This window comes from Odontesthes bonariensis, chromosome 8 (assembly GCF_027942865.1).
Source record: "Odontesthes bonariensis isolate fOdoBon6 chromosome 8, fOdoBon6.hap1, whole genome shotgun sequence".
Taxonomy (NCBI): Eukaryota; Metazoa; Chordata; class Actinopteri; order Atheriniformes; family Atherinopsidae; genus Odontesthes; species Odontesthes bonariensis.
This window is the reverse complement of record NC_134513.1, coordinates 6,151,955-6,212,902: the sequence shown is the minus strand read 5'-3', so window position 1 is coordinate 6,212,902 and position 60,948 is coordinate 6,151,955. Positions and strand designations below refer to the sequence as shown.

The 60,948-nt window shown below is 40.9% G+C and overlaps 3 protein-coding genes across 3 annotated transcripts; 2 read left to right on the top strand and 1 right to left on the bottom strand.

Annotated features, from left to right (window-relative positions):
- The first annotated feature begins 963 nt into the window (after nucleotides 1-963).
- On the top strand, nucleotides 964-33,994 carry lrrc17 (leucine rich repeat containing 17). Its single transcript, XM_075471461.1, has 5 exons — nucleotides 964-1,257; nucleotides 12,134-12,509; nucleotides 14,114-14,597; nucleotides 25,487-25,642; nucleotides 33,028-33,994. Exons 2-5 carry the CDS (start codon nucleotides 12,237-12,239, stop codon nucleotides 33,468-33,470), a joined length of 1,356 nt encoding a protein of 451 aa, XP_075327576.1. The 5' UTR covers nucleotides 964-1,257; nucleotides 12,134-12,236; the 3' UTR covers nucleotides 33,471-33,994.
- Nucleotides 33,995-34,997: 1,003 nt separating this feature from the next.
- Nucleotides 34,998-41,482, bottom strand: LOC142385182 (ras-related protein Rab-19-like). The gene is made up of 4 exons (XM_075471462.1): nucleotides 40,444-41,482; nucleotides 38,182-38,365; nucleotides 37,409-37,512; nucleotides 34,998-37,328 (listed from the first exon to the last, which is right to left on the bottom strand). The coding sequence occupies exons 1-4, from the start codon at nucleotides 40,636-40,638 to the stop codon at nucleotides 37,146-37,148; spliced, it is 666 nt and encodes a 221-aa protein (XP_075327577.1). The 5' UTR covers nucleotides 40,639-41,482; the 3' UTR covers nucleotides 34,998-37,145.
- Nucleotides 41,483-43,120: 1,638 nt separating this feature from the next.
- Nucleotides 43,121-52,231, top strand: LOC142385180 (tetraspanin-8-like). The gene is made up of 9 exons (XM_075471459.1): nucleotides 43,121-43,329; nucleotides 44,726-44,791; nucleotides 45,162-45,275; nucleotides 45,380-45,454; nucleotides 45,558-45,656; nucleotides 46,858-46,944; nucleotides 47,652-47,711; nucleotides 49,100-49,183; nucleotides 49,338-52,231. The coding sequence occupies exons 1-9, from the start codon at nucleotides 43,249-43,251 to the stop codon at nucleotides 49,440-49,442; spliced, it is 771 nt and encodes a 256-aa protein (XP_075327574.1). The 5' UTR covers nucleotides 43,121-43,248; the 3' UTR covers nucleotides 49,443-52,231.
- Nucleotides 52,232-60,948: the final 8,717 nt, after the last annotated feature.

The following is a 60,948-nucleotide window of genomic DNA, read 5'->3' as shown; positions in this document are numbered from 1 at the left end:
CTTATTGTTTGGGTTTAAGATAAGAAATCAAAACTACTTGGTTAGAGTTTAAAAATGATCTTGGTTAGGGCTAAAATACATTCTTTTTGCCATGTCAATTTAACAGATGCCATTTTAGTGGCTGTTTGGGGGCATTGTTGATACAATTACATATTACGACACAATGTATTTATTTTTTTGCTGGATTTACACGGTAACATCACCAGTTTAGGGTTAGAAAACAAAACTACTCTATCTGGATTAAAACCGTTGTGCTCAGACCTAAAATGAATTCTTTGTCCAATGCCACACCATCATTTGTGACACCTTATATGCAGTTAGTTGTTCTTCTGAACTGCTCTGTTCAGCACTTGAACAAAGCTGTTCAGAAGTTTTGACCTGAGAGTGGGATGTGATTTTTCACGACAATTGTTATTGACCACAGAATTCTGCAGAAATATGATGAAAATCCATCCAGTAGCTCATAAGATATTTCAATCCGGACCAAAACTGAAAAAAACAGTAATGTCATCATGGATGAAAGGTATCAGGACAGAATCAGATGGGTTCTTGTTAAGCTATGCCAGTTAATTAGACCTCTTGAAGACCTCAATATGCATGGTAAGATCGTCCAAGGCTTAATAGCAACACAGAGATCTTCCACTTGAACACCAAACAGATCATAGGCAGATGTTGTAAGTAGACCGAGGCTATTTTGGAACAAGCCTGCTAAGATTTACAGTACATCTCTAAGGCTCTCCAGTCTGCCTAACATGACTGAAAACCAAATAGACAGGCAAGCACAAGAGTTTTCGGAGTTCAGGGTAAGTGTTTAGCTTCTGTGCCACCCAGAGGCTCAGGCTCTCTTTGTCTTTCTCCCAGTCTACACGTCCTGCAGTGAGTTCACCCTTTAAACAGGGGGGGACCGGGGCAGGGCTGCAGCCCTCCTACACATCTGAGTGTATGCGGGTGTTTGAGTGTGTGTAATGCTAAACCAGCCTCATGGCTCTTGTGAGCCTCAGTTTTACCCTGCTCACAGTCTCTGTCTTCACACTCTCAGTGTGATCCAGCTGAGTGGGTGAAAAGGAAGGGAGGGAGAGAGTTAGAGGGGAGAAGCAGCCACTCTTCGTCGCTCACTTTATGCTCTGAGGCAGCCAGGCAGATATTCTTGGCTTGGATGCAGCGCTCATGACAGGATTAGGAGCCCGGGACACAGGACCAACCGGAGATCTGCAGGTTCTAGTGGTCGAACCCGAGCCAGATTCTCACCCTGCACGGGTAGGACTGAAACTTCTATTAATATCTAACAAAAAGTATTTCAGCAGTAAGTGCTGGATCTTCATAGAATTATGCAGCTGAAATTACAACTAATCTTCAACCTGGCAACTGTGTTATGGCTGCTTGCACAGTACAGTTCTTGTTGAAATAAATACACCAAGGAATTAAATAAGACCACTACTATTTCAGCTAATCTCTAAGTAAAATGCGATTGCAGAGGGCTGAAATTAAAGTTTTGAAAGGTTTTTACTTGAACATATGACACCCTTTTTGCTCCTTTGTTTCTTGGACATTTTAGGTTTGGACAAACAGCTACTGCATACACAATGAGAAGATACAACTGGGTCATGTTAAGAATGGCTAAGTGCTTCATGATGAGTAACTCATCAAAAAATGTTTGCGTCAAACAATAAATAAACTATCTTGGCTTAGATGCTTGTAGCACAAACAAGACTGCATTACAAATGTGAGGATATGTGTGGAGAGTACTTCACAGAGTCATCAATTTATTATTTTCTTTCTGTTGTACTAGACAGGAGATAGCAAACAATGGAAACGCTTAACCTCATCTCGTCTTTATTCATTACATTAAAGTTCCTGCATGCTGAGCTACTGAAACAAAACTTACTTGTTGAAGATTTGACAAGTTTACACAGAGTTTTCGCATACTTTAATTCATCTGAATATCTCTGCAAAAACAGATAATTCTGAATTAAAAAAACTTGTAATGGCTCATTTTGAATGCTTCCTTTATGCTTTTGTTGTGTAACTGGTTGGTGGCCTCAGTCCCAATGCCATGATAGACAGCGATAAGGACCTATTCTTTCAGAGTGAAGAGCTAAATTCTCCACATGAAACCTCTTGCACTGTAAAGAAGGAATTCTGAGCAGGAACGCTCTCCAGATGATTCATGTTCATTGAATACAAAGCCAGTAAACTGGATTGTATAAAGACAGAGCAGTTAGATCTGAGGTTGGTTACATTTTCAAATTTTTACAAAACACTCCAGCGTGCTTTAACATATAGTTGTTGTATGCCTCTGCAGAGTACTTGTAGCAGGTTATGTGTAGTCCAGCTGCACAACGTTGCATGCATCCCTGCAGGTTTAAGTGAAATCCCAAACTCTCAAACATACAGAGCATGTGGTTTCACTCTGGAATTCTGCACAGAAAAAAAAGGGGGGAGAAGAGAAACTTGCTTGACTTGCAAGTTTACCCTGATTTCAAAGTGCACAAGTCATATCTTAACTGAGTTTTCTGCTGTTTCAGCTCACTCCGGTTACATGTCAGCTATGTCCTTTGTAGTATTTGTGTGTGTGTTTATCACAAGGGTGTGTATGGCACCGATCCAAACCGGTCAACATGGCTGGGGTGCTGGGGCAAGATGTTGTGTGTATGTGTGTGCTTGAGCTCTGTTTAACATCACATGACAGCTTTTTAACTCCCTGATTCTAATGAGGTAGCTTGCTGACACTCAAGCTTGTTGATCGAAAAATAATGAACTAAAGTAGCTAACTAAGATTTAGTGGTTTCTGATGGGAGGTGAATTGGACAAGTGAAGAAACTTGTGGATCACAAACTCATAGTTCAAGTGAAATGGACACTGACCCTTTTCAGGGCTAATAGTCTCACCTTTGTGCATGTTCTTTTGAATGTTTGGACTCCAGAAAATGACAGAAACCAGATTTCTCATAAAGGAACACACAAAAAGGCAATAGTGTGGCTTGGTTCTGTCTGAAAAGTTCACCCTCTTATGTTTATTTTTGTGGGCTCATTACTTCTGACCCCCTCTGAAAACTCTAAACTTTTTGTGTGTGTATATGTGTGTCCCTCTTTCCTTTCCTGTGCTGCTGAGGTGAAGTTATCTGGTTTCAATTAGGCTCTCAGGGATGACTGAGGGTCCTCTCTTGCATGTACTTTACATACACAGAAAATGTGTGTCTCTAACGCCATCTCATCCTCTGGTTCAGAATTACAGTTTTTAATTACAGAATTACAGTGATCAGACTTTTTCCCCTCTATTTTTCTTTACATTCTCCAAATTTGTATAGGTACTTTTCTCTTGAATCCCCCTCTGTCTTTTTTTTTTTGCTGATGGGACAGACTCTCAGGCACACACTCACAGGGATCCTATCCCAAAGGAAACAGAGTAAGGTGAGCTTACAGTGAGTCTCGCTGCCATATGAAATTCACCAAATTTTCTTGGAAGCAGTGGGAAGAAAACGCTCATTCTTGTTTTTACAGCCTCCCCTACTTGTTCTCACTCTCTCTCTGTAACACAGTGACCCTTGTGTTTCTGAACTGTTTCCTCTGGATGCCTGAACTCTTTCCATCTCCAGTGGCTGGTCCAGCGTTACTGAGGCATGGGCATCTTCTGTGAGCAGTCAAAGCAAGTAGCGACTGCGCAGTCTCACTGTTTTGTCTGTGTGAGACTGTGATGAAGTTTGATAAAGTTTTTATTGTATTTACAGGTAAATCCTTAGCCAGCAAAGTTGCCATACCTTTGACTTGCCTTCCCTTCAGTTTGATATGAGCATGGTAACCAAGGAATACATATGATCTGACCTGATATTGTAACATCCCTGCAGTAATTGGGAAAAACAGAAGGGGTTGTTTGTGGTTTGGGACTTGGGTCTTGCTACCATAAAATTTTAAACAACATTTTTTAACTTTACTTGCTTAAAATGTTCTTTGAGCACAAATATAATCTGATTTGGTCTATCGCATTGTTAAAACATGCTGCCGTCTCTTTCCAATATTAAGTTTGGTAAGTAAATCTTAAAAAGACCTTTGTGCAAATCTCTGTTTGGCAGAGGGGGTTTCCCTTCAGGGGACATCATAATGGCTCTATTATACCACTGACATCAATCATGTCTTTGTGAATTTTATTCTGCCTTCCACTCTCTCTCCCTTTAGTTTCTTCCCACTTTAAAAATCAAGCCCCATCTGTTATTCTCTTGAATATGTCACCTTACAGCATACTTTACAGCTTTTTGTACTGTACAAATTAGTTGTGATGCTGTGTAAATTGTTAATAAAAACAGAATGCAATGATATGCAAATTTCATAAACCTTTATTTTGTTCACAACCGAACATAAGTGTACATTAATACATCCTAATACAGTCTTTTGTCAGATGGCTAAACGCATCAGATATTGAGAGAGTAAAAGAGCCTGTTCAAGCTATGTGTTAACTTGCAATATATAGCATACTTACATGTATGATGATCTCCCACAAAGCAGCAGAATGTCTTAAATGTCCACAACCTTGTGGCGTCTGATATACTTTAGTCAATAACTTCATATCCTCCCCTGCATGTAAACCAGAACAAGGGAGGTGGTCATATATAATGGCCATATCGAGCTGTAACCATAGCTCTACTCATCTGTGCATGTGACCATGCTGGCTGATATGCTGCTCAGCCATGTCTTATTTGGGACTGAATGAATTACCAAAAGCAAACAGCGGCAACTTAACAAGGATGACTTGTTTATTCTGACAACGTGTATCCGTTCTGCAAAACTCTGCTGCTTTGATCTCCACTGTTTGTGACCAATCAGTGCAAGTCTTTAAGAAAGTTAGCCTTAAGGAGACAGCCATTGAAATAGATGACTTCAGAGAGAGGATGCCAGAAATGTTACATTAATGTAACAATAAGAAAAAACTGTCTAAACTTTTAACATTAAAACATATAAACCTCCACTAATGGCCCCCAAATATGAACCTTTAAATGAAAATACAAGCTCTTAGATTGTAGTATCTTTACTTCTCTCACCCCCTGGTACCAGTGTAGGTGGTACTATATTCAATGGTGTTAGAGCCCAACCTGTCTGTGTGTCCTCTTGTCTGATGAGACCAAATGAGCCCACACAGACTATTCAGAAGTTATACACAATGCTCAGACAGACAACCTCTGCATAATTGTTTTTTTGTGTAATTTTTCCAACCTTACACCATCTCTGTTTGGATATCCTGCAGTATTTCTGTTTCAGTGTATGCATAAATACACATCTAATATATATATGTGTGTTTTTAAATGACTGTAGTCACTTATTTGTACTTTCATATCCAGTTTTTGCTCATGTCACTGGTAACATAATCTCACAACTCCTGTCCACTCAGCTGTTTAAATGTAAAGTTTCAACTTAATCATGCAACCCTCAAAATCATGTGTTGTGGATGTGTTGTACATTAAGAAGTGTGCATCTTAGTTTCAGTTTAAGCTTTCATTTGAAATTCTAGACCTTTCCAACACAACATAAGAAGTGAAAGGGTCACAAGAAGGAAAAGCTGGTCCAGTGGTGAGACAAAAGACAAGACTTCACCCTTTGTGCGATGTTTCCAAAAACAAATTCCATACAGAGACACAGTAGCCTCAGGCATGTGTTCAGAGGCCTGTTGTGATTGAGAGCACATTCGAGCTAAGTGCTTGCGGTTCATCTTGTCTTTTGACTGACTTGGTTAGCTGTTTGAAAAGCAATTCACAAAGAGTTGTGCAAATCATTACTCACAATCTTCCCATTCATTCAACACTTTCAGACACGATACAGTCAGTGCCATTTCAGTGCACTCTGGTATCCCCAACGGTATAATGATGTTCTTACTGATACCAGCTCATTTCTTCGAGGGGTTTTCTGGCTGTGCTGTCTGATCGTGGTTTCCTCAGGCAGCTGAACCAGAAATGTTAGCAATAAAATGTTTAGAACACAGTTAATCCCAAGAGAGTGACCTCACGCCATTTAAACTATAGAATCGAATGAGATCTCTTTGTTGCACAGATGTAAACTTTTTATTGTTCAGTTTTGGGTGTGTTTCACAAAAGGCCTTAGACTCTCCCCACAAGTTTATTTTTACACAGTCCAAACTGAGAGACATGCTGCTCCCATATTTTATGTCCAGACCAAACTTTCTTTTGGATGGCAGTGGCAACAAAACAGTCTGCACATTGGTTCCCTGGGGAATTATGTGACCACAACCACGAGGTCCTTCTGCTAACAGTTTACAAATGAAGGGATACAGTTTTTATTTTGAGACTGCTTTTGGTTGGTACAAACTGACCAGTGGGGGAGCTTGGGTGGGAAATAATACTGGACTGGGAGAACTAATTTGGGCCGGGTATGGCCACGATGTGAACCTCAGGGATGGTTTTGGCCTGAGTGAATTTGTTATGGTCACAGCTGGAATGAGTGTTATAATAATGCAGGCTGACCGTGGCTATAATCCTTTAAGAGGGGCTGGACAGTTCCTGCTGGGCAGCTGTAATGTGGAATAGTGTTGAGCAGTTCCAGCAGCAGCCCAAAGGATTTTGTGATTGATCACTGTTACAGTTTGATATGTAGAAAAAAATGTGTGTTTGCAGCTTTTAACTTGACACAAAATCTAAAGACGAACAGTAACAAGCACCAGAATACATCTTCTCATTCAGAATACAGAATGAGAAGAGATGTATGTGTATGTAAAGAAAAAACTAGTAATTGACATGGATATTATAAGAATACAGACAAGAGCCAATTAGCTTAACACAAAAAATCTGGTCCAACAGTGTCATTATATGAGAATGAAGAATACTAATAAAAATACATTAGCTCCTTTGATGTTTCTTTTCCAAGTGAGCAGCTGTTGGGATTTTAGATTGGATTTCTATCTAAAAATTAGGGCTATTTTTAGTGTGAATATCCTAGCAATCCTTTTGTCTAAAATTCATGTGTAACAAAACACATCTTTGTTTAATCATTTACTTGATTTATTCAGTTGTAAAAAAAAAACATTAAAAGATGGTGATTAATGTGAAAGCACAAGTGCATAAGTGGTAAGTGCAGTGTGAATTTCAGAACCCGGTTTAAAACTCTGGATTTCACAGAGTTGTTTGTTCGCATGCAAGTCAACAGAAGTTGATTAATGGTTATTAAAAACCCTGTAATCTCGAAAAGATGTGCAAAACTCTTTCTTTTCTGCCTCAAGTTGCTTAAAAAACATTAACTTTTTTGGTGGATTTTGGAGAAATACTGCTCTGTATGCCAGCATGTTGAGTAAGAATAAAAATAATGTCTTGTATTATGTCTTGTTTAATTGCAGTATCTTTATCTGTATATACCCCAAAAAAACGTCCAGCAAAATGACAAAATTTGTCTCCCCCTTTGTTTTCATCCATCTGCCAAGAAGTTTAACACGTTTAACACGAGGGGCCTCAGTCTGTACATAACACAGAACCACGGACCAAATACACAAGGACCCAGAAATTAGGCATTAATCGGGCCATATGATATTTTTGGGTATTTTCTTAATACATCAGTGTGTTATATAACTTTTTATGTATGGTCTGAAGAATTACAAAGCCCAAAGTCCAAATTGCTATTGTAACCCACAGAAGGCTCTTGAACTGGTTGAAATGCCTGATTTGCTGTCTAGTTTTTCTTTTTTTTCCTTTACTTAATGACATCACTATGAGACAGATTTACACAATGCCTGCTTGGCACCCCTGAAACAAAGAATAATTAACCGTCTTTCAGCATTCCTCACTATTCAGGTATTGAATAAGGAAAGCCTGGGCCTTTCAGGAGGTTAGCCTTAAAGAGACAATAGCTGAAACAGACAGAGGAGTTTCAACAATTCAGACAGTGGGTGACAAGAAGTGCTGCGGCAATGTACGGTATCAGAAGTTTTATGAATATTAAAGCATATAAACCTCCACTAAAGATATTCTGAATCTTTAATTGAGCCTAAATGGCTCCTTTAATGTTTATTCTGAAATATCTTTAATATGGAAACTGGCTGCGTGCTGCAAAAAAGAACCTTATAAGATGTCATAATGGTATGGGTTGTATACTGTGAGAAATAAAAAAAGCTGCTATGGATATTAGAAAGTACTTGGAAGTCCTGGGTTACAGATTTGACACTCTGAAAAGCAGAACACTCTCTCTTGGATAGATAGATCAGTAGGGTTTTATTTGGGCAAGATAATTCAATTGAGAGTGTAATCCCCATTTAGACCAAAATTTATTTTATTCACATGTAAATGTTCAGAGAAAACTCACAATTGATGTCTTCAAGGCAGAAAAATGCTCATTGGATTGCATGTACTGTATGGTTATTTGGAAAACAGTGGATCTTGGCACAGCCTTAAAAGCACAGTTTCTCACATTACACTGCAGCTTCTAAAAGCTGCTCCCCAGCCGGCTACATGTACGAACACGTGCCTCGTAAATCAGCAAGCAAGTCAACAATTGGAGGTTGGAGCGATGTCAGTCACACAAGATCCAAGATCCAAGTGTCCAAGAGACCTGTGCTTAACTCCAAAGTGAGACCAAAAATATTTTTCACTTAGTTTTGGCTTGGAAGCTTTTGGCAGGTTTCTTGTCTGTCTCCTGTAAGGCAATTTAAAAAAGAAAAAAATAGTACTCTGGAGGCTGTACTACATCATTCTGTGCAAAAAAAGAAATTTTTAGAATTGTTTTCAAGAAATCATTGCCACGTCCTCATTAATGCTGCTCTACCCACTGAGCAGTATGCATCTGCAGTACTGGAAACCTACACTTGGATCAGAGCGCTGCATATCTTTCACCTGAGCCAAATCTTTTAAATATAATACTGCTATTGCTAAACACTTACAAAGTTAGAGAGATGTATGTGTCTTGGTTCACTCTAGACCTCTGTTCATGCTTTCAGCTTTAGTCCAGTCTGGTTTGGAGTTTGTACTGGCATGTGTTTCACCTTGTGTTGAAACACGTCCATCAGCAGCTTCACAATCATTTAACACAGACACAAGAACATGTGTTCTGCTGCTGTTGCATAGTATCCAAGCATATGGCAGTAACACACACTGCAATAACTGAGCACACTTGACAAGACAGAGAAAGAAGAGGAAAAATAGACGCAATCAAAACCGCTGGTGGCTGAAAAGAACAATTCATGAAGTTCCTGTTGGGTTTGCAGAAACGGCTTACTAGAAGTGCATCGTTGCATGAAATGGCTCCAGCAAAAGAAACTGAACTTTAAAGCTTTCTTCATTTGAGGTGACTGGTGTTGGTAAGAGGAAGAATCCTCAGTGGAATGGAAAGTGAGTGCAGATACATTCTCAGCTGTTTCTGTCTGAAGGAAGCTAACATGCCCAGTCTATTATTCACAATGGAAACACAACATCTGCATCGACAGGTTTGTTCCACTGTGTGAGACTGGGAGAACTGGAGTTTGGTACAGTTGCACTGAGTCAGCCTGCACATGTGTTCCTTGACGGAATCGTGGGCCTTGATATTTTACCTCTGTTCACTGGAGTGACCCCTGACTCTCTTATTTTGCCATATAAAATGCTCACCATATGAACATATTCACATTCACAATTGCCATTATTTGCAGATAGAGCAGCATCAAAGACACCTTGAAAAGAGAATAGGGCACAATTAACTATGAAACACATTACACGGATTACACACATTTTGAAAAAGCTGTGATGGAGGAAGGTTGCAACGTGTCTGCAAAGGCTGGTTAACACAATTTAGATTGAGAACTCTGTATTAAATGGACCCAATAAGTGCATACAAGGGAAACAGCTTGAATCTTTAAGAGCGAAAAACTGAAACAAATTATGACAAATTATAAATATTAGTGAAACAAGTATAGTAAAAATTACTTTAATACCACTTCCAATTGCTGTGCTAGGTAGAAGGATCCAAATCCACTTACCACAAACTTCTTAGTTCACCGGTTAATGAGCCATAACTCATTTTTTAAATCCATAAAAAACATGTAAAAATGTCAACTTGTGGTTTTACGGGGGTTGCTATTTCTCTGCTTTTTCTCTGCCAAATTATTCATTAAAGACATCATTTCTAACTGCTTACTGTAACTGTGTTGGAAGCAGATCACATATAAGAAATTGTTATTTCTTGGAATTGCTATACTTTCTGGGGAGGTCTTTGATTTAGAATCAAGCATCAGCTAACTCACTGATTCCAACATACCATGTGCACTTTTGCGCCTCACGTGGAAACCATGTATGGCTGGCTTTAAAAAGATATAAGCTGAAGAGAAGAAAACATCCAGGCTTGTTTAGTTGAAAGTACAACAATGAAAACAACAATTTATTACAACCATATTTTAAACGTTCACATATGACCAAAGTCTCCTTTCATAGCCCTTTCCTTCCTTTTTTCTTTCCTTGGCTCCCCATGCTACAACCACTGGCTTTCCACATTCGAAATGATAATATTCTAAATGCCTGTAAGCAAGACAAACTTTAACTTCCTCTTAATCTCGTCTTGCAAAAGCTTGAAATTGAAGGTGAATGTGGAAGTTGCCAGTTTGAGCCTCCTCCTTTGGCATGGGGAATTGTGCTCACAGCACTAATATCTGGAAGTGTTCCTGAGTCCACGCAGAGGTTTCCATGACAGAATACAGTCTGTTTTTAATGCAAAGTGAGGGCTTGGAGATCCACGATCAATTTTTGGCCATGTCCCTGAGCACAGAGATGTCTCCAGATACTCTGAATCTTTTGGTGATATTATGTACTGCAGATGGTGCAATATACAAAGTCTTCACAATTTTAGGAGGAGGACCATTACTCTGAAATTGCTTGACAATTAGTAGATGCTGATTTTGCAAATTGTTCAATCTATCCATCTTTGCTTCTGAGACACTCTACCAAGATGTTCTTTTTTATAACCAACCATATTACTGACCTAGAATCAAGTCCAAGTCCAATTGGAAACCTGGAACTAGTACTTTGTAGAGATGGTGCTCTTTGGTGACAGGCTTTGTTCATTTCAAAAGTTGTAGAATACCAAGGCACTCATCTTCTTTGTAGTTAAAATGCCTTTATTTTATGGGCAAAACATGATTAAAACACTTCGACGCCTTTCGGCATGAAGCCTTCGTCAGGAAGTGAACTGTTTCTTGTGTGGCAAAACTGAATTAAAAGACATCCGTTCCATGAGTGTTCTCAGGTGTGTGGGTGGGACCAATTAGCAAATGGCAAACCACTTATTTACAAAGGTAACCCACAAAAACAGAAAAACAAACAGAGATATCAATGGTGGTCAGCAGGGGCCTCATTTTACAGTCTCTACAAATATAAGAAAGTATTAGATAACATCAAAAAACAGACTTGTAATACACATATAGATATAAACATTTGTGCTTACAGAAAATGACAATATTCCAACTCATCATTTAAACTCGGATATAAAGTAGCTTTTAATTTAAAGATCCAGTAGCTCTCTCGCTGGTTTAATTGTTTCAATCTATCGCCCCCTCTCAATGTTTGTGCTATATGATCAATACCTATAGCTTTTAAAATAGCAGGGTTACTATTGTGCTGGTCTTTGAAATGACGAGCCATTGGATAGTTCTCATTTTTTGTTCTAATCGCATACTTGTGTTCTGAGACTATCTTGTAACCTGCGTTTGGTTCTGCCGATGTAAAAAGCATTACAGAGGTAACATTCCAGTTTATAAATCACAAATGTTGTTTTACAATTAATAAAATGCTGGATCTCATATGTTCTTTGACTATGTGTATCTTCGAAAGTTTTACCTTGAACTATAGTAGGGCAGTGATTTCAATGACCACATTTAAAGCTACCTTGTGGTCTCTTAGACAGCCAAGTGTTAGGGCTCCTACCCTAAATGACAAACTTGTCCATAGCTATTTACCACCACCCTCTAAAAACACTTGGCTGTGTTCTTGCATTTTGTTTTTATTTACATGTTATACAGCATCCCAACTTTTTTAAAATTGGGGTTATATTTACTATCTACAGAAAATTTAAAAAGTGTGACTTTGGTCAAATATATGACAAGTTTTGTACTAATAATGTAGTAAAATAGCAGAGTTACAAACTCTCTCTTTTGCTCTTCTGTTTTTCCTCTTTAAAAAACACAGATGTGACCGGCCTCCTATGTCCCTCCACATCAGCTGTCCAAAAGCCTTCCCAGGTTGACCTGATTACCAAGAGCCCTAACTTCCTGTCCTCTCCTCTCCCATCATGCATCTCCTCACCACCCTCCTCCTCTTGCTGCTCATCCGGTCAGCGGATCCCTGGAGAGGCCCTCGGTCAAAGGCTGCAGAGAGGGGCACTAGGGGCCGTGTACGGGGCAGAGGCAGGGCTGGGCTCATGAGGCGCCAAACTCTGCAGTGTAAGGAATACACGGAAGGAGGAGAGAAGTACCTTGACTGCCAAGACAGCCAGCTAACCTCAGTGATGCAGGACTGGCCCAAAGATATTAATCACCTACTGCTGGCAAGAAACAAGATTCAGGTATTTGCAGCCAGATTTCAACTTGCTTGGTGCATATTGTTACTGTCTATACAGGAGCAGCTCTGTTTTAAGACACAGCTAAAGGCACAAGTCTGGAATCATTTTAAAACTTTCTATAGACCCTTCAAATTAACATTTAATTTGACACCATGACTGACATTAGCTTAGCTCAGATTTTAGCTTTACCAAGGAATGTACTCAAACAGCCGTATCTGCTGCCAAAGGCCTCAGCAGGCTTACTGAGCTTTGCTGAGTCCACATCACAGAGAAGACCACTCACCATTGACTATGCAGGAAGCCTTTATTGACTACTAAAAAAAGAACATTTCCACAGTTTGCCTTGAACTTCTTTAATGTAAGCACTGTATGATCCACACATACTCCTCCTCAGTTATATCTGTACAGTAAGGGCTGGGCGAACAGTTACTGTGGATGTTTACTCCAATTTCACATAACAAACGAGGCTCAATTATCTTAGATTGTAAGTATCTTACAATATAATGAATATAAACCCAACTAACTTGTTGATACCTTAAGCATCTGTGCAGCATTCATCTGCAGCCAGGGTCACAAACACACTTGTGTGTGTGTGTGAGCTTTGGTGTAACTGAGTGAGAGCACATGATGTGTTTGTCACAGGTGCAGAGAGAAGCCAAACAAAATACTCTGCCAGTGAGGTAATAAATACCTTTTGTCATAGATCATAGCAATCCACAATGGACTTCTAGGGAAAGAAAGATATATATAAAAAAAAGGCTTTTGTTTTATTTATACATTTGATGATTTTCCAATACATTATCTAAACGCATTTAAAATGGGTTAATTAAAGCTCCTTTTTTTTTTAGACATAGTATAGTTTCCAGCTGAAATGCTTTAAATAAAGCAATACTACTATCGACTGTATCTTATCTGCTGGTTAGTGAATAGTGGGGCAGTTAATGAGTTGAATAGTGCAGAAGTTACGACACAGAGCAAAAGCTTATCTTGGTCTTGTTCACTTTCAGTATGCAGCCTTTAATGCGTGGAGAAATGTGGTTATTCATAACACAAAGCATGTTTATTCTGAAGTTATTTAATTACTGGCAATGAAAAAAAAAGGCTGCTTGGGCTCATAGCAGTTTTAGCATTGTTGTAATATGATTATTATGTTGAGGATTTGGTTTATTCCACTTGCCACCAGTCATGGGAAAATAGAGCCAATAATGATATTTTACATGTCCTAAATTTTGATCACATAAAGGGGTCAAATATATACATGCACCAGTATCTTTCTCCACTTTCCCAGACTTTGTACTGAGGTTCCTCGAACTGGGAAAAGAGGCTATGTAGGTTTCAGTAAATAGGCATGTAGACATCTTAGCCTAAACTTTATATCTAAAAAGAAAACATGATCATTAGCAGGACACTGCTAAATCATCACAATGACTCTCAGAGGGAAATAGAATCATATGATAACACCTGTTATAAACATATCCTGCTGAAGGTGGGTGAAAGAATTTGGTGAATTTTGTGTTGATTACAGTGAATTGAACAGTTTAAGAACGCCTCAACCGAGGCGTCTGCTTCATTCCTTAAAATCAAACAGGTCACATGTCTCCCACCAGGTTTTGAGGGACAACATGTTTGCCCAGTTCACCCGGCTGAAGAGCTTGGATCTCCAGCAGAACGTCATCTCCATGGTGGAGGACGATGCGTTCAGTGGCCTTTCGCAGCTCACCACGCTGCTCCTCCAGCACAACCGCCTTAAAACAGCCTCAGAGGAAGTCCTGCTCCCTCTGCCCCGCCTCACCTACCTCCGTCTCTATGACAACCCCTGGAGCTGCAGCTGCCCATTGGACAGCCTGGTCAGGACCATACAGGTGCCTAGCAACCGCAACCTTGGCAACTTTGCCAAGTGTGCTTCTCCTCCTTCGCTGAAGGGCCAGAAGCTAAAAAAGCTGCAGGTGGACTTGTGCGCTGAAGACAGGAGGCCGGAGAATGGAGAGGAGCTGCTACCGAGGCCTCCATCAGTGAAAGTGAAGCCAGAGGCCACGTCCATGTGTCACACCTACTTTTTTCCCACAGTTATTTTGGACTGCAGCAAAAAAGGTGAGAAAACTTCAAGTAATTTTGAAGTCTACACTTTTTATATTTCATGAAATTTGCTTGAAATCCGATGTCATCATTTGGATAGCTCTCATCAGACACAGGAAGCGTGCATTTAAGGCAGCTAAAAGCCTGCTAAAACACTAAAATATCAAACTAAATGTTTGATGAATTAACATGACATTTTGCAAAGAAATTCAAAATACCTAACAAATACAGCTGGACTTAAGTATGCTTGGCTACTTATTCAATGGTGGTCGTGTGTAAAAAAACACATTGAAAAGAAATGTGCTGCCTTTGCTGAGGCATTTTTAGAAATGGTACATTTTAGAGTTGCTCATCTCTCAAGGTAGAGTCATGCTTACTTGTCCAGTGAAACTTGGCACAAAAGTTAATTTTGCGTTCATGTTTTGGTTACAGTCAGACAGCAACCAGAGATGTGTTTATTTTCATTAGGTTTGCGCTCGCCTCACTGGAAAGGAGGCTGTTCGTGCTCCATTCTTTCAAACTCAAGCTTTGACTCAGTGTCTTTTGGTGGAAAGGTTATCTTCATCTGGTCATAAATCAAGCTTTGTGTTGTGAATCTTTGTAAAATAGAGCTTTATCACAGCTGACATTTTCACATTTTCACTGACAGTTTCAATATGCCTGCTGGGAAAAGGTTTTTTGATGAGTTGCCTTTTGGTGAAATTGTGGCATTTGGAAAATACACCACCTTCTCTTTTGTACTTTTTTTTTAATTAAATCCTCTGTAGATTTCTGATGAGATTTTAGAAGGCATTAAACAGCTGCCTCTCAGTTTTTTTTTTGCAGTTTCAGATGTAGCAATGACTCTTCGTGAGCTGAAAGCTGCATAGAAATTAAACACATGCAAAATAAAAGGAGGAGAGATTTCTCCAGTTCTCACATCTGGTCGTCAGTGTGAAGCTGCCACTATGAGACAGCCGTGGGAACAGTTCAAAGTGACAGAGATTATTTCTAAATAAGCTCAAATAGATCACTCTTTGCCCACTCATCTTTTCTTTTTTATCGTCCTCTTGCTGCCAATCAAACTCGAGCCGCTGTAAAACACACTGTACTTAAAGATAGTGTCCTTGATTCCAAATTCATCTATAAATGGAGAGCTTGTACCCTTCAGGGGGAGTAATCCTTCACAGAGCATCCACAAGCCAAAACCACACAATGCAGCATCTGTGTTGTGTAAATGCTTGAGGAAGCTTTTTGCATATTTTCCTAATTATTTTTTTCTTGCTCTGCAGGAAGACTTTTGAAACAGTTCTTCTGTTTTTCTCACAGCATGATTTTCCCATCAATCTCCTCAAAGCTTTCCTCTTTCGATGCCCAATAATAACTCTCCATCCTGCTTCCATCGAACCAAGTCCCAACATATTGACTATATGGTGTGTGAATACAGCTTACTATATTACAGCTGCTGTGCATGAAATTCAGAACATGGTTTCTGTGCCCGTGACTTGAAAGCACTCTTATATTGTTGTGTGGTGAGTTGTTGCCAGATGACTGCAGTCTTCTTACCTTTCATTCCTCTAGTTTTCATGAGTCACAGAGGTTGTATTCCTTCTGTGGTCAATCCAGGGACCCCAATTGTTCAATCTGTACAGGCTTCCATTCGGCCAGCTAATACGCAGCTATAATGTGTCCTGCCACTCAGATCTACGTGTCACTGACGGCAGGAGAACACGGGCCTGTAGATACGTTGTGTCACTGCATCGAACAGATCAGTGTGTGGATGCAAAACTATTTTCTCCAGCTAAACTCAGACAAAACTGAAATCATTGTCTGTGGCCCAGCAGCTTTTTACCATTTGTCTCCAGCAGGTTAGACTACTGTAACGGCCTGCTCACTGGGCTCTAAACGGGCTGTAAGACAGCTGCAGTACTTCCAGAACGCTGCTGCTCGAGTCCTGACTAGAACCAGGAAATACAACCATATTAGTCCAGTGCTCAGGTCTCTGCACTGGCTTCCTGTCGCTCAGAGAATAGACAGCTTTAAAACAGCTCTGCTCGTGTACAAGTCGCTTCATGGTCTAGGTGCCAAAGTACATCTCTGACATGTTAGAGCCATATGAACCAACTCGGGCTCTGAGAACCTCAGGGAGGGGTCTCCTGCTGGTGCCCAGAGTCGGGACCAAACGAGGTGAGGCTGCGTTTCAGTTTTATGCTCCTAACATCTGGAACAGTCTTCCAGAAGATGTGAAACAGGCCTCAACTCTGACAATGTTTAAATCCAGGCTGAAAACAGTTCTATTCAGCTGTGCATATGACAACTGAAAGTATTTTTTCTGCACTCTTCACTTTTAATTGAATGAATTAATGATTATTTTTATGTTATTTGCCTTCTTGTGATTTTATGTAGCTGTAAATCACTTTGAATAGACTTTGCGCACGAATTGTGCTCTACAAATAAACTTGCCTTTCCTTCCGTGAAATTTAAATCACAGGTATATTTTATTGATGCATTGACATGCTTTTGCCGCTTCCTTTCGTCTGGTTTACGATCTAAACACTTACAGATGTGGACAGATGCCTTTGGCATGCTATGATATGATGTACTCTAGCCTTGAAAACTCTGGGTTCAATAAGGTAACATTGTGAAAGGACGTGGCCCATCATCTGGCATTTGGTTAACTTAATTGCAGATCATATGGAGCTGCGTGTCTTCATGCTGAGAACTGTGTTTAGAAAGTCAGAGCATCCTCTTTTGTTCATGTTCCACAATGGAGTGTTTCTCCAACCAACACTTATGGGGCTCTGGGAAAGAGTTTTACTTTTAGGCTCCTAAAGCTACCTTCTGCGCTGACATACAGTTGCCCACAGGCCCAAGAGTTCCTTTGTTGGGATAATACTTTAACTGTCCACTTCATTTTTTGCTTCAAACATATCATTATGAAGCAAAAGCTTAACTCAACTCAACTTTCAGAGTAAGTAAGTATATTTTAGTTTGAGGGTTTTTCTCAGCAGGTGTGGGCATACTTATCGCCCCCCGGCTGTGCGCCTGTACATTGGGGTTTACCCAGGTAGACGAGAGGGTAGCCTCCCTCCGCCTTAGGGTGGGGGGACGGGTCCTGACTGTTGTTTGTGCTTATGCACCGAACGGCAGTTCAGAGTACCCACCCTTTTTGGAGTCCCTGGAGGAGGCACTAGAGAGTGCTCCTCCGGGAGACTCCCTCGTCCTGCTGGGGGACTTCAATGCTCACGTGGGCAATGACAGTGAGACCTGGAGGGGCGTGATTGGGAGGAACGGCCCCCCCGATCTGAATCAGAGTGGTGTTTTGTTGTTGGACTTCTGTGCTCGTCACGGATTGTCCATAACGAACACCATGTTCAGGCATAAGGGTGTCCATATGTGCACTTGGCACCAGGACACCCTAGGCCGCAGCTCGATGATCGACTTTGTAGTCGTATCATCGGACTTGCGGCCGTATGTCCTGGACACTCGGGTGAAGAGAGGGGCGGAGCTGTCAACTGATCACCACCTGGTGGTGAGTTGGCTCCGCTGGTGGGGGAGGAAGCCGGTCAGACCTGGCAGGCCCAAACGTATTGTGAGGGTCTGCTGGGAACGGCTGGCGGAATCCCCTGTAAGGAGGAGTTTCAACTCCCACCTCCGGCAGAGCTTCAACCATGTCCCGGGGGAGGTGGGGGACATTGAGCCCGAATGGGCCATGTTCCGTGCCTCCATTGTTGAGGCGGCCGACCGGAGCTGTGGCCACAAGGTGGTCGGTGCCTGTCGTGGCGGCAATCCCCGAACCCGCTGGTGGACCCCAGTGGTGAGGGAGGCCGTCAAGCTGAAGAAGGAGTCCTATCGGGCCTTTTTGGCCAGTGGGACTCTGGAAGCAGCTGATGGGTACCGACAGGCCAAGCGGAACGCAGCCTCGGCGGTTGCTGAGGCAAAAACTCGGGCTTGGGAGGAGTTTGGGGAGGCCATGGAGAACGATTTCCGGACGGCCTCGAGGAGATTCTGGTCCACCATCCGGCGGCTCAGGGGGGGGAAGCGGTGCATCGTCAACACCGTGTATGGTGAGGGCGGGGCTCTGCTGACTTCAACTAGGGACGTCGTGAGTCGGTGGGGGGAGTACTTCGAGGGCCTCCTCAATCCTACCGACACGCCTTCCGATGAGGAAGCAGAGTTGGGGAGCTCGGACGTGGGACCTCCCATTTCTGGGGCTGAGGTTGCCGAGGTGGTCAAAAAACTCCTCGGTGGCAAGGCCCCGGGGGTGGATGAGGTCCGTCCTGAGTTCCTCAAGGCTCTGGATGTTGTGGGGCTGTCTTGGTTGACACGCCTCTGCAGCATCGCGTGGACATCGGGGGCAGTGCCTCTGGACTGGCAGATCGGGGTGGTGGTCCCCCTCTTTAAAAAGGGGGACCGGAGGGTGTGTTCCAACTATAGGGGGATCACACTCCTCAGCCTCCCTGGTAAGGTCTTTTCGGGGGTACTGGAGAGGAGGATCCGCCGGATAGTCGAATCTCGGATTCAGGAGGTGCAGTGTGGTTTTCGTCCTGGCCGTGGAACAGTGGACCAGCTCTATACCCTCCGCAGGATCCTGGAGGGTGCATGGGAGTTCGCCCAACCGGTCTACATGTGTTTTGTGGACTTGGAGAAGGCGTTCGACCGTGTCCCTCGGGGACTCTTGTGGGGGGTGCTCCGGGAGTATGGAGTGCCGGACTTCTTGATATGGGCTGTTCGGTCTCTGTATGACCGGTGTCAGAGTTTGGTCCGCATTGCCGGCAGTAAGTCGGACATGTTTCCTGTGAGGGTTGGACTCCGTCAGGGCTGCCCTTTGTCACCGATTCTGTTCATAATTTTTATGGACAGAATTTCTAGGCGCAGCCAGGGCGTTGAGGGGGTCCGGTTTGGCGACCTCAGAATCGGGTCTCTGCTTTTTGCGGACGATTTGGTTCTGTTGGCGTCGTCAGGCCGTGACCTTCAGCTCTCACTGGAGCGGTTCGCAGCCGAGTGTGAAGCGGCTGGGATGACCATCAGCACCTCCAAATCTGAGACCATGGTCTTCAGCCGGAAAAGGGTGGAATGCTCTCTTCGGGTCGGGAATGAGATCCTTCCCCAAGTGGAGGAGTTCAAGTATCTCGGGGTCTTGTTCACGAGTGAGGGACGAATGGAACAGGAGATTGACAGACGGATTGGTGCGGCGTCTGCAGTGATGCGGGCTCTGCACCGGCCCGTCGTGGTGAAGAAGGAGCTGAGCCAGAAGGCGAAGCTCTCGATTTACCGGTCAATCTATGTTCCTACCCTCACCTATGGTCACGAGCTGTGGGTAGTGACCGAAAGAACGAGATCGCGAATACAAGCGGCCGAAATGAGTTTCCTCCGCAGGGTGTCTGGGCTCTCCCTTAGAGATAGGGTGAGAAGCTCGGTCATCCGGGAGGGGCTCGGAGTAGAACCGCTGCTCCTCCGCATCGAGAGGAGTCAGATGAGGTGGCTCGGGCATCTGGTGAGAATGCCTCCTGGACGCCTCCCCGGTGAGGTGTTCCGGGCCCGTCCCACTGGGAGGAGGCCCCGGGGAAGACCCAGGACACGTTGGAGAGACTATGTCTCTCGGCTGGCCTGGGAACGCCTCGGGGTCCCCCCAGAAGAGCTGGAGGAAGTGGCCGGGGACAGGGACGTCTGGGTCTCTTTGCTCAAGCTGCTGCCCCCGCGACCCGATCCCCGGACCAGCGGAAGATAATGGATGGATGGATGGATGGATGGTTTTTCTTTTATTGACTGCACCATACCAGTGTATTTTGAGGTTGAAGTGGAACTTGTCACGGCAAGCAAGGAAGAGTGTAACCAAGTTTTTTTTTTTTTACAAGGCCTAAACCTCAAGCCAAAGTAAACAGTAGGCAGTCAAAACAATCTAAATAAGTCTGATTAATCTTGTTTTATAGCAGTTGTTCTAAATGTGCCAGAGACAGTGAGATAATATTCCCATTCAGATATCTAAGTGAGTAAAGACCAGGGATGAAAACCACTGCTGGATGCTCATGACCTCTGAGCTCTCAGAGCCGAGCCAGCTGTCCTGATCTGTCTCTTTTTGAAAATGTATGTCTAATGTATGAGGAGGGGAATCAGATGACAATGACCACTAAGTGTTGAGCAGCTGTATCTTGTACTCAACAAGAATGGACACAGATTCCTCGAGCAAAACTGTAACAATTGATATCCAGATATCAGTGTTAGTTTCTTCATTTTTTGGCCAAGATTCCTATCACGCAGTTGTTTTCACACTCTTGCCCTGGTTTATAGAACTAGATGGTAGCTGGTAGACATGCATTAGAAATGCAGTAAAAGTCAAAGCAATTGTAGAAATAAGTGTAAGCAAACAGAATTTGAATATCTTCATTGCAGGATTTACAGTTTTTAAGAGGCCTTTTTTCACAAAGTTCAGAAAACTTTAAATAATAAACATTTTGGAGTTTTGGACCTCTTGGTTTTTGTCTCCATTCCAACAGTTCAAATTGTTTGATTATCCAGCCATGCTCAGGACGTATTTTGGCAACTACTATAGCTACATTATCAATATAGTTATAAGACTGGCAGTGAATCAGATGCTTGCAATTTCTAGGATGAAATGAAAAAAAATAGTACATGTATAAAGTTGACACGAGTGTTGACATGAATGTTGAACCATTATTTATATATCTATTCATTAAGCATGTGGGCCGACAGGGAGTGGAAACTGGAAAACCCAAACAGAGAGAAAAAAAAGAGCTTTCTCTCCTTTTTCCTCAAGGCTGTTTCTTTCTTCTCATTTTTCCTTCCCTTGTCTTCATGTCTTCCTTGTTCTGGTTTGGATGCAATTTCTTTGAGGTGAACCAAAACTTTCTCATGGTTCTCACTGGAAAGCAACGATAGTGGTTGGACTAAATAAGAGGTGGGTTGTTTCAAAGATGAGACTTGGACGCAGAATTTCCCTCTGAGAATATCTGAATTTGGCTTTACTTCCCTTTGATTTCCTTTGCATTGGAAACAATGTTGAATTTTGCTGTGATGTATATGTAAAAAGAAAGGAAACAAAAGTTAGTCAAAACTATTTGTACCTTGCTGTACAGTTTTTAAAAGCATAATTCAGCTCGGTAATACTGATCCAAAGTCAGGGAGTTAGAAGTAGACTGTGTATGTCCTGAACTGTCAAAAAGACGCACCTAAAAGAGTAAAGAAAGAAACATAAAACAGTTTATAAAATATCTTATTATTAGGCCCTGAGTGTTACAATACAGCAGTGTTAATTTAAAGAAACCCATCTATAGTGTCGATTGTTTTAGTTCCAAGATTTTGCCATCAAGACTGTGCTCACAAGGTCAATATCTCATAGATTTATGAAGTAACCGGAGTCCTGTGTAAAAACTTCAGGCTATTTGAGTGGGCAGCAGTGAAATGAGTCATGTATATGATCAGTTAACTGTGAATACACCCACACACATTGTGTTATATCATCCTCTCCCTGGACTTCCTGGGTCACACGCTGCAGGCAGATCCAGTAAAGGTAAAAAGTACACCTTCTTTGTGCTCTAAAGAAAATCATTTGGTTCTCACCAGGTCCTTGAAATTGGGTAAATACAACCTGAGATGAACAGCAACACATCACAGTAACGTCTGTGCTTGCACGATTAACTTTTTTTTAATGCTGCCACTGCAATTTGACTCAGTTTTTGTTAAATATATGATGATAATGTGTAATATGTAATGTGTTGTTGCTCATCTAAAGTTGTATTTACCTTATGTCTCGACCTGATGAGGATCAGATGCTTTTTGATTACCTCCTAATTAAATAAAGTCTTATAACTAAAGGAAGGTGTACTTTCTTTTCTACCATGTGAGAAGAGCAGGTCAGATCAATGTAGCATCACTTGAATCTACAAGACCCTTCAGTGGATGGGAGGATATGGCTTATAGCACTAAAATGGTCATTGTAATAAAGATAGTATATATAATCTATAAACAGTCGTCAAAATGTTTAGAAAAAGCTTCCAATCTGCTTCGAACTGAGTGATGGTAGGACATTGCATATCTTATCCACAGCCAGACATAGTTCATATGAATATTTTAGACACTGAAAGCACAAGCTGAACTTACAGAGGTTATTTACAGGTTATTGCACCTTGTTTGTTTGTCTTTAATGGTGAAATAAAAAAAGAATCATCACCTATTTAGTTGAGATGTGCAGTGCTGCATCGTGTTAAAGCGTTCTGTGTAGCGTTCCTCTGATACCATTAAACCACTCACCATGTTTCATAACTGTACTTTTTACAGTTTGGCTACGAAGATAAACCCACACATGAAATATGCAGCTGAGGCAAAACTATTAGGCAAATAATGCAGGATTCCTGTCAAAGTTTTTACCCGTTCTGAAAATATTCACTAAATTTTGTACAGTTGGGAGAGGAATTCCATCAGCACAGTAAAATAAAACCTTCCCTGCTGTCTAAACCACATGAAATATATTGCAACACCTGCTCCATTATACCTTTGTGTTTCAGGTTTTGGAAAAATGATAATCATAAAACCTCTCAGAGATATTTTTCCTGAGTATGAGGTGAGATGAGGTGGGGGTAATGACTCCATATCTCCCTGTAAATTATCAGCAGAGCCAATCCATTCCCTCCACACATAAAATATCAGATTAATAGTCTTCTCCACTACTTAATCATGTAAATAGCTTTGGTCCATCAGTCTGTTTTAACTATATTAATACTGTTCCATGTGTTTAATGCATGACCTAAATGCGCGTGTTATGCTCACAGTGGCTGCAATAAGTTCTTCAAACCTTGCGCAAACAAGTTTCATAGAATTCACGATGCAAAACAATTCTGAATTCAATGAAAAGATGTGACACACAAGCTAAATCTATATCAGAGTTTTTAGAGTATAAAATATATCCGCAATAGATGTTTTACAGGTAGTCACAAAACACAGACTTTTCTGACAAAAAAAATCCCCCCGAAAAGTCTGGTGGAACAGATGTTCTCCAGATTAATGACTCCAACAGGTTCAGCAAAGGCTCAGTCCAACCTCAGTTATGAATAATTTACTTTTACTTTTCCTGACAAGATATCTCCCTTCCTCTCATATGGCGGTTCATTCATTCAGCCGTTCCATTGATAGAAGCATATATGAACAGATGTCGCGGAAGTTACGAGCTTAACACTTTATTTGAAATACTTGCTTCATTAAAGATCACAAGATATCCCAAAGACTTGCTGAAAGCAGATTTAGCTCCATCAGATCACAAGTGAGATAGTAACTTTCCATGTTTGGCTCAGCCTTTCTTCAACTTTCTGTCCCCGCTGAACATACAGTGTGGGAGATTATCGTCATTCGCTGCAAAACACAGAGGACCACAGATGCCTCTTCTGGACAAGGAAAATTAGTTTTTGGCTCAAGACGTTGAAGTCTGTTAAAGGAGCCTGGGAATTTGAGTCTAGAGTTGAAGTATCAGCATTTAAACTGAAAATCTGCTTTGGTAAAGTTGCAGACCCATACACCCAAAGGCAGGCTGGGAAACCCTTCAGACCGATCGCTTGCAACATGGAAACAAAGAGGATCCAAAGTGTGTTCCTGCCTTTGTAAATGTCACTGCCTGCTGCGCATTCATCAGCATCACAGAACAATAATCTCTACATTTCCTGAGTGTTCTCCCTGCATCTGTGTGCATGCTGAATATACGTGTGTATGTTGTGAGTGCAATTATGTTCTCTTAGTCAGAGATGATTTATGGCACCAGGCTTTCATGATAACTGGCTACAACATCTGTGGCAATAAAGCGGGTCAAAGACTGCAACATCTGCTATATAAAAGTGTCTATAAGCATTCCTTGAAGCAAAGTATACAGATATGTAAATAAAAACATGCAGGAAACCAATAGGACTGCTCTACCACACACATATCATACACAATAGTTTTTTTTTTTAAATTTATAAAAAAAAAACAGCAGATCAAAATAAACATATTTGTATTATGTCTGATGTGGCACTCGCTGCCTAAACACACATTTCCTCTCATCTGCAACCATTTTGCTTGAGAAACAAATGATGATACAGGTTGCAGAGGCCACCTACTCTGTTTTAAACAGAGTGACTTCATGATTGCTGGAGCAGATGTGAGCTTCAAGTTTAACGCTCTTTGTTTTGTTGCACACACACTGACAGGAAACAGGTCTAATGACTGAGGGAACCCCAAAATGAACTCCGAACCTATTAAAGTCTTTTTTTTTTTTACCTGAGGCTTTCTCACAAAAGTAGCACTGGAGTAGCCCCTAGAGCTGTCAGAGTTAACAGTTTCATTAGCTGGAAGCTTTGTATAACCCATGCTAAAAAATTGTTTCATCCGCCCTAACAATGCTAGGAAGATAATGCGAATGAATTGTGAAACATAAGTTTCTCTGTTATTTATATCGGAGTGGATAGTGATGGCTGTTTCTGTCATTAAAGTTTTCAAAGATAAATATGAATGTGTGAGGCTGGAAGAAAGAGGAAAAAAAACTCCCCAATGACGCATAAGTCAAATATTGCTGTACATGCTTTTGCCCTTGGCTCCATCTTTAAAATCTAAAATGTTGCACACAACCTACAAAACATCTTGAAAACATATAAGACCGAGACAGATTGAATTTCCGTCTCTTTTACTGATTCTTCATATCATTTACTGAGTCTTTATTCAGATCTTGTGCGTTTTGCACAGCTGCATGAGTGTTGTAAATCTATCAACAGGTAAACATGGATGCATCTTATTCTGTTGTTATCTGCTTATTTTCTCTTATTTTCAGCAGATATTTAGATTGACCTTTTACCCTTTTAAAAATCCAGTAAAGTTGACCTCCCACTTTTTCTCTTCTTCTTAGGCTCAAGACCTCAACTTTCTCTTCCTGTCTTCCTCTACAGATCTGAATTACATCCCCTCTGAGCTCCCATCTGACATAGTGAATATGGATCTGTCCCAAAACAGCATCAAGCATCTCAGGGCCAAACTGTTCCTTCAGTCCAAAGACCTCAAGGTGCTAAACCTTAGCAGCAACAACCTGCAACATATAGACACAGGTAAGATATTGGTCCTGCACTCCAGAATGCCCTTTCCTTCACATACCTGAGCATGTACTCATTGTCGTACAAGTAATGTATCATAAACAGTCACAGCTCAGGGAATAGGCCGCATTCGTTGTACTGTTTTGATGAGAAGTTGAGAGGTTTTTTTTCACCTTAGTTATGTTATGTCTCAAAGTTTGCTTAAATGTCTCCCTGCAAATAAAAAGAAACATACAGTTCACATACCACAAGATAGAAAAAGAGCCAAAAAGGTGCAAAATGTATGTTTTTAAAATCTTTTATTAGACCATAAAAGAAAGATATTGTGTTTCACTGTGTAAGTTGCCTTTTTGTGGGATCCTGTTAAATATGAAGTAGGAATTCCATCCTCTGGCCGTTTTTATTTTTTACGTGGGTGTTCAGAAATGTTGAGTTTCTAACTCCCATTGTCCAAAAACATGCATTTTAGGCTAATTGGGGATTCTAAATCGTCCTGAGGAGTGAGTGTGAGCATGCATGGTTATTTGTCTTGTTTGTCTCCGTGTGGCCCTGTGACGGACTGGCGACCCATCCAGGGTGTACGCCACCTCTGAAGAGCTGGGAAACAGGCAACCAAAACAAAGAACTAAGATACAAAACTGTAACAGTCCACCAAGATTTGCTCCTCATTGTCTGGCAAGTGTTTTTAAATTTTTATGACAGGGTCAATCGGACATTTTTAGCTCAAAATTTATATCCAAAACTTCATCTTTATTGCCAGAAGAACAACTGTTGGTTTTAATTTGACAAAAAACAAAACAAGAAGAGGCTAAACTGATTACAAATTAGGCTTGAAAATGTCATATGCAACATGGCCTATCAGTGAAAAAAATATTACTGTGTGTATACAGATACAGAAAGTTGCATTTGAAGTAAAGTAAAAAACCTTTTACAAGACAAGCACTTATTGTTACAAACTGCCTCGCAGGTTGCAACATAAAAGAAAGAATGAACACAGCTTAAAAGAAACAGTGGGAAACATTTCTCCAAGTTAACTTCGATGGGATGCAACAGTCACTGAGCATAATAAGCTTCTAGAGCAAGTGTGGTGAACTTGTGAAAGCCTCACCAGGCAGCCCTTAAATCCACACCTTCACTGACACAGGTTAAAGACTCCCTCCGTGTAGCCACTGAGGGGGTCTTTATAGTTAAAAAAATGAAAGAAAATAGTCTCAAAAAGCTGAGAATATAAGAAACTGTCCATTATAGCCTGCAGAGGGAAGTAAAATGGCATCCCTTCATGTTGCCGTAGCTTCCAGAGGTCTCACCTGGGAGGTAGGGATTACTGAAAGAAACTCCAGCTTTGTGAACATTGTAGGGTAAACATGAAACAAAGGGTAAACATGCAAGGATTTAAAGGGGAACTCCGGGGCATTTGAAGCGCATTTTCATTGCTAGAGGTTGTCAAATACTGACGGTAGGACACAGACAGGTGCAAATCGGCGCTCCCTGTGCTGCGATTGCGCTGTTTGCGCAGCCTGTCATGCTAACCAAATATGTGGTGGCTAAGGGGCAAGTGCTAACCCTTCCACGTAAAACAACAACTTGCACACTGCAGAAACGTCACACCACTTTATAAACCATCCGACAATACAAAAACTGCGTTCAAGTATTTAAAACATTACAACAATATTACTGGGCATGTATTGTTGTAATGTTTTAAATACTTGAACGCAGTTTTTCTAGAGAATATAATTGTTTTGTATATGGGATTATCGTCCATTGACTCTTTTGGGCTTTCACATGCGCGCGCCTACCGACAAGAGGTAAGTGACATGCTGTTTATAAAGTTGTTTTGTAACGTCCCCATGCCAGTAATGTGAGAACCATGCATATGGTTTTGATGGTAAGGCTTGTGACTTTATTGTCGGATGGTTTATAAAGTGGTGTGACGTTTCTGCAGTGTGCAAGTTGTTGTTTTACGTGGAAGGTTTAGCTCTTGCCCCTTAGCCACCACGTATTTGGTTAGCATGACAGGCTGCGCAAACACCGCAATCGCAGCACAGGAAGCGCCGATTTGCACCGGTCTGTGTCCTACCGTCAGTATTTGACAACCTCTAGCAATGGAAATGCGCTTCAAATGCCCCGGAGTTCCCCTTTAAGAAGTTTGTTTTAATCACTGTGCCCATGGTTTGTGTTTTCTTTTAAAAGAAAAAGGTTAAACTTGATACTTTTGCTGTTGAAAGAGTATTACTGAGAGAAAAAGCAGAGCAGACACAAACAAATGGTATTCCATATGTGACTGGTGAGTCTGGCCTGATGCTCTTCAAATACAATAACATTTTAAAAAAATAGAAATATACTTGTTCACCTTCAGAGTTGTACTGCAGTTCAGTGTACAGACCCTTATATAGTGTAGAATACAACCACTTTACAAGCTGAAACTGGGAGAACCATCTCCAAACAAAGGCAGTGGTCTTAGGCATCACTCCTTGAACACCGTAGTTGCAGCTCTGATTCTCCCGAGAAATCCTAAATGTCTCGATTCATGTGCCGAAAACATCTCACAAGTTTGGCAGGTAGGTAAATGACTGGCTGCTGACAACAACCCAAATGACCCACAGATTGGCAGTCATGTGACAGTCGTGTCTCTCACGGACTCTCAGGGTGTGACCCCATTACAACTCAAGCCTAGCCTAGAAATCTAGACGCCCCTAGCGACCGCAAATTGAATTTGCTCCCGGGCTAGTCTAGTCAGTTGTGGTCGTTTTGCGAGGCTGAAAATCGAAATTTAATCAGGCCAATCAAATCGTGAGGAGCAGGGTCGGAGGCCGGGCTACCTAGTGACGACAGAGGTGCGACGTTTCAGTGTGTAGTTCCAGAGAGAACTGCACTTAAGTTTTTCTTGAAAAAAAAGGACGTTTTCGGAGTTTTGCCCACCGGGTACGGTAAAAGTTTAATTTACCAGCTTGCTCCGTTGGTGGGACGACGCATGGGTCTCCACATGGGTCGCGCTGACTACGTAATCCTTCTTCATCACTCTGATTGGTTGTTGCGCCATCCTATTGCGTGGCGTTGAGTGCAGAGGCAACTAGACCCCTGTACAGCTTTTTGCTGTAGGGGTCTGGCTTGCTAGGCTAACTCAAGCCCTGAAACTCTACACCAGTCAGTTAGAACTGAAGAGGCCTTTTGGATGAGAGGTGAAACATCTTGAAGAACCAAGAAACCTTCTATTCAAGCACTTGGGATCACATTGACTGAGAATCTTAACATTCAAATGGCATTTACACATGCATGTGACATACTGCGAGTCATATGAAAGTTCTTTTTTCAGTCCTCATCGTCATATTCAGTCAAAACCACTCTCTCCCACCAGTCTTTGCTTCTGATCTTCATCCAGACTTTTCGTCGAGACCAGAGTGGCAAACTTCAATAACAACCTGTTGGACCGTTTTAAACTCTTGTATCGATCGGCAGCGGTGTCTCTCCTCCATAATCATCGTAACCAAGAGCGCCGTTATGCATCGTGTTTGTGCAATAACCATGCTCATCGTAAACGAAATGTAGAGGGACGTAGCTTCATCTTGCTCTTCGTTCGCAATCTTTCTCGAATGCCTGAGTTTGTTGTTGTTGTTGGTGTTGAAGGGGTCAACAGGAAGTGGCTCTATTAGCAATATTTGAAATGGGTACAGCGCCACCTATCATACCGGGGTATGACATGCTTTGTGCCTCTGATTCGATTCATTCACCGCCATATATCCAAGGATAGTTACCCTTGCTCAACTCGTTCTTATTGTAATTTAGCCAATAATCCGATCCTTTCAGTGCCATGTAACCCCACTGAGTGTTGCTTGGTCAGGAGTTGCACAGGCCACTTTACTTTACAGCCACATGTTGCCAGTTAGGAATACACAAACTGGCAACAACCTGGCACTTCAACACTTGAGTATAGGCAGGCCTGATGATCGGAACTGCAGGTGACTTGACTGGCAATGCAAGATGTCACCCCATTCAAAGTAAAAGAGAAAGTAAGTCGAGTTACCAGCGAGGTTACTGAGGCTTCGGGGATACCCTTTATGCTCTACGTGAATCACAAAAATGATCATATTTAGTTTTGCAAAGATCAGTGTGGATTGAACATCCACTCTGAAACATACTCCCTTCAGAAAAGACATTTCTCAAGGATTTTCACAGCACTCAACATGCTAATGATGTCTGGGATGATGTTTTCCTGCTCAGAGGGAAAACCCTTATAAAAGCTAGTAGTTTTCCTCCTCGCCCATCAGCACATGTAAACAATCTCCTGCAGCTCGTTCCAGTGTGTGTAAAGCCATTTGGAAACTGAGAAATAAATTCTGTGTAATTCTGAGAGCTTGTTATGGCCTGCATTCATATGGTCCCAAACCTTGCAACTCCTTCTAATCATGTTAACATTCAAAGTACATTAAAAGAGGTTGTTTATTTCTGCTTCTCATGTGGAGGGTGACCAGAGTGGGAGAGAAGCGATTAATGGAGACGCAACACAAAGGTTCTTGGATTATAATAGATGCATGCTTATTTGTAAAACTTCTACAGAGTTGTGTTTGTCTAAAACTTGAGCCAGGTGATTGTGGTTTTTAGACAAAATAATCATTTTGACAGCCACAGCGAAGTATAGTGTATCTAAAGTTTAATTTTCTCCTCTTTCCTCTGGCATATAACTCATTAGTTCAGGAACTGTAACAAGGTGGAGGACCACCCACGGTGATGAATTTTTCGAACATTTTCCCAAACTGCCATGAGACCATATTGATAGAACATTCACAAAGAACATTTCACACCAACTTGTAAAAGGTTTCCGAGAAATAGGCCTGATAGGTATTATTCAATTAGTGGTTGGTCGTTAGATGTTGAGATAAGTTAATTTCAGCCCCTGGGAAAATACAATGAGAGTATATCACAGTGGGTTTCCTGTGGTCATGGTGGCACCAAAAACCAAATGAACAGCAGATCATTCTCATGAGAAAAGAGATGAGATAGAGAGGTAGGAAGGGAGGAGGGTGGTGGTGGGGGGTTTCCACTCATCCTTCTTCTACACTCTATTACAATTCTTTTTTGTGTTCCTCTTAAGGTTGAATGATATTATCTATCACAATAATCAAATAATACAATAGACATCTCAGTCCGTATAACATCAATTTTCTTATTTTTTTGATCTCTTCTGTCATTTCGGGGATGTTTTTGTCCTTGCCACAGTTATCAGCCACTACATGCTCCACACTCCCTCCTCTCTGTTCCCATTATTCTTCTCCCCCTCTCTTCCGCTCTGTAAAGATCAAAGTTTGGCCAGAGGCGGGTAGACAGGGAGAAGCAGTCTCTGCTTTCCAATTACTCCCTCAAAACACATACACATACATGCACATGTACACATTTAGATAAGCAGCGCCGGCGAGACGTCTGGAAGCTTTCAAAGACCTCATTAGCCCACTCAAAGTTACTGTCCATTCATCTGTTTGTGCCAGCTGGTCACTGGTTGTTCTCATGAATGTTTATTGCCAGTGGTTTAGCAAGTTCAACTACACTTTAGTCTGTAAGAAGGTGTTATTGCTAATATAGTTCAGACACCACTTACCACTGCATGCATTGCTGTAGTTTAATGATGATAGAGTCTTAAGTTTCTTTGAACAATTAATTATAGTAGAATTGTTCTAATATTTTGGAATTTGTTATTTTTTGTTATCTCTTGGAAACTCCCTGTCCTGCAGCCTCTTTCATTCCTGGCTTGTCGGAAGCAGATAAATAAATTTAAAAAATTGAAATGAGTGGACATTTTATTGTTGTTAACAAGTTTGTTTGATGAGAATTTCAAAAGTCTGTTTGCGTTGTTTAGATACACAGAAACTTTTGCATTGATTTGCAACATCTAATCCAATATGTACTGAGCATAGAACTGATTGTGCTCTTAAGCTTCTTAAGACAGCCCTCTCTTCATCAGCTAAATCTTCTGTCACTATCAGGCAGTCCACCACCTTTCCTGTCTTTTAAAGCCATGAAAGAGCCTTTATCACAGTTTTTTTCTCTTAAATAATCTGATTATATGTAGGCTTAAGCCTGGTTTATAGTCGGTAACGCAAGACGCAACGCAAGACGCAAGACGCAACGCAAGCCCTTGCGCGGTTGCAAGCCCCCCCTTGCGTGCCTGCGTGTGTCACCTCAATTTTCTAAACTTCAGGCAAGACGCACGTGAGCAGAGCTATAGAGTAGCCACTCTGGATGCGAGCACAAGCCACTATCTACATCACATCCGGCGGCGTGTTCATCTTCCAGTTTCATCCCCTAATAAAAGACCGCTGTTTTCAAACGCCAAGGTAGAAAGCGAAGAAGAAGAAGAAGAAGCGTGAAACCCATAGACATAATATATTATATATATTATGTCTATGATGAATCCACTCGAAGAGAGACTTGCCAAAGAGGTCCTGGCGGTGAATTTCCTTTCATTGTAGTAGGCTTGTCATTGAAAAAACCCGCTACTCCACCCACTGTCCTGGCGGTGAATCGCCACGCAGCGCACTCAAGCGGCAAAGCTAAATGAAGCATAAACGTCTCGAGCCATTAACACAAGCGCAAGACGCAAGCGCAAGGGCAGTTAAAAGAAGTATAACTCAGCCTTTAGTTTTGTTTTCAGCACCATCCACCCCTTGCTTCATCCTTAAATCAATACTATGTAACATTTCTACCTTAAAATAACAGCTTGAAAAAAATTGTGCGGCTAGAATGAGTTTTAATATTACGATTGGCCTGTCTCCTATGCCCTTCGGGGGTCTGAGTTGGAAAAACTGCGCTATGTAACTTTGCTGGACCGGCCCGGGAGCTGAGCGGAAGTACTTCGACTTGCTTTCTGGCACACCTACCGCAAACACAAATAGACCCCTCTCACGCTCCCAGGTACATTTGATTACTCTTACCTTCTCGGTCGACATTGCTTGCACCTTCTGACTCCTCGCCGGTTCGTCAACAAACGTGAAACGTGAAAGTGAAAGGGTGTTGTATTTACGACAGTGTAACCGTACATTACCTCCGAGCCTGTAGGGGGAGCTCCAGAGTGGGCTTTTTGAGAAGTTACATTGTATCGCTTTAAGGGAACTTTGTAGCTGGTTTGTTCAGAGGTAGAATTGTTAATGTTACAGTTACCTTTTGTTACCTGTGGGGGCAGTAGTTTAGAGGATACCCCATATGGCTTGGATTTAGAACAAACCAACAATTGTCATTGATGAAGCCTTCAGTTTTGAGGCATGTATTGTGAAAAAAGCTTTGGATTTCCCATCGTAGGCTAAAGACCACAGTTAGATGTGAGACAGAGCTACTTTCACGTCACACATTTAGATTTTATTCAATTAAAGTATAAATGTATTATTTTTGGTTTGGTCTTTTGTTCCTCCCAGGTGCTTTTGCAGGCCTACTGCATCTCCATGGCCTTGATCTATCCAACAACAGCCTCCATTACTTTCAATATGGCATACTGGAGGACCTCTACTTCCTACAGAAGCTGTCGTTGGAGAACAACCCGTGGATCTGCGACTACAACATCCATTACTTAATCTACTGGCTCAAGCACCACCCCGGCGTCTCTTACACTGGCCTGATCTGCACCGAACCACAGGAGTTCAGGGGCTGGCGCGTCGAAGATTACGTCAAGACCTACAATGGGGAATGTCCCAAGGACAAACAAACAGAGGGGATGGATACAGGTCAGGACTCACAAGGAGGGTCAGAGAATGAGGCACAGGAGGTGATGGGGGAGATGGGTGAAGGACAGGAGGAACTTTTCCCACAGCCCCTGAGAAAGAAGGTATCCAACAAGTTTGAGATCATCAGGTTGAGTTAAAAGTTAGAATGAAAATGGATCAATGGACTGGTGGGGTTTAATTAAAAGGGAAATTTACATAAGCAAATTGAAATGGGGGTTTAAGTTCACCAATGGATTAATAGAGGTAGATTTAGTCATTTGAAGTTTAAAAATGTAATGTGATGTACATTTCTTGTGATAAATTCATTTTTTGGGGCTACATCAAAACATCCTTTTTGTAATTTCCCTACTTGCAGGGGTAACAGAAAAGCTCATGTAAGAAGTTTTCCTTTTTCTTAGAAATGTATTTACTGCAAAGTCATATTGCTAAATTTACCTTTAAGCAAAGACCACGGAGATTAGAGCTTTTCTTTTATCTGTCTTCTGAAACATTCACAACCCAGTTTCATTTCACAACCCCCAGTTTCCCATCAGAAAAATGCTTTTGAATTTCCCCTTTCTTTTCTTTTTGGCGAAAAAAATGTTCTCAATTATGTTTATATTAATGTATGACATTGTCTGCCTGTTTTCTGGAAAATAAAATTGGGTTTATTTTTTCTGAATACTTCTTTTACTAAGCGAGAGACAGATGATTGATGGTAAAACGTAATATCGACATGATACATTTGTAGGTGCAGTGCCATGGAAAATAACATATCTGTGAATAATGACAGGAAACTAATGTGCTGCATCAGAAAGTGACTCCTTGGTTTAAAGCTGCAGTCTGCAACTCTTTTTCAAGCATAATGCCTGGAACTGTCCGGGGATTCTGAAAGTAGTACATTAAATACCCCAATACAAAAAAAAAAAGAGTTCTCTAGGTCCCCTATATGTCCCGCTAGGTCCCTCCAAAGCCAGCAGGTTTGTTTACAAAATTGCAGACCGGACCGGTAAAAGGTAACCAATCAGGTTACGAGCTGGGCTCTGCTGCCTGTCAATCACCGATTGTGCACGCGCGATACAAGGTAGGCTCGTCCCCACGCTTATTTATCTGGACTATTGAACTTCATTACGGGCTAGTCTACTTACTGTGTCTTCCATGATCGCAAATGACAGGTGAGTTGATGAATGAGGAGTCGTGTAAGCGCATCTGGCGTGCACGTAGACGTGCACGAGTTCTCATGTGTTTTGATGGGGCGGGACAGGAAGTTGAATAACTTTTTATTTTTTCGTTAAAAAATAAGCATTTCTTGCATTTTGCGACTACGGAGGTCACCGTTTTCAACTTCAAGCGTTCTGATAGATCATGTAAACTCTTAAAATGCCAAAAATTAGGACTTTACGTATGACAACAACAAATCCTGTAGACTGCAGCTTTAATGAAGACACGATATTTCCAGATATTTTGTGGAGAGTCTGCCAAAAGCACCATGACTGAGCAGGATTAGTAAAACTTGCCAAGCTATGAAAGTGACCTGATATGAGAATCATGTAGTCTATTACAAATAAGGCTCATTGGTTCCTTTTGGCCTTAAATCCACTTCCTCACTTCTGGAACTGCCAGGTTATATCTCAGATAATTCATTTTCCACTGTCAGTGAATGAATGAATCAGTCGTTTATAGGATTAAAATGCTTCATATTAATCATTTATTGATTGTTTTTTTCTAGAGGATGAGACTGCACCTGAACACATCATCCAGACTGTGTAAAAAAATTAAATAAAAATACCCTCATGCAGATATGCTGGATCTTTGTCAGAAAGTAACAATCAGTGTTGACTCAGTTACATGGCTTCAAGGTTGGTGTTTGAGTTTGGGTTGCCAACTTGGCATTAGACACAAAGAAAGATTATAGATATAATGCATGCGAGCCCTGTCAGTTCAGTCTAAAGGGAGTGGTGTTGACATAATTCTGCTTTAAGGCTGGTTTGTCATTTTCATGTCTCCAAGCTTGCATGTTAACTTGTTAAAGGTTACTTTGTGTGCTCACTCATGCTTCGAATCACTTTTGTCTCTTTTCTGCAACAAGATGAGCAGCAAACCTACAGCTTTAGATTATGTGTGGTGACACAGTGCCATCTAGTGTTCACAAGGAAATAGTTCACCTTTTCAAGTATGGTCTCATCGGTATGGTTGACAGCTTAAGTTTTTGGAAAATCTTTAACCTCATAATAGAATTTGCTGTGACTCAGTCATGAGATCTCTTAATGAAAGTTATAGGAAATCCTGTCACAGAGTATTGAAGCAGCTCTAATATTTTCAGGACACTCGATGAGTCTCTAATCTGTGTGTGGCACCTTCATCATAAACCTCAAGACAACTCTTGTTTCCCAAAAGTCAGACCTAAAAGAAAGAGTGTATCAAAAGCCTTTTATGGCAAATCAAGACATCCTTACGTCACAACAGAGAGTGAAACAAAAGTGTATAATTCACAGTGTTTTGGCCTGTAACATGTTCCAGGCCACCTTCATCCACTGCTCAGCAGGAGATGTTCAAAGATAGTCAGAGAGGAACCACAAGTGTGAAATACTCAAGAGTTTTAAATCTAACAGTCTTTTCCAGAAGCATACAAACAGCATTTTCTCAAACATCTACACAATCTGCCAGTGTGAAAACACTTAAAGCTGCAGTCTGCAAGATTTGTTGTTGTCATACGTAAAGTCCTACTTTTTGGCATTTTAAGAGTTTACATGATCTATCAGAACGCTTGAAGTTGAAAACGGTGACCTCCGTAGTCGCAAAATGCAAGTAATGCTTATTTTTTAACCGAAAAATAAAAAGTTATTCAACTTCCTGTCCCGCCCCTTCAAAACACGTGAGAACTCGTGCACGTAGACGTGCACACCAGATGCGCCCACACGACTCCTCATTCATCAACTCACCTGTCATTTGCGATCATGGAAGACACAGTAAGTAGACTAGCCCGTAATGAAGTTCAATAGTCTAGATAAATAAGCGTGGGGACGAGCCTACCTTGTATCGCGCGTGCACAATCGGTGATTGACAGGCAGCAGAGCCCAGCTCGTAAACCCGATTGGTTACCTTTTACCGGTCCGGTCTGCAATTTTGTAAACAAACCTGCTGGCTTTGGAGGGACCTAGCGGGACATATAGGGGACCTAGAGAACTCTTTTTTTTTTGTATTGGGGTATTTAATGTACTACTTTCAGAATCCCCGGACAGTTCCAGGCATTATGCTTGAAAAAGAGTTGCAGACTGCAGCTTTAACAGATGTGGAACTGCTGTGTGTTTGTCTTCTTGGACAGCATTTTTTATCTCAAAGGATAACGTGGCTAAGGCCAGCCAGTGTTGTGACATAGCAATGCTTTTTTTTTTTTTTTCCAAAAATCTGAATTTGATTAATTGTAGATGCACAAACCTAAAAGCAGGCTTTGCAACGGACTCCTCAACATCTCCATGACATAAAGTGGCATTGAGTTGGAGTCAAAACGATCCAGGACAAGTGATATGTGGAGAACATGCTTTACTGTAACTTTTCCCAAAACACTGATCATAGGCCTTACTGGCTTCACCAAAAGTTCTGTCAGACAGAGAAAGTCACAGAAAAGCACACTAAATAGATCTTCCAAAACTTTCTAACAACTGCCTACAAACAGATTTGCAGTTCTTGAGGCCTTGCAGGCACTAATCAAAATCCACACAGTCTTTTTCTCCTCTTGCATTTCTCTTCCGACATTCATGAGAATGAAAGTGTCCTTCACCCTCGTCCTCATCCTTCGTCATCTCTTAATTTCCACCATCAGTCACCCTGTATCAGCAACATGACTTCTTCTCTGTTGGTGCGTAGGCAGCTATGTTGTCATTGATTGGTCGAGAGTTGGCTCGGAGGAGGATTCGTGGTGTGCTGTCGCTGTCCCCCTGCTGGATGTGGAGGCCATTGCGAGACAGCAGCTCTCTGGCCATCATCATGAAGGCTTCTTCCACATTCTGACTCTCCTAAACAGATAAAAGGCTTTATATAATAATTCAATCCAACTATTTTTTTAATCCAAATGTGCTAATATGCCTTACGTTACCTTTGCAGATGTTTCTAAAGCAGCGAGTATGCCTCTTTCCTCTGCCAGATTGCAGGCTTCCTGAAACTGAACCTGTCTATCCTGCTCAAGGTCACATTTGTTACCTAAATGGAGACAGTCAGGAAGTTGGGAGATATGTGTACACATCAGTAATTTACATTAAACAATGCAATCCGGAACTCCAGGCAATGCTACAAACATAACTTCAAGTCAAATATTTAAAGATGTGTGTTTGAAGTCATTTGGTTGCATTGTTCACCACACAGCTAGTTCACATGTCTGTTTTTTTTAAATACCTACCTAAATACCTAAATTTGAAATCTGATTTGGATTTAATGTATGTGACTGATTGGAGGTCACTGGGGTACTTAATATAACATTTGAATGACATTACATAACATTTTTTGGGTAGTGTTTTGTTGTTTTTTTCATCTAAAAGCTTTTTTCACATAGATTACTTTTAGAAAACATGCTATACCTGAGTATTATTACCATAATGGGGATTTTAAAAAGTATTATAAGCATACAACGGGTCATAAGAGCTGCGCTAGCCAAGTGGTAAAGGCACTTATGGGGTAAAGGGCAGATGAAAATCTGCTTAATCTATGCTTTATATATTTCCAGTTTTATCTAATTTACATTAAAAAAAACTGAGCTGCATTTCCATTTACTATTTCCATTCTCCATTTACTACATTCTTAAATGTTGCTGTTTTTTTCCACCCTCATTCACATGCCGTATTCATACTTGGTAAAGTGTCAGTTCACACCCACCTATGAGTGCCAAAACTACATTTGCTGCTCCGTATAGCTCCACCTCCTTGATCCAGTGGGTCACCGAGTCAAAGGTGGAGCGTCGCGTGATGTCATAGGCGATCATGGCGCCGTGAGCACTGCGGTAGTAGCTTTGGGTGATGGTACGAAACCTCTCCTGACCTGCCGTGTCCCACACCTGCATCTGTACCAAACAGACAAATAAATCAGCCCAAACATTAAAAACAGAAAAGGTGAATCAAGGAACTGAGGAGACAGGCACAAATCTAAGGTGTTGGACTTAGGATTTAAGGTGCTGCGGCTTTATGCTTGAGCTACAATATCCAATATATCACCTACAACTTTGTAACTTTGTAGATTAAATTGACACGGCTGGATGTATGGCTGATGTGCACGTAGACTAAATGACAGGCTTGATAATTCACAACCATTGACAGTTTTTTTCACAACAAATTCCTTTGACAAATCCTTATCACTGTGGAATACTCTCTGAGGATCGAGCAGGCCTTTCTGGTGTCGTAGCAACCAGCTCAGACTCACCAACACACCCTAATTGTTGTCAGGGTTCACAGCTGGAACCATGCCTTCGCCTGTTAAACTTAGATAGCTTATCATACATTTCATCAATGACATTTCTGAGTGTAGACCTCAAGCATTCTTTTCTTCTTTATGTACAGTGTGTATAAAATGAGAATAATTTCCAAATGTTCGCCTATAATTCGAAACATGGTTTTAATTAACCAATAGGCTCAGCTGGTTCACAATGTGTGACATTCGACAGCTTCAACAGTGTTTTTTGTGAAACTGGATTAGAAATCTTAATGCGATCAAACTGAAAAGATGAAAATTAAAAGGAGTTTGTTTACAGAGATTTTCAGAGACATGTAATCACTGTGCACAAATAGTATGATGTAAGAAACAGAGCTGTATCTACGATGAATTTCCAATATAGCCTTAGGTATGAAACAGTTGTTGGGGCTGGGTGAAAACACTGAAATGTGAGCCGTTATAGTAGCAACTCGTTTGAACCAGCAGATCTTAGCTCTTCCCGTGTAACTTAAATCATTAGCCTCAAGGTAGAGTTATTATAGATTGTGATTGGCAGATGGATAAAAACAACCTGGTTAAATGGAGAAATATAAAGAGTATTAATTTATGATGCACATAAGTGGAATGTTTCCTCCTGTTTAAAATATTTAGTTGATGATAAGATCAAAAAGTTGATGATTAAGAACAGAAAACCTGCATGGCTGTTTACCATCAAGTCATCTGTCTCGTTCACAAAACAATAGAGTTACTGTAGGTGTGTTTGTGTTGAGTGACAGATGGTACCTTCCCCTGTGGTTGTGACAGACATAAAAATACTCAAAGTGTCTTTATTTCCCCTTTCTGATAGCCAAACTCATAATCAGTCGGTTGGTGATAGATGTAAAAAGACTTTTTGACAGCATGAAATTCCAAAATATGTTTTCGGACCCGTGCATGCAGAACAAATCATGATCACTGTAAACAATAACTTCCTCCTGGCTCAACGACAGCACAGAGAGGTCATTTTGTAGTTCTGTTTTTGTCCGCACAAAAGCTCAAGCAGAGGAACCTGAACGACAGGTTGGTCATGTGAGCAGCCCGTCGGACTTGTTTTGGTTTTCACGTCAAACTGTCACTGTAACCAACGGACAACCCGCCATAGGGTCACTTAGGGTCACTCTCAAACTGAGAGAAGTCCATCACATGTGAGGGTTCCAGAAAAGAGCCTGGGAGTCTTTCCATTTAGGCATATTAAAACTGATAATTCAACACAATTTCTTTCACTATATTTGCACAAAGGCTTGCAGCCATGCTGTCAGTGTCAGAGTCAGCTGACTCCACAACACCCATGATAAGGATCAATCTAGCAGGGAACACTGGAGAATATTTCTGCCAGGTTTGGTTTTAATACCACGCTGAATGTCTTTACGATGCCTTTATCCCTGTCATTATGGCCTAATACTTTTCAGCAGTGTATAAAAGCAGTTCTTCACTAAATTTAAACCCAGGAAAAGTCATATATGATAGATCAAACAAATAAAAGCCATATAGATAGTCAGAGTTTGCTAAAATCAAAACACTTCCCAAGGGCTGAAGCCAAATAAACACTCACATAAAAAGAAGGCTGGAGTCATAAGAGTGTTGAATCTTGTGACAGCACAAGCATAAAACATGCTGTAATTTTATGTCCACTACAAACACAGACATTAAAAAGACACCACACTAAGGACCAACCTTCACTTTCTTCCCTTGGATATCCACGGTTCGCACGGTGAAATCCACACCGATGGTGTTCTGCTGTTTCTGTAAGAAAACCCCAGACTTGAAATTCTGGACAACGCAGGTCTTCCCCACGTTAGAGTCTCCAATGAGGATGATCTTAAACAGGAAATCAAAACAGTCATCGTGTTCAGGTCCTGGGGCCTGCATGGTAGAGGTGCAGAGGAGTGTGTGTCTGTGCCAATGGAGGAAATGATTCCTCTTATAGCAGCTCTGTAGATCACTTGGAATGTTTGACCTTTGAGATCAAGAGATGCTGGATTATCCTTGAGGTTGATTAAAGGCTGAGATGTACAATGAGGCGACAAACCTCTCCAAAACAATCGAAAATTTGCTCCAGAGCTGCTCCTTGTGGTCCAAGCTACAGTTGTTCAGCAGGTTGTATATCTGGCAGCAACATAGATCTAGTTAAAATGAGTCCATTTGTGGCCTGTAAAACCAGTTTAGGGTTGTATGGTTAAGGTTTGAGCTTTACTCTGGTTAGAAAGCACTAGAATATCCATTTACACCATTAAAACAAAAATGATATGGCCTAAGACTTGAACAATCCATAGTGCACATATTCAGAAGTCCTGGAAATCACAAACAGAAGGTATTTTCTATCCAATTCTGCAGTCCTGCTGTCTTGTGTCCCCAGACAGTTCAGTCTTTCCCCCCCCTGTTGCACTCTTTCAACTGGACAGAACTGCCTCAGTTCAGCTGCTCCTTTCAGCTCCTTCTCAGGTGTTGACCCACTTCCTGACCCACGGAAACAGAAGGCATGAATACCATCCTTTTAGTCCTCATGCACAGATTCTGCTTTTCAAAGACAAAATCAGCTTCCTCAAAATGAAACTTAAAAGAAGCATGTCCATGATCTGCCTGACGATACCTGCTGCTCTCACACACGTGTGTTTCCTCCCCCCGAGTTTCTGCCTCCCTTTATTTCTGCATCTCCTCTGTCATCAGTTTTCCATGTCCTTCCTGGCTCGAGTCTTTCACTCCTAAGAGCACCTGTGGTAACAATAGAAACCCGCCCCACCTGTTCATGGCAGGTAGCCCAGCCTCATACTGTAACTGCTGTGGGATTCTGGGAAATGCAGTCAGTTTGACAGGAACTCACTTTGCCGTGTAAACTTCCATAATGCCTTTCAAAGAAAGATAGATTATTTCAGACATGTATTTTCACTTAATTAGTGCTCTTAAATACAAAACTATAAATTTTCCAAATACAGAACTGTACAAAATATTGAATATGTTCTTATTTATATGTACATATATATATATATAAAAATAAATCGGTACAATCTGTTGATTTCCTTACCTATATGAAATTGTTTTTGAATTGGCTCTATATGAATGAATTGGATTATTTTTATAAATAATTATGATTACGATGAATTGAATTCCAATTAGCTTGAATTGGACTTTATTATTTAAGTGCCTTGAGATGACATTTGTTGTATTTGGTGCTATATAAATAAAAATGAATTGAATTGAATTATTTTTATTCATTTGTGCCTATAAAAAAAGCCAAAGTTAACACAGTTTGATACAAATGAAATCATAATGTTTCACCAACAAGGCGAACAACAAAGAGCTATTAGCTAAAAGTTTGCATGGATTGCAGTATGCCCTTAAAATCTGATGACAGTGAATGGCAAAAGTGAGGGATGAATCCTCTCCAGAGCCCGGACCTCAACATTATTCGAGCAGTGTGGGATTAGATCTTGACAGAGAATGGAACAAAAGCCAGCCAGGGAAAGTATCAGCAGTGGGTCACATGTACAAGTACATTAACTCAAATCCTACTGTTCTTAAAGCACTTGAGCCTAATATTTATTCTTCAAGATAATTCACTTCTACTCCATAACATATCAGAGGGAAATAACCTTCTTTTTACTGCATTAAACTATTAAAAGTTGTAACGTGGTTTTTCCACTGTAGCAATCACTAATACCTAATTCAAGCTAAATTAGAAACATGTTGGCTGCACCATAACAGTTTATTTGAAGACACATTTGGAGATCTCTCAAAACTTTGGGATCTCGACTTGAATTTCACTCAAATTCTGTCCATCTGAAAAAGGCAGGAGACCAAAGAACTTCAGCAGGCCGCACGCATGGAATAGCAAGTATTGTTGGATTATGACTCATATGTCAGCAAGTGCTTGGTTTGAATGAGAAAGCCTTGACACAGCTGATGCTTAGATGACGAAAGAGTGCGTTAAAGAGACACATAAAATGGGGAAGGGGCCGGGCTGAAGGATAGCCTTATATTAAAGGCTGTGCGAAGGTTCATATTTTGGGAGTTTATACTCTACACTTGACTGTCCTCTCGGCTCCTTTCTTTTCCTATCTTTTTTTTTTTTTATTGAACATATTTAATATGCTCACAGGCATTCCAGTTTACAAGCATTGTAACCCATTAGTGAAATGATGCCTTTTGGGATTATATCTCTAAAGCTCTGAAAGTGTTGTGGGTGTTTTTCAGCGTCCCTCTAGCTCTATAATCCCCCATACAGCCGTGCTCATGCGTACTTCATTGAGTGCTTTTAATCATGGCAAAGGTAAACATCGCTCCTGTGCGCCTGAATTCCAACATTTCCGAGCGCACCTGAAACCGCCACAGCCTCCACATCCAGCCCGTCACGGTGACGTCATGTGCGCATCCAGTCGGTGGATGTCCTCAGAGCTCCAGCCGCAGGTCTATTGATGTGATATTTTGTCCATGTAAAAAGGGCGTTTTGAACCCTGGAAACGCATCCACAGCAGCAGCATCATGCAGAAGAGCTCCGTGGTCGTGGTGGCGGATAAAACGAGCCTGAAAAGGCCGTTTATTTTTGCAAACGCTGTTCATATGGTACGTACATTCCAATGGGTTCTAATGCAATTTAACCGAAGAGGCCTGTGTGGTTTCTGTGATGAATTGTTTGATTTTCTTCCGATATTTGAGGGGGAAGAAAAAAATCCCCTTTCAGTCTTCAACCAGCCAAAATAAGTCTTTAAAATTATATTGAACTATATTTACTGTAGTAATACTTTTGCTGTGATCTTTGAATGCTTTACTCAAAGGAGTGACAACAAAGAACATCCCTGCTGGCTTTATCAAATATACCAATTCATCTTATGTGGCTTTTCCATTACCCTTAAGAATATTAGCAGCATTTTCCATTTGCTAATGTTTACTGTGTGTTGTGTCTCTCAGATGTGACACATGTAATCAAGGCCTAGTTTTGTTTTGACTTACACGACAGTGCTCCTGTAATGCGTGCCACTGCCTTCCGTTTACCCTTAAACGAATCGAGACTTCTTGTTGCGACACCTGCAAGTTCACAAATACAAAGCATTTGAGGTGAGACATTTGCACCTTGTGATTTGAAGCCTCGGGTAAGAACAGTTCTGGGATGGTGGAAAAATGTAAATAGGGAGAAAAAAAGAAAAATGCAGTGATGCTTGACTTTTATTTCGTTCCAGAGATAAGGAACTCACAGTATTTAATGTTTTGTTTCCTCAACTTCATTTAGATGGTTATTATGCATCTATTTTTGCAAAAAAAACAAAACGAAAAAAAAAAAAAGAAGAACAATTAATGACGTTTCATGTGTTATTTTTTATGGTTTTCCTGTTAAAAAAAATGTTTCAAGGTGTGGAACAATATGTGGTCATCTTCACATTTCATCATCACACGAGTCAGGACTGCAGTCCAGTCCAGAACCTGCACCCTCTTCTTCCTGAGTCGAGCCTTTGTAATGTGTGAAGAACGTGGTCTTTTTGAAACATTTACGGATAAAGATGTCATCCGTAAGGCAGCATATGTTGCTCTAAAATCTCAATGAACATTTATTCATGAGCGTTGCCAAGGAAACAAATCCAACCCCAAACTATCACAGAGCCTGGCTGTTGATTCAAGAGTCTAGATGGTCCTTTTTGTTATTAGTCCAGAGCGCACACACCAAAAAGATCCCGGATCCTGATGAGTTTGTTCATAGTGCACATTTCCTTTGTGGTTAACAAGACAAAACTTTAAATATTGTTGGTACATACTGTGCTCAATAAAATAAAAGTCAAAGTCAATGTAGGAATCGCTGTTTTTTTCCACTTGGATTTTCCATAGCAGCCCAGTTTCTGTTATGGGGCTGTAAATTTTCAAATGTACCTAAACTATTCACTCCATTCATCTGTAGCCTTAAACACTCAGTCCCTGTGATTTCTTTTTAGTTTGAACACCTAACAAATGCTTGTGTCTCTCTTCTAAGGCGCTGTGCTTCTTCATGCTGAGAATGACTGTAGTTTGGCACAGAGACCTCATACAAACTGGCAAAGTAAGAAAACACTGTTTCTGAGATAGATCATGTTTACTGGAGGTAAACCTTTATCAAGCTTCAAGGAAGACAGCTGAGGAATTATTAATGCTCGCTTCCATCAATATTGGCTGAGAGCCCCACAGCAGTGCATTTTTATATTGTCTTTCTCCGGAAGAGCTGCATTCCAGGCTTCATATGTTTGATGGCATGTGCCCGTTGAAGTGTCCTTGAGCAAGACAGTGAGTTATCTTCATATGATAGGTTCTGCAGCCAACTTTAACCTTTAAGCTCTTTGCAGCAATGCTATCTTGGGGCACTAAAAAGTACACTAACTGGCTTTTGCATGTTCAATGTATCAATCTAACGCTTGCACAATTTTGCTCTTCAGATGGTGTCCAGCGTTTCTGTGGTGATGATGTATGTCATAGAGGTCGGCTGCCTGCTGCTCTCGGTACTCGGTGTGTTTGGAGCCTGCAAAGGAAAGAGATGGTGTTTGATTCTGGTAAAATAAACTGCTTTATGTGCCTCTACTTCTTAGTGTGTTCTTGTATCCTGGTTTCAATTTGGTTCTGCAATTTATCTTTCTGTGTATGCGTGTGTGTTTAGTACGCAGCCGGGATGGCAGCAGCCAGTCAGACAATAATCATTCGAACAGCACTAAGTTACCAAGACGTTTACGAGGTACGGTGCTCAGATGTCGTCCTTAAACATACAGCTTGCACTGCTGTATGTTTTGATACATGAAAACAGATCTCAGAGTGATTTGTGATTTGTCGCTCCTTAGAAACGTGTTGTCCGTGAGGAGTCCAAGCTGCTGGCAATGATGCCACTCAGTGGAACAAGCAAAGCCAACAGGACACTGCTGTACAGCATTCAAGAGGAAGTAAGCAGCTATTATTTATGATTTCAGTCTGTTTTTACCTTTTTCTTTGAAAGTACAGTGGACCCAAAGCTAAATTACTCAAATGAACACCTCAGACACCCCCTTATTAGGAGGAACTGTTATACCAGTGTAATGTATGACGTCTCTAGGAGTTAATGTCTTCAAATTCATCCTAATAGATAGATTGTTTCAACATTTCTCTTCTGTGAAATGTACGATACATGTGGGGGCAAAGAATTTCCATCATGCCACCTATTAAAAGATTTCCACCAGGAAACACCTATGCTCTCTTCTTCTGAGCTCCCCCAGAAGTTTCTCCTCAGTGTTCATTTAAAGGACTTGAAAATCAGAAAATGATTTTTGGATTTCTGGAGGAGAGGAAACACGAGGAAGCAGAAGTTAGTCATGAAAAGCATCTTCATTTTATGTTTCCTCCTGCTCTTTACTCGACAGTTTATCATCTTGAAGTGTAATCCATGTTCTATACTGAACCTTGAGGAGAGAAGTGGCTTGGCTGAGGAGGACACACCTTTTGTAGAGATGTTTTCATCACCTGTGACATGTAAAAAGAGCATGCCATGTTGTAAACCGATTTTAGAATTAGCATAGACACATTGGCATAGACACTGTTATTACTCAGCTCTTTGGGCAGTTATGAAATACAAAACTGTAGGCTGTAAGAAAACAATGGACAAATAATGCAGCTGTTTCGAATTTAGTTGGTTTAAAACGTTGGCTCTGAAACAAGGATATCTAAGCTATTTGCTCCATGTGTCTTTCTCGCCTGGCTACCCATGGGCTGCTTGCTAACTAAGGAGTATTCTTAGACAACTCAAGGCAGAAAGATGTTGACTCCCACTCTTTGGTGTCAGACAGAAAGGAGCCCAAACACAGCATTGTTAGAAGGATAACAAGAAACAGCTGCCCATGTGTTATTTGAAAAAAGAAACAGTAAAAGCTGACAGTTTGTGGCACTTTGGCAATGACCCTATTAGTGGGTTAAATGTTGATTTGTTGAAAGCCAGCTTGATCCAGCAAGGGGACACACAGAAATGACATAATGGTCAGCTATATTAGAAAAGCACAATATAATATCTATGATTAATAAATAGAATTTAAGACACTGAAAAAAAAAAAGACTCTGTTAGTTTTACCTTTAACTTGGCCTATATGTGTGTGTGTGTGTTTGTCTCATCGACAGTTTGAATGCTGTGGTCTTATTGAAGGCTACAAGGACTGGGGCTCTTCCATCCCTCCCTCATGTAACTGTAATTATCCAGGAAAATGCGTAAGTTTTTAATCTTTTATTAACACTTTGTTAGCATCACTATCAAAATTTCTGTTCTTTAACCACACATTATCTCCAGTCATCAAGACACTCCAGAATATTATTATTTATTTAGATTTAATTTTACATCACTTTAATCTTCATTTGGTTGCCAATTTAAATCCTAATACCTGTGAGATGAAAATCTGGATAACACAGATTCAAAACAGGTCTATTTTGTGTCCCGGTACAACAGTAATACAGTTTAATAAACAAAAGAGATGAGCCTGAAAAAACGCAAATGAGTCATACGAAAGGACCAATGACATGAATAAATGGCTTAAATGACAGCATGTGATATAAACAAAAGAAGACAGTGAGTAACCAGTTATCCACATACCAAGTGGGGCATTTATGTGTGCCAGAGTACTGCACTGGAGATGAGAAGATTTGGTTGCAGCTAAGAATAAAATTTTCCACATGAAAACAAGTGGACTGAAATTTAATCTGGCTTTATCTGAGAGCCATGGCAGAATGTTTGGCCTATAAATACCAGCAGGAAAACAAAGAACAAGTAAGCTGAACCGTGAAGTCGCTCTGCAGTAATAGAAGTTAATGTGGCTGCTGATTACACAAACAAAGTTACTAATATGGTATCAAACGTTTTTTGAATTTGTCTTCATTTTGTCATATCATATTATGTAACTGGGTTTTGCACTTTTTGGCAGATTCGCCTAAGGGGCAGTGCAACACTTGGGGCACCGAAGAACCAGTATGTTTATCGAGAGGTAAACCAGATCTTAATGTTGTTGCTATTTTTCTCACAGTTTCTACTTTTGCAGTGGTTGTGGTCATTTTAACCCTTGCAGGAAAGTACTTCCTGCTTTTTTGAGGGACCCAGTTTCACAGTATATTTGAGATATTCTCTTATCAGCCTTTATTAGATATACCGTGTAAGTTCCATGATTAGATCTTTTTTCACTTTTAGAGCTTCCTGAATTCTTTTCATGGCAAAGATTTAACAGCTGGAAAGGGAAACATTTGGTCCTTAATGCAGTGCTACTGCAGATTTATGGGCTGGAACAACGTTCCCCCTTTCATCACAACCCAAAGGTGCTGGTGACTGGTTCTATTGTCATCTTAAAAAACAAGCAGTTTTAGATGACACAAGGGCAAGTGGAGAGTTACTTTTTCAAAATAAAACAGGAAATGACAAGACAAGACATGGAGACAGGACTAAAACCCACTTAACCTCACCGCGGTGTGACACACGGTGCTTTTCACATCGATAATATAGAAAATACTGTAAATACAAAAGAAGGATGTAGAAATCATGATGTCAACTCCTGGTTTAGCCACCACTTTGAAGCCTGAGTTTGCATGGCACATATAAGTGTATAAGCGAGGATAATTGACTACATGTTAGCCCGCTGTCAGTAGCAAGATTGCTCAGCCCTAAAGCATCACCTGCTCTGTCTATTTTCATTCTGAATGGAACCATAGTTTTACAAAATGAGCATTATGTTATATTGGAAAAAGACTCGAAAGTAGTGACTAGGAACATAAACCCATGAGGAAAACAGGTAACAAATAGTGAGAAACAGAAATTTTTCCCCCCAAAAAATACTATCTGCCTTCCTTTTGCAACCAGAGGTGTCGCCCTCTGCTGTTCATTCAGGAGAATGCAGCGTAAAAGGCAGCTTTCTTCTTTAACAGCTTCACTTTTCAGATCTGGAGGCACCTTCCATCTTTTAATGGGAGTGTGTTTCTTAATTCTATGAATTTTCTATGAAAGAGGGTGAATTATGGGGATCTTGATGTTGCTGAAATAAACAAAAAAAAAGGGTGGAGGAAAATGTGCAGGAAACCTGATTTTAGAGCACTGTGGCCTTAGTTCCCTGTTCTGGTTGGCAGTAGTGGAGTCCTCTGTTGCTGTAGCCCATCTTTGACAAGCTTTGACATTTTATGCATTGACACCTTTGTTGTAACAGGCTGTTGTTTGAGTTTTAGCATCGTCTGTTTGCTTCAGCAAGCAATTGGACAGGTGTAATTAATAATGGCCACTGAGTGTACTTTAGTAAGTGTAATCTGACACAGAGGAAGGCTAAATGAACCACATGCCCAGATCAATTAGCTGTTTAAACCTGCATTGTACCTGCACTCTGTTTTTCCTCAGCCTTGCCTTCCGATTTATGTTTCCGAGCTGAAGTTGTCATTCTCCTTGGTGATGGGTATACAGTTTGGAAGTGGAGTGTTTTGGGTATGTGTTTGTTTTTTTCACATTCATAATATGCATTTTGGTCAAACAGCAATACATTTAAAGACCAACTCTTTCCTAAATAGCACAGCACAAGTAGTTGATGCCTTACATGTTGAATTATTCATCTTATTCTGTTTTCTGCTTCCATTCCCAGATTGTTTTACTCGTCATGAGTGTCAAGCTGATGGGCCAGATAAAAAGGAAACAGGAGTTCCTGGCTCTTCTCCAGTCAAACAGATATGTTCCTGGTGCTTTCTAGTACTAAATTAGATTAGATTTTAATATACTCCTGACATTACTATCAAGCATACCTGGTTTGAATTTGCACATAATGCTGTATACTATATCCTGACTATGTTGTGCTGTAGCAATACATGTTATGATTTTCTACATGTTAATGCATGTAACTGATGTTTATAAGTAATCTACATGCATAAATCAATGTCAAATTAATATATGGAGCCTTACTGCTGTAAAATTAAGCAATTTAATGAAATTTACCAGTCTTTAAATAATAATCACACTTTCACATGCTTTTCTCACATCTGAAATTGTGCTCCTGGTAAATGTTTTGCCAAATAATTTGTTTTCTACGAGTACCTGGTACTTTTTCCGGGATCCTTTTATTGGGGGCCAAGCAGGGAAGCTGCTTAATGTGTTTTTCATTTTCTTATTTATGTTTCCCTTTTTTATCTAGCTTTATCTTGTGTTACAGGGTTGAATGCTGAAGCATTTTCAGAGGAAAGCCAGTGGGTCGAGGTTTGAGGTTTGAGGTTTGAGGTTCAGTCATTCACATAATTTTTTGCTAATCAAAAATGGGCTCCCATTCTATTCCTTGGATGAAGCAGCCATCAGTTTTGGACATAGTAGTTTCTGCCGAACTGGATTTCATGAAAACGCTATTTGACGAGACCCTCACACTCTAATTTAAGAAAGCACAAAAATATTCTGCATCATTTGACCTTTAGGGGGCACCGAATTAAGCAAAAATGTGTTGATCTGTTTTCTTTCAACAGGCATCTCATGTTTGAAATAACTTTAAAAGGTTCAAAGTCAAGACAATAAATTAACTTATATCAGCTTAAGTGATGTCACTGCCATATTGGATTTTACTGACATTGGATTTATATCTGTGTCAATTCCGTTATTGATAATAATCATGATAATAAAATGTCAATGCTGTGTTGAGGATAGACTTAGGGTGATATTGTGATGGGATATCAGCTGATAAAATCAAAACATAATGGAATGCAGGTTCATTTTTGAAAATGTTTTTAAATGCCCTCTATTTTAGGTGTAATTTCATTACCAAAAAAAGAGACCAAAAATGTTTTTTTTTCTTCCAATAATTCATTTGTTATTGTTTATATGTTTGGCCAAAAATAATGGTGTTGTAGAAAAATCATGTTTGAGTAGAGCACATATTCACGGTTGATTGAAATAGCCACCAAACAGGAAGTCACCAGAAGTCACACATGCTGACGCCAAACAAAAGTGTTTGGAACCCCTTCGTAGGCGCCGTGGTAAGCAAAATCACTTTTTCTTGTCACTACTGACCATGTTTTTAACCTGTTGCCAACATATATGTGCCCTGATAAATTGCTTGGCCCCTCATTGCTGCTTACAGTGCTGTGTAGATTAAGAATTTTCTTGTCCAATCTCCTCATTCGATTTATATGCATTCTGTGACATCTACATGTGTTACATGATCTGTTTGGATCTGGAAATCCAGCTGCTATAGTTTAATGACTATCCCCATATGGGCATTAGCTTATACTTCTGGGCATCTTGTGTCAGGACAGGTTGCAGATAGCCAGATAAGTGATACCCAGGCCAAGATTTCTTGTTCCATGTGCCAGTCATTGTTTGAGTGTAGATGCAGTTAAAAAAAGCGCAAAATAAGAGCTTAATCATTGTAGTTAGTGGTTTCAAGATTCTACCCTCTACATGATGTTTACACACATCAAACCAAAGCCATCTCAAACACAACTGGTCAATAGTACAATACCAAAAAGCTCGGAACGCTGTGTAAAGAGGGGAAAAACAAAACTTCAAATCTCATAAACTAAGATTTAGTTAACAATAAAATGTAGAAAACATGTCAAATATTGAGAGTGGGACATCGTCCCAGCTTTTTTGGAATTGGGAGTTGTACATATGGTACCAGAAATCTCGTACTTGTATCCACATTTGTTATTTTGGTGTTTCATTCCAAAATTTCCTTCACAGGGAAACTTGAAGGTCATCAATTCCAAGGTTTTAGCTAAACATTTTGTCCTAAGCACATGCTGAATTTTCAGCTTTAGAGAAACAAATAACCTTTGAAAAATATTAACATTTATGTAGCACCTTTCTTAAACAGTGTTTACAGAGTGCTTCTGTTGAGATATAACCATTTATTAAGCAATGTATGTTCTAGGTTATAAATCAGGTTAGACAAAGGAATGAGTCACGTCTCATTGTGACAAGAGAATGTCTTTATTCCTTGTTATGCACATTGTATATTTCAAAATGTCATGCGCTCAGTTTTTCTTAAAGCACAGTTAATAAGTAAATAGTATGCATAATTTCCTCTTGGTGGAAGAAAGGGGGGTTGTTTTGTTGCACATTCAGTAGACATGCAGTAAAGACCATCATTTATTTTGATTAGACCATTTGGGAAAAATATTGGCCGCTGCAAAGAGGTCGGGAGAGGCTCCTGTTGGAAAATGAATCATCAATATTCTTGCAGAGACTGTAACGCTCCAGCTGATGCCACTCTCACCAAAGAAGCCTTTATGCCACACCACTTCTATTATGACTTGCTGCATGAACTGCCTGCAGTTGAGAGCTCTCCTTGACGTATATATTGTCGAATGAATTTCATCTGGAACAGCAGATCCAGTGTCTACTTGTGCACTTTAACCATTAATGCCTGATATACAGTATGTTCTTGCAAAGTATGGTGTTTTTATTTCTGTCACATATTGTTTGTTTTTTTTATTATTATTATTTATGGGGTGAACATGTAATATTTTGTAAATAGCAGGAATAAAAATGTGATTCTTCTTTCTTGTTTTAATTTCTTTTTGAAGTTGTAGAAACTTTGTGTTCTTCATAAGTTGTGATGATGACATTGTCTGGTGTTTCACTTGGAGACCTTTGTTGTAAAAAACATCACGGTTAGTTACTTTCTGATTTATGGTTTTCTTGGGGAAGAGGCAGAAGTGTTTTTCAAACCTTACTCTAACCAAAACTGCCCTATTTTGGAGGCCTCATAACTCAGCCATACGGCATCACAGACACATCATTCAAAGTTTAAATGTGGCAGGAAACACTCAACTTTAACTGACCTAAAGGGTTTGTTGATATATTATACAGCTTTGACACAACGGCAGTTTATGTTTTAGGAAGACTAAAACTCGGCTGAGGTGCGTCCCCCACTCATTTTCATTTAAAAAAAAATCCTCTAACAAAGACCTCTAATGTCCAAAATATTTGCCCAATCTAGACAAATATTACTTCAAAACGTGGGTATTTTTGTCCTCTTTCACCCAAAGTCACCCTCATTGAGCTTGCCATCACAGATTTCTCACAAATCCCCTCTGAGCGCAGAGAGCGCCACATTCTGCCCATTGTAAACCGCCTCATAAAAATGATGTGAAAAAGTATTTTAAAACTGCCATAAAAAATGAGCTACAGATAGGAGGAGAATAAAAATTACACCGCTGGCTTCTGCCGTCCCTTGTGGTGCTCACGGTTCAAGAATTATTCGGATACGACTTTTACTTTTCGAGCAGCGGCATACGCTGTCAATATTAAACTCCGAGGTAAAGGAGCAATAGTGACGGCACATTTGGCAGTTGGCTCCTCTCTCACACGCGCAGCTGTCTCCCATAGCAACTAGTTATGAGGCCAGAGACAACATGGCTGCTCTGTTCTAACACTGCTAATGAGGTCAGAGCCAACATGGCTCCCCTGTTCTAACACTGCATCCATCTTGGCTATGCTATTATAACACTGCCATCACTTGCATTATAAACCTGCTCTGCTCTTCTCCTTTAAACTGATAGTGAAGGGAGTTTTCAAACGGCCATAAAACCTGTATTTTAAACAGGACCTTGATAGAAATGACACAACTGTCTTCAGCAGACCTTTCTGCTATAACAGGTTACTTTTTTTTTTTTTACTGTGACTTATAAATCGATTGAAACAGCTGTTTGTTATAATAGGGCCCAACCTGTCCTCCTCTGTGTCTCTCGGGTTTTAAAAGTCCTTCTGTGTGCTTTCCCTCACTCATGAAGTAGGCAGGTTTCACCGAGTCAGTATCTCCTGATCTCATATTTCATTCTGGATTTGAAATTTCTAATGCTTGACTGGCAACAAGCAGGTCTCTGAGCACAACCTCTGTCTCTGGGCGGGCAGTAGCTTGGCACCCATCAAAAGTTCTTCAGAAATTTTCTAGTTGTGGTTATTGTTACTAAGGATTTCACAAAGTTTCTTCTGCTTCTCTATCTATCGTATATAAATGTTCATATATATTTTAATGGCATTGTTTTACTCTACTAAAATAAATTTGTATCAGTTTCAGAATGAGATTGAGAAGAATACTTCATGTTCCTGCCTGTACCTTTCCTCCAGTTGTCCTTCTTTGCATATTTAGACTTCCATTGCAATGCAAGCACCAATCAGCCATACCATTAAGACTGTTGATAGCAACAGTGAGTCACACTGTTTGTCTTGTTACAATGCAACAATCTGCTGGGAAACCCTGCATCTCTTGGTATTCACATAGATGTTACTTCGCCCCGAATATGGTAACAGCAGTGGGCCCTGCAAAAACTATTCAGGGAGGGCTGAAAGTACATGATAATCTCAGGTGTTCATCTATGTCCAACAGAATAATATCTGATGAGATTTGGTGGCATCAGTGGGAAACAAGCCTCATCCACAGAGAGCCCACCTCACAACCCGTATGGCCCAAAGGATCTATTGCTCATATCTCCATATTAGGCACTCCAAGATACCCTCAGATTTTCTTTGTCCATGCCCTGACTGTCTGAGCTCCTTTAACAGCATGAGGAAGACCATCTCAATGTTAGCTGGGTAGTTATGGGGTTATGGCTCACTTGTATATTGTACATGGGACTTCCAGTTACTTAAAACTGTATTTGCAAAGCCCCAGCTGGATGTAAGCGTCATATGACCCAACCTACCACCTAAAAACAGAAATAACTTTGCTGTTATGATACTAAGAGACTTTAACTCTCACCACACAATGTGGGGATATGACGCAACTGACAGTGATGGCCAGCTAGTCAAAAGCTGGATGGAAATTGGAACTAATACACAACACTAAACTCTCAAAGTCCTTCAGCAGCAGCCGCTGGAGAATAGGTTACAACCCAGACCTGTATTTCACCAGCCAGAGACTTGCACATCTGAGCGAGAAAGCAGTGCTGAAACCACTCCCAAAGTCACAACATTTCCCAATTTCAGTCACTGTCAAACCTGTCATAATGAAATCTGAAACTCCCTTTAGATGCTGTTTGAACCGCAAGAAGCCGAAATGGGACTGTTAAAGAGAGAGAATGGAAAATGCTCTCCTGGATGTGGAACCCAAACCTGACAACGATGCCAAGTTTGTCCAGGCTGTGAAGAAGACAGCACATGCCCATATCCCCAATGCTGGGCAAAGCGGTGGGTCTTGAAATGATTGAGATGATAATCCACCTAGGGTTACCATCCACGCTCAATCCCTGGGAAGACAGAAATTTGTAGCATCCAACTTATTTCTAGTCATGACTCGTCCAACTCGTTTGTGTGGCAAACTCCAGGCCATGGAGCATCTGCTCTGTAGTGCACCTAGTGCAGCTCGCCTGTGCCAACTTCTGGGAGGGCAAGATTTAGATGATGGTTGGACATGAGGAAGCAATTAAGGAGAGCATGCCTTTTAGATTTAATACTCCACAAGTCATGCTTTCTCACAAAAGCCTCATTTTCTAAAGTGTCTTGTGTTGTATGTGTCCTCATTTAAGCCTTGGTTTACCACTTTCCAAAGTGCTTGGACCTGGTTGTCTTTGAGACTGCGTTCAATTAAAAAAAAAAAAAAAAAGCTTAAATGTAAAATTGAATACATAGCCGCAAATCCATGTGCTTTTTTTTGTATTCAAAGTCAAAGTCAAATTTATTTGTATAGCACATTTCATGTAGAAAACAATTCAAAGTGCATTACATAAAATAAAACCATTGCAGCGGGGAGTGTAAGAAGCATTAAAATATGTAAAAGAATATAAAAAAGAATGAATTAAATTGAAATTAAATTAAAATTATTAAAAACAGTCTAGATAAGTTAAAAGATACCATGCAGATTTCATGCATAGACACATGAGAACAGAAATGTTTTTAACCTGGATTTAAAAATGTCTCCATTTGGTGAAAGTTTAATCTCCACTGGCAGTTTGTTCCACTTGTTTGCAGCATAACAGCTAAATGCTGCTTCTCCATGTTTAGTCTGGACTCTGGACTGGACCAGCTGACCTGAGTCCTTGGATCTCAGAGCTCTGCTGGGTTTATATTCTCTGAACATATCACAGATGTATTTTGGGCCTAAACCGTTCTGGGATTTGTAAACCATCCGCAGGCTTTTAGAATCTATTCTGTGACTGACTGGAAGCCAGTGTAAAGATTTTAAAACTGGTGTGATGTGGTCAGATCTCGTGGCAGGACACGGATGCGGACTCCAGAGGTGTATGGCAAAAACTGGGTTTTATTCACAAACAAAGTTAACAAAGGGCGCGGCTGAGCCGGATGACAAAAACCAAACTAAACAAAAGACTTCACATGGCATGGGGGGGGGGACTTATCTTGAACGTGGTATGAGGCGCGAAAATCAGAAAAAGGATTTCACAAAATGAAAGGGGAAACTAGGAACTAAAAACTAAACTGGATGTGATTGGTGAATGGGTGCAGCTGGGGACAATGAACACAGGTGACGTGAGTGAAACTAAAGCCTGGTTTATAGTCGGTAACGCAAGACGCAAAGCAAGACGCAAGAAGAAACGCAAGCCCTTGCGCGGTTGCAAGCCCCCCATTGCGAGCTTGCGTGTGTCACCTCAATTTTCTAAACTTCACGCAAGAAAAGACGCAAGCCTACTACTTGAAAACGACATACTCATCGATCAAACAGTAAGCAGAGCGTTTACACACAGTGCACTTCACTCCTGCCCGAGCCGAAATCAGCCGGCCTGAAAAGCTGATTTCCCTTAAGCTATAGGCTAAACTCTGTAAATATATAACTTTAGCAACATTTGAAACATTTTCAGGCGAGAAAGTAGTCGTTTAGACCCCCAAGGTGTTGAAAATCTGACAAAATACCGGCTATTTACAAGAAGAAGAAGCATGAATCACTCGAAGAGGTCCTGGCGGTGAATTTCCTTTCATCATAGTAGGCTTGTCATTGAAAAAACCCGCTACTCCACCTACTGTCCTGGCGGTGAATCGCCATGCAGCACACGCAAGCGCCGGCAAAGCTAAATGAAGTATAAACGTCTCGAGCCATTAACATACGCGCAAGAAGAAAGCGCAAGGGCAGTTAAAAGAAGTATAACCAGCCTGGTTTATAGTCGGTAACGCAAGACGCAAAGCAAGACGCAAGGAGAAACGCAAGCCCTTGCGCGGTTGCAAGCCCCCCATTGCGAGCTTGCGTGTGTCACCTCATTTTTCTAAACTTTACGCAAGAAAAGACGCAAGCCTACTACTTGAAAACGGCATACTCATCGATCTGACAGTATGCAGAGCGTTTACACACAGTGCACTTCACTCCTGCCCGAGCAGAAATCAGCCGGCCTGAAAAGCTGATTTCCCTTAAGCTATAAACTGTGTAAATATATAACTTTAGCAACATTTGAAACATTTTCAGGCAAGAAAGTAGTCGTTTAGACCGCCAAGGTGTTGAAAATCTGACAAAATACCGGCTATTTACAAGAAGAAGAAGCATGAATCCACTCGAAGAGGTCCTGGCGGTGAATTTGCTTTCATCGTAGTAGGCTTGTCATTGAAAAAACCCGCTACTCCACCTACTCTCCTGGCAGTGAATCGCCACGCAGCACACGCAAGCGCCGGCAAAGCTAAATGAAGTATAAACGTCTCGAGCCATTTACATAAACGCAAGAAGAAAGCGCAAGGGCAGTAAAAAGAAGTATAACTCAGCCTTAATAACATGGGCATGGGAAGTGAGGGGAAAAACAATGGCAAACAATGGCAAGACCTAAAAACATGGGAAAAACCCCATTGACGTGACACTTAGTCCTGGTTAAAATTCTAGCAGCAGCGTTCTGGATGAGCTGCAGCTGTTTAATGCTCGTTTTGGGAAGTCCAGTTAAAAGACCATTACAGGGGCGGTCTGTGGCGTAGTGGGTACAGCAGACGCTCCATGTACAGAGGCTATAGTCCTCGTGCAGCTGGCCCCGGTTCGAATCACTGTCCTATAATAAAGGCATAAAAAGCCAAAAAAAAAAAAAAAAAAAAAAAAAAAAAGACCATTACAGTAATCTCAACTGGAGATGAATGCATGGATGAGTGTCTCCTGGTCTTTTTGGGAGAGAAAACCTTTAATTCTGTTGATGTTTCTGAGATGGTAAAAAGCTGCCTTGGTGACAGCTTTGGTGTGGCTGCTGAAAATCAGATCTGAGTCTAACAACACTCCGAGGTTACGAACTTGGTCAGTGATTATAAGGGCCCGAGTCTCAAGATATTTATCAATGTTGACCCTCTTCTCTTTGCTACCAAACAGAATGAGCTCAGTTTTGTCTTCATTTAATTGTAGAAAATTCTCTCTCATCCAGGTGTTTATTTCCTCCAGACACTGACACAGTACGTCTGCTAGGCTGCAGTCGTCAGGTTACAAAGACACATAAAGTTGTGTATCGTCTGCATAACTGTGATAATTGATGTTAAAGTTCTGGAATATCTGACCCAAAGGGAGCATATATAAGTTAAACAGAAGAGGTCCAAGAATTGATCCCTGGGGGACTCCACAAGTCATGGCCACTCGCTCAGATTCATAACTGCCAATTGTAACAAAATAACTCTGTCCTTCTAAGTAGGACCTGAACCAGTTAAGGACCGCTCCAGAAAGTCCAACCCAGTTTTCCAGCCTGTGAAACAGGATTCTGAGATCTACAGTATCAAACGCAGCGCTGAGGTCCAAAAGAACCAGGACTGAAATATTACCAGAATCAGTATTCAACCTGATGTCGTTTAACACTTTGACCAGAGCTGTTTCAGTGCTGTGATGACGTCGGAAGCCTGATTGAAAGTTATCAAGACTTCCACTTTCATTCAGAAAGTCGTTGAGCTGGTTAAATACAACTTTCTCAACAATCTTGGATATAAAAGAGAGGTTAGAGACAGGTCTGTAGTTGTTTATCATAGAGGCGTCTAGAGTTCTCTTCTTTAGGAGTGGCTTAATGGCAGCTGTCTTTGATGACTTGGGAAAACGCCTGATGCCAGTAAGCTGTTAACTATTTGTAGGAGATCACTTTCCACTGAGGTAAAAACAGTTTTTAAAAAGTCAGATGATATTATGTCCAGAGAACAAGTTGTTGATTTCAGATGCCCAACTGTTTCCTCTAGGATTTTTAAATCAACAATATTAAATTGTGACCTGACGTCAGATTTATTTCTAGGTTTTAGACACAGATTAGTTTTCTTGTTTGTCTGTGTTGCATGAATGTTTTGTTTGATTATATTGATTTTTTGGCTAAAAAAGTTGGCACATTCGTTGCATTTCTCAGTAGAGAGGAGGTCTGGGTTTGACTGTTTAGGAGGATTTGTGATTTTTTTTCAACCATAGCAAACAGAGTTCGAGAATTGTTGACATTCTTATGAATCATTTCAGATAAATGCAGCTGTCTGGCCTTGCACACCTCATTGTTATAAGGCAAGGCAAGGCAATTTTATTTATAGAGCACAATTCATACACAGGGCCATTCAAAGTGCTTTATAGCTACATAAAATCACAAGAAGGCAATAAAACCATTAAAAAGGAATAAAAAAAATAAAAGAAAGAAATTAAAAAAGAAAGAAATTTAAAACCCATTAAAATAATCATTAATTAATAAAAAAAATGAAGAGTTCAGATAAAATACTTTCAGGTGTCATATGCACAGCTAAATAGAACTGTTTTCAGCCTGGATTTAAACATTGTCAGAGTTGAGGCCTGTCTCACATCTTCTGGAAGACTGTTCCAGATTTTAGGAGCATAAAACTGAAACGCAGCCTCACCTTGTTTGGTCCCGACTCTGGGCACCAGCAGGAGACCCCTCCCTGAGGTTCTCAGAGCCCAAGTTGGTTCATATGGCTCTAACATGTCAGAGATGTACTTTGGCGCTTGACCATGAGGAGACTTGTACACAAGCAGAGCTGTTTTAAAGTCTATTCTCTGAGCGACAGGAAGCCAGTGCAGAGACCTGAGCACTGGACTAATATGGTCGTATTTCCTGGTTCTAGTCAGGACTCGAGCAGCAGCGTTCTGGATGTACTGCAGCTGTCTTACAGTCCGTTTAGAGCCCAGTGAGCAGGCCGTTACAGCAGTCTAACCTGCTGGAGACAAACGCATGGATCAGTCTCTCTAAGTCTGGTTTAGACACTATTCCTTTGATTCTGGCAATGTTTTTTAGATGGTAAAAAGCTGCTGATGTTACAGATTTAATGTGGCTGTTAAAGTTCAGGTCTGAGTCCAATATTACCCCGAGATTTCTAACTTGATAGTTAGGTTTTAGAGAGAGAGTCTCAAGGTGACTGATAACACTTTCTCTTTGTTTCTGTGGGCCACAGACAATGATTTCAGTTTTGTCTGAGTTTAGCTGGAGGAAATTGTTTTGCATCCACACACTGATCTGTTCGATGCAGCGACACAGTGTATCTATAGGCCCGTGTTCTCCTGCCGTCAGTGACACGTAGATCTGAGTGGCATCTGCATAATTGTGGTAGGACACATTATAGCTGCGTATTAGCTGGCCTAGTGGAAGCATGTACAGATTGAACAATACGGGTCCCAGGATGGACCCCTGGGGAACCCCACAGGTCATAGCCATTTGGTCTGAGACACAGTTACCAATTTCAACAAAATATTTCCTGTCCTCCAGATAGGACTTGAACCAGTTTAAAGCACGACCAGAGATTCCCACCCAGTCTTCTAACCTCTGTAATAAGATCGCATGGTCAACTGTGTCAAAGGCAGCACTCAGGTCCAGCAGAACTAAGACTGTGACTCTACTTGCATCTGTGTTCAGGCGGATGTCATTTGTCACCTTGATCAGAGCTGTCTCAGTGCTGTGGTGGGGCCTAAAGCCTGATTGGAAAGTATCAAAAGCATTGTTAGACAGGAGAAAGTCACTAAGCTGTTGGTATACAACTTTTTCTAGGACTATGCCTAAGAATGGCAGGTTTAATATGGGCTGGTAGTTGTTCAGTACTGTGGCATCAAGATTGCTCTTCTTTAGAAGAGGCTTAATGACAGCAGTTTTTAAGGCCTTTGGAAATGTTCCAGTCTGGAGTGAGATGTTGACTAGATGAGCAAGTTGTGGTAACAAACTGCTCAGCACAGACTTTAGGAATCTAGTGGGCAACTCATCAAGGCAGCACGTTGGTGAACTCAGACTGCAGATGGTCTCTTTGACTGTTTTGTCAGTAACAGGTGTGAAATGTGTCAGCTCCAGGTGTCTAGCTGGCTGCAGAGTAGTTATTTGTGTTGTGGAAATTATTGCATTTTTAATGCCTTG

What these genes read in the sequence shown, in the direction of transcription:
- LOC142385180 (XM_075471459.1), top strand. Translation starts at nt 43,249, where the DNA reads ATGCAGAAGAGCTCCGTGGTCGTGGTGGCGGATAAAACGAGCCTGAAA. An exon ending in ACCAGTATGTTTATCGAGAG is followed by an intron (nt 47,712 to 49,099) that starts GTAAACCAGATC and finishes GTTTTTCCTCAG; the next exon opens with CCTTGCCTTCCGATTTATGT. An exon ending in TTGGAAGTGGAGTGTTTTGG is followed by an intron (nt 49,184 to 49,337) that starts GTATGTGTTTGT and finishes TTCCATTCCCAG; the next exon opens with ATTGTTTTACTCGTCATGAG.
- LOC142385182 (XM_075471462.1), bottom strand. Translation starts at nt 40,638, where the DNA reads ATGCAGGCCCCAGGACCTGAACACGATGACTGTTTTGATTTCCTGTTT. An exon ending in TCCAAGGGAAGAAAGTGAAG is followed by an intron (nt 38,366 to 40,443) that starts GTTGGTCCTTAG and finishes TGTTTGGTACAG; the next exon opens with ATGCAGGTGTGGGACACGGC. An exon ending in CTTTAGAAACATCTGCAAAG is followed by an intron (nt 37,329 to 37,408) that starts GTAACGTAAGGC and finishes TTATCTGTTTAG; the next exon opens with GAGAGTCAGAATGTGGAAGA.
- lrrc17 (XM_075471461.1), top strand. Translation starts at nt 12,237, where the DNA reads ATGCATCTCCTCACCACCCTCCTCCTCTTGCTGCTCATCCGGTCAGCG. An exon ending in TTTGGACTGCAGCAAAAAAG is followed by an intron (nt 14,598 to 25,486) that starts GTGAGAAAACTT and finishes CTTCCTCTACAG; the next exon opens with ATCTGAATTACATCCCCTCT. An exon ending in CCTGCAACATATAGACACAG is followed by an intron (nt 25,643 to 33,027) that starts GTAAGATATTGG and finishes TGTTCCTCCCAG; the next exon opens with GTGCTTTTGCAGGCCTACTG.